Genomic DNA, 72,089 nt, shown 5'->3' with positions numbered 1-72,089 from the left:
ACGGTTCTGTGATGAATTACGTCAAGTAAGAGCCAATGCTGCTAAAACTGTTTTTTCCTAACCGAAACCAGTTAACAAAAGCTAATTAACGATGTGACAAAGGCTAAGACGATCATGAAGAAGGAACCACGTGACTATTCGCTCCTGAAGCACTGTGACGTAATGATGGGCGAGAATAAGATTAACATGATCTATCCTGCTAAAGAAGGTACGAGTGCTGTCCAATTTTACGTCGCGGACTCCATGAGGATCATTCGGCTATTGGTCATGGGGGACGGGACAGCAAGAATTTTCACCCAAGTAGAACAACATTACCCATCATAATTCTGAGGTATACATTCACCTTTGTAAGCCTTGCCTGAAGAAGCAAAAAGGTGTTAAAAAGGTCTTGTGGTTAAGCCAACGGTTTTTTCGAAATTCAGTTGCCGTTGTTAGGTATGGTCGCTATCGACAGGGAATCTCAAGTTGATTCCGTATTTCTAGATTTCCGGAAAGCTTTTGACAACGTTCCTCACAAGCGACTTCTAATCAAGCTGCGGGCCTATGGGGTATCGTCTCAGTTGTGCGACTGGATTCGTGATTTCCTGTCAGGAAGGTCACAGTTCGTAGTAATAGACGGCAAATCATCGAGTAAAACTGAAGTGATATCAGGTGTTCTCCAGGGAAGCGTCCTGGGACCTCTGCTGTTCCTGATCTATATAAATGATCTGGGTGACAATCTGAGAACTCTTAGGTGCTTCGCAGATGATGCTGTAATTTACCATCTAGTAAGGTTGCTGTATGGTGTGCCAGGTGGCAATTGACGCTAAATAACGAAAAGTGTGAGGTAATCCACATGAGTTCCAAAAGAAATCCGTTGGAATTCGATTACTCGATAACTAGTACAATTCTCAAGGCTGTCAATTCAACTGAGTACCTGGTGTTAAAATTACGAACAACTTCAGTTGGAAAGGCCACATAGAAAATATTGTGGGGAAGGCGAGCCAAAGGTTGCGTTTCATTGGCAGGACACTTAGAAGATGCAACAAGTCCACTAAAGAGACAGCTTACACTACACTCGTTCGTCCTCTGTTAGAATACTGCTGCGCGGTGTGGGATCCTTACCAGGTGGGATTGACGGAGGACATCGAAATGGTGCAAAAAAGGGCAGCTCGTTTTGTATTATCACGTAATAGGGGAGAGAGTGTGGCAGATATGATACGCGAGTTGGGATTGAAGTCATTAAATCAAAGACGTTTTTCGTCGCGGCGAGATCTATTTACGAAATTTCAATCACCAACTTTCTCTTACGAATGCGAAAATATTTTGTTGAGCCGAACCTACATAGGTAGGAATGATCATCAAAATAAAATAAGAGAAATCATAGCTCGAACTGAAAGGTTTAGGTGTTCGTTTTTCCCGCGCGCTGTTCGGGAGTGGAATGGTAGAGAGATACAAAATTGTTGAGGCTTTCGTGGCCACTTGTTGACAAACTGCCTATTGGCTTCTGTCTCGGGTTCTTCGGCCGACGTTCATCTAATGATTTTTCTGACGTTTCGCCAGCACGAGTGGCTGGCATTGTCAAAGCTTCACCCTCCAATGGAGGGTGAAGCTTTGACAATGCCAGCCACTCGTGCTGGCGAAACGTCAGAAAAATCATTAGATGAACGTCGGCCGAAGAACCCGAGACAGAAGCCAATAGGTAGAGAGATAGTATGATTGTGGTTCGATGAACCCTCTGCCAAGCACTTAAATGTGAATTGCAGAGTAATCATGTAGATGTAGATGTAGATGTAGATCTCATCGATTTTCAGTCCCATCCTGGTGGAAAGTACAAGTTTATATTGGTCTCCCAAGATCATCTCACTTAGTTTGTAGTTCTCAGGGCTCTGAAATCAAATACAGCAGAAGAAGTAGCCTACAGCATCATCGACGTATTTACGTTGCTTGGTGGTCCTGCGATTCTACTGTCCGATAACGGCAGCGAAATGCAAACAATGTGGTAAGTAGCTTAAAGGAATATTTGGCTAGCTTGAAGATTGTCCGTGGTCCGTGGTAAACCGCACCACGCACAAAGTCAGCGTAGGGTCGAACACCAAATCAGGACATTGAAAACAGGCTGTGTGATTGGATGCAAGATGAAAGTACTAGCTGCTGGAGTGACGGACTGCGGTTCGTCCAACTTATGAAAAACAGAGTTTTTCATTCTGGGATTAATAGGTCACCATACGAAGCTCCGTTCGGCTGCAAAGCTAGAGTAGGTCTTTCGACGTCATCCCTGCCTGCCAGCCACTGTGACCGAGCAGTTCTAGGCACTTCAGTCCGGAACCGCGCTGCTCCTACGGTCGCAGCTTAGAATCCTGCCTCGGGCATGGATGTGTGTGAAGTCCTTAGGTTAGTTAGGTTTAAGTAATTCTAAGTCCAGGAGACTGATGACCTCAGATATTAAGTCCCATAGTGCTTACAGCCATTTGAACTATTTGACCCATCCCCGCCTGACGACGTTCTCCAAGACGTTAGAGATTCAGGAAGATCCGGAAAATATAGAGAGCGTACAAACAACACAACAGCAGAAAGAAAGATGAAATAAATCAATGCGAGAGGCACAGCTCCCTGCAGAAGACATACTGTTTGTCAACGATAGGTTGACGATTGGCGCGATGGCTGGCGGACACGGATGTGTCCTCGCATTAGGCTGTCGAGGGAGTGGATCGGCGAGGGGAAGGCAGCGTCGGCTGCTTGTGACGGCGCTGACACCAGTACCCGCGTTTTGTGCTTAACACGAAATCGGAGGCGGCATTCGCAGAAATATTGCTCTCTTAAGTGACGCTTCTGTCAGATCGCTAATCAACTAATTGAAATTACAATTAAATCAATACCATTAGCTGCTGACGGGCGTTGATATACATCAACGGGGATAATTGAAAATGTGTGCCCCGACCGGGACTCGAGCCCAGGATGCCCTGCTTACATGGCAGATGCTCTATCCGTCTGATCCACCGTGAGCACAGAGGATAGTGCGACTGCACGGATTCATCGCCGGCACGCTCCCCGTGAGACCCACATTCTCAAGTTATAGTCCACACATTACGTTAGTTGGCCCCTGCCATTATACCCATTACTAGCGGCAGACAATCCACATGTTCGAAAGAACAGATGCTATCTTCATATCATTTAAGGCTAACCGGCTGATGACCTTCTTTAGTGCGGATGCACACTATTTGCCTGAACTGTTACGGGAATCGGTGGATTGTTTGTCACGAGTAATGAGTATAATGGCAGGGCCAATACGAACGTAGTGTGTGGACTATAAACTGAGAATTTGGGTCTCACGGGGAGCGTGCCGGCGATAAATCCCTGCAGTCGCACTACCCTCTGTGCCCTCGGTCGCCGGCATGGTAGCTCAGCGTGTTCGGACAGAGGATTAGCTGCCCTATGTAACAAAAAAAAAAAAAACTGAGTGAACGGATCAATGAACAACCTGAATGGGTGTCATCGGACTTCCGCCACGAACAAATTCAACGAACAATGTACAATAAAATGAGATAAAAAAATGATGGATAGAGCGTCTGCCGTGAAGCAGGGGGTCGCGGGTTCGAGTCCCAGTCGGGGCACACATTTTCAACTGTCCCTGTTGATGTATATCAACGCCCGTCAGCAGCTAATGGTATTAATTTAATTGTAATTTCATTCTAGAGAGCTGCACGGTCACCAATGGCATCTGGCATGTCCGAAAGAACAGATGCCATCTTCAAATCAACTAATTTGTTGACGTAGTCATGCTCGAGAGTTTTACCTCCAACTTCCTTATTATTAATTATCTAAAAACTGAAAAACGAAAGTAGTCAAATGTACAACTTACGACACTATGAATCGAAAGTCAAATTCTGATCTTTGGAATCTGCGCACATTGCAGTTATTAAACACAGAACAATAGTAGTACTGGGCCTGAAAAAATTGTCAAGATGATGTTCACTAAGATCACTGTCATCATCATCATCGCTTGAGGGCGTGGTACTGATAATAACATCTTCGATGGCCATTTCCATTATTCTATCTTGTGTTCAATACCCTTGCTCCAGCTCGTACACTTTCCTGCAGTTACCTTGCCAATGCTGTGAAATAACTGAAAGGAAAGAAGTATGAGAAATCATAGGGAAAGCAATTCAGATCCTAAGACAAAAAGGAAAAAAAAAGGAAGTTGAATTCCAAGCGAAGGAAATGGTACAATTACTCAAAGGACATAAGGAAGCGACTGAGAATGATACAGTTTCACACAGTCGTTTAGTAAACAAAATACTGTTACCATTATGTGACTGGATTTTAATTGGATGCAGGACTTCCTTGCAGATAGAACTCAGTACGCCGAAAGCTGGATGTTCATATCTTTCTTTTGGAAATATATCTATCAATTCTGCCGTTGCGTACACACACAAACGCCGAGCCGGAGGTATCATTACCGCGAGTAGAAGCGAGTACAGTTCTTGAGACTAGTCGGACGCGACCTGGCCTGGAGCGAAGTCGCGAGTGAGGAGAGGTCGCAGCCTGAGCCGACCGTGCTAGTGGCGCCAGAGGAGATTTTTGTATTAATCGAGGACTTTTTGCTACGCGTAGTTGTTGCTTGCTTGCGCACTGGAGTGATTTTGTCAGCATTGTCTTTGCATACACTGAAAGTAATATTCGTATCTTTGTTCTGACGTGATTGTTGGTTAAAGACATTGTGGAAAAATTGAAGTTTTTACTGATCGAACTGTCCGAAAAAGGGAAGGTCTGAGTAAACTTCGTCAGTGTGTGAATCGTCAATTTCCAGAATACAGTAAAGTAAAAGTTTTTATTAATTGTGTTTGTTTTTTACGGCACTGAAGGCTTGTTGACTAAACCCCTCCTGATCATTTAATTTCTATAAAAAGGAAAAAGGGGACTAGTTGCATCACTAACTGTCACCTTGCATTGCACGCTGCATGGATATCAGTATTTGTTCTGAATTATTTTAGAATGTTGCTGGATGCAGGATATTCATGCAGTCGCAGCGGCAAGACGAGGTAAAGTGCCTGTTGCATGCAGGAGCATTAGAGTATAATTATTAGGAGATGTTAGAGAATATTTTAAAAACTGTAACCAGATAGAATTGTATTTTCATGATTTATAGGACGAGTAATTAATTTCTGTTTTATGTTCTCTATCAGAATAGTGACATGTCCGATAGTAGGAAGTTCCAGTTAAAGTTTGCATACTGGCATGTCTGAACGAGAGTTTTCATAATAAAGGTTGTACGGCTACATATCAGATCTTATGATAATGATAATAAAGTTTCACTAGATAGCCTAACAGTTTTTAGAGAAAAAGTATAGGAAACGATAATTTTGTCAGAGATGGACCTTTACACTTTTCCGTACGTCTGTTGCCGTAATAATAATTTTTGATAATAAAACTTTCACCTGAATTAGTAATAATAATAATAATAATAATAATAATATTTTTAGATAATAAAACTTTCAATGTCATTCTTAACGGAACAACATAGAAGCAGTTTACGTGATACATATACATAACGTGGTTAGTGTTAACGGATCATTGTTTTTTATCCTACTCACGCAACCAAAAGGCAGTCTCTCAGTTTTTTATTTGGTTCTACAGACTACCAGTTCTGAAACGAAAATTAATCCATGGGACAGAAGGAGTTGCTCTCTAAAAGTGATTTTCGGTTGGATTTAAAACTTGCTCTTCTACCTGGACAAACGATTAAAAATTTTTGTTGTTGCATATTGAAGACCTTTCTGAGCAAATGACAGTTTTAATAATCGGCAGTTGTAGTATTTCTGGCCTTAGGACCCGCAATATTCAACCCCGAGTTTCATTTCATAGTTTAGTTAAGACAGAATTAGCTGATGTGTGGCGTAAGAAGTGAAGTGAACTGCAGCCGACAGTTGGTCCATTAGTTACCCAGTCCGCGATAAACTGTGCCAGTTCAGTAATCCGAAACCCTGACTGGCTGCCACAACAGGAGACGTGTGGATTACCGTGGGCCTAGCGCGCCACATCTCTTATTTCCATTCATTAATATTTTAAAAGTATAGCTCACGTTTAATTGACAATCACACCAGCAGTCCTCTCAATAGTAAGCTATCATCCACTCACTTCCGATTACATTTTAATTACCAGTTTTAGTAACGATATGCTGACAAAATGCTTCGTGCATCATCGGCTCCCGCTAAAGGAAAGAACACCGAGTGAAGTGATTCCTGCTGACCAGACCATTCGGCAAGGAGGAACCATACGATCGATTTAGATGCCGCACGATTAACATGTGAGTTATGGCGTGTGCGCCGTACAGAATGATCTTAAGTAAACGTGACTCAGTGAACGATACGTAGAAGGTTAGAGTACAGAAAATGTGTACTGATTTGTGATTGTAATTCCTACAATGTATTTAATGTAACAAAGTTATAAGTGTTATATACTTGAAATGCGAGACGTGTGATTTTATAGGTGTACGTTTGGAAATATCTTGTTAGCAGTTTATGACATTAGATGCTCCGCGTGTGATAAGGAAAAAAAAAGCCATTGGCATCCCAGAAAACTTTGGATACTCGTTTAGTACCGGAGCCCTGGTCACCTTATTTCTCAGCCTCACATCAAGAACAATAGACTCGCGACCTGTTTGCTACAAGGACGTCTTTACAAGGTATAAGGTGGGTGGACAATTACGGAATGTCCGTGTTATGCCTTGATGTGGCGGAATACAAACAGGCCTCTCACATGTCCTACGTTTCCAATACAAATGGGAACATTTACATATTATCTGTTGTAAAACAAAGGAAGGAATGAAAACGCAGAACACGTTAGACTGGGCATTAACTGTCATCACATTCGGTTGCTACAAGCGTTCATTATGGCGCGCATTTGATTTTATGGCCTTGTAATAAATGTCATTTTTTTCCTCTAGTGTTGTAATTATGCTCATAACTATTATTCTCAAATTGTTCAAATGGTTCAAATGGCTCTGAGCACTATCGGACTTAACATCTGAGGTCATCAGCCCCCTAGAACTTAGAACTACTTCAACCTAACTAATCTAAGGACATCACACACATCCATGCCCTAGGCAGGATTCGAACCTGCGACCGTAGCAGTCGCGCGGTTCCAGACTGTAGCGCCTAAAGCCGCTCGGCCACACCGGCCGGCTCTCAAATTGTAATGGATTATGTACGACGTAGGGGGAGACCATGTTTTACTCTTACTGTTCACAACTAGAAAGAAGTATCATATACTATCAAGAAATAAACACGCATTTTTGAAACATTATATCATAAAAGAGTCATCTGGTAGAAATCCATCTGTGGCTTTGATGGCAACCCCCTAATGAAATGAGTACACAGCATCTCTGATGATACTGTTTATTCCCTGACACAGCATTTTCAGCAACACGGCTCTTGCAGCAACACACCTCCCGCACCACTCCCACGCACGCACACACACACACACACGCACACACACACACACACACACACACACACACACACACACACAACAGAAACCCGAGTTGCGTACGTCTGCGAAGCTTGTATTATCAAAACGTAATGAAAGGGACTATCGCACGTGTTACAGTCACGTGAAGTTCTTTGTGTCGGACTAAATTAATGGAAGCCATGTTAACGAAATTAAGCAAAGCTATCATTTAATCAACATTAGTGGCTAGACTGTCGAGCTCGGCATCTGGGTGGAATCGAAAATGTAATTACGCAAGCGAATGCAATGTGACGCGCAAAGGATAACAAACATGCTGCGTGTTTCGATTAGAGCATTGAAACCGCGATGTTTGCCTGATAACGCGTTCTGATTCTTTTTGTGGAATTACACATGCTTAGTTAAGATATTCTTTTATATGAAAAATAATTCTAATAAACGTCTTGTGGCGACGAGAATAAAGAAAAAATCTCTGCCTACATCACTACTCTGTAATTCACATGCAAGTGCGTGGCATAGGGTTTACAGGGATACCTTCAGGCTATTTCTCGATCGTTCTACTCTAATAGTACTTGGGAAAAATGAAAACTTAAATTACCAGTGCGAGCTCCGATCTCTCTTATCTTACGACGGTCATTTCTCGCTATGTAGAAGGGAGTAAACAGAATATTTTTACTTTCGGAGGAGAAAGACGGCGACTAAAATTTTCTGAAGACATTTTGCAGGAAGGTAAAACGCCATTGTTTTAACTATTGCCACATCAGCTAACTTACTATGCCGAGACACCCTCTCTTCACATCGCGATAATATAAAACAAGCTGCCCTTCTTTGAACTTATTCGACGTCCCCCGTCAATCCTATCTGGTAAGTATTCCATACCGCGCAGCAGTACTGTAGCAGAGGACAGATGAGCATTGTGTAGGGCAATCTCTTAAGTATATCTTCCGTTATGCCAATAAGCCGGCCGGTGTGTCCGAGCGGTTCTAGGCGCTACAGTCTGGAACCGCGCGACCGCTACGGTCGCAGAATCGAATCCTGCCTCGGGCATGGATGTGTGTGATGTCTTTAGATTAAAGTAGTTCTGAGTTCTAGGGGACTGATGACCTCAGATGTTGAGTCCCATAGTGCTCAGAGCCATTTGAACCATTTTTTTTTGTTGTGCCAATAAAACACAAATTCTGGTTCACTCTCTCCACAACATTTTCTTTGTGATGGTTCCAATTTAAGATGTTCGTAATTGTAAATCCTGGGTATTTACTTGACTTGACAACCTTTAAGTTCATATTATTTGTCATGTAACATAAGTTTTACAGTTTCCATTTAGTACTCACGAGGATAACTTCACACTGTTTATTGTTCAGGGTCAACTTCCGCTATCGCACGATACAGATCTCTTGTCTAAACAATTTTGTTATTCCTGTAGATCTAATGATCACTTAACTAGACGGTAAATGACGGCATCGCCCACAAACGATCTAAGAGGGCTACGCACACTGTCTGTCAAGCCGCTTATGTAGATTAAAATCAGCAGAGGGCTTATAACGCGTTCTTGGGGATTGCCATGTATCTTTTCTGTTTCACTCGATGCCTTTCCGTTAGTTACTACGATCTGTCTCCTTCCTGACAGAAAATCACTAACAAGTCGCACAATTCAAACGATACCCAACAGGCATGCAAGTTGATTCCAAGTCTCATGTGAGGAACAGTGTTAAAATCCTAGGAATATAGAACCAAACAGATCCCATGTCGATAGCACTCATTACTTCGTATGAATGAAAGGTCACTTGTGTTTTACAATAACGATATTTTCTGAATCCGCGCTGACTGTGTGACAAAAGATAGCGTTGTTCGATGTATCTGATAATCTTCGAACACAGTATATGCTCAACTACAAATTTCCTGTCGTGTGTGTTTGTGTGACCTGTCAATTTTCCAGTCCTTAAGTATATATTTTTCATCGAGTGAGCGGTTGTATATGATTGTCAAATATTGAACTAGTACTTTAACATACTCCGAAAGGGCATAATTGATATACAACATGGACCAGAGACCTTACCTCCGTTAAGTGACTTAAGTTGCTTCACTACACTGAGGCTATCTATTTCTACGTTACGTCAGCAGCTGTTCTTGATTTTCACTCTGGAACACTTATTGCATATTCTTTCGTGAAGCAAACCAAGTTTAGCAACTCCGCTTAAGTAGCGCTGCTATCGGTAACATTACCATCGGTAGATTGTGTGTTGCTGCTGCTGTACCTTAAATACGATCAGAAGCTCTTTGGATTTTCTGAAAGACTTAGTGAAAGAGTTTAACTGTGGAAACATCGCGCATTGAATTCCGCGCTATATTTCGAGAGTCTGTCAAACACAGCCAATCTTGCAGATTCTGAGTTCTTTTAAAACTGGCATGTTTTTCCGTTGCTTCTGCAACAGTGTCCTGACCTGTGCTTTATACCACGCCAGATTTTTTCTGTCTCTTATTAATTTACTTGGTATGAACGTCTCAGTTACCGTCGATACTACACTACCTGACAGAAAAAGCGAAGTCCGCAGAAGACATGGTCATATATTAATGCAAATTTCTACGTTACGGACCACTGGTGGGTCTATAAACGTTCAGAGTAGTAATTCTCTGTGACAGGTTAAACAGTCACCATACAAGGGTCACCAGAGCGCTTTAGCATTGTTCGTGTTCATCGTTGTCGCCAGACCGATAGGGTATACCGGGTATCTCTCCTGTGGGTGGTCAAGTGCATTTTCTCTGGTCTTTTGGCAGATGTTTGCAATTCGGTTTTTCCAGCACGTAGCTAGAGTCAGCCCAAACAAATCGCGCTCATCCCGTCTTTCATACAACGCCCAGCGTCGACGAAAAACTTCGGTTTGATTTCTATTACAAACAAAAGATTTTTAAGTTCGATATTTACGCACCCAGTTGACAGAGCAGTCACAAATTAGTATAGTGCTTCATTCGCTTTGTCGATATGTATTAGCAGGAACAATGAAAAACTGAAACCATCGTTTTGGCGTCCAGTAGATGGTTACCACTCCCTTCACAGTATGACACACCAAGTAACTGGCTTCACTTCAAGAGTGGCAGATAATATTGTGTATGTGAGTCACCTCTTTAGAGGTAGTAGGATAATGGCGGTGCTGGTGCAATTTTGATATCAAATTGATACGCAAATTAATTAAATTGACCAATTAATTACCTCCTGTCCTCCTGTCCAAGCCCACCCCCACTACCACCTCCGTATGACATTACGTGTTTCCTCACCCTGCACGTGGGTCCCTGCACCCTCCCCACTCCCCACCCCACCCCACCCCTTCCCCCTCCTCCACCTACGGTATTGGCAGGAATTCCGAATTTTAGCGGGATTTTCGAAATTTGGTAGGAAGTTCATTGGCCCAGTGCAGTGGTGTCATCCCCCCACACTCCCAATCTAGAACTGGCGGGTATGTAAAATGGTGGTGCTCTTTCTGGGACTCAAATCCTGGTCCTTCTGGATGGAAAGCCCAAGTGCACCCCGAAACACATGGAAACTGTCCAGATGCAAGAGAGGAAGGTTAGGTTAGTGTACTTTATTTACTTTGGTTGAGAAACTGAAGAAAAGATCGGTCCTAATTATGTAATTAATCGTAGGTCGGTCCTAACTACGCAACTGTACGCATAGCGCTACACAAGAACTGCTTATAATTGAAATGCAGCTCAAAAATTGACGATGCAATACAACTGGTGTCATCCTGATGGGGCAAAGTTTCACAATACCACTCGAAACTAGTGGCAGACGCTGTTTTACGATGTAGAATACTTTTATTTAATGTCAACACATCTCTTATAATCAAGCATCTTTTGCAAAGGAAAACACTATCGTGACATCCAATGAAGTGCACCACCACCGATTACAAATAAACAGACTGCAGATGCCTATAGTGTCCATCCTGCATAAAAGTGGGAAAAAACCCGTTCAATATTTTGCTGCGAAAATTAGCGATCGCCACAGAATGTCCTAGTTATTTCGAAAACGGAAATTTAAACTCTGAAGAAAAAAACATCTATGTTAAGCAATGTCTTTTTGCTTAATAGGCAAATTAAGCGACCTGAGGTCGTCTCTTGCATTCAAATCATAGTCTGTAAATAAACTGTCATGCACTGGTGTATTACCAAAATTTCATATACTTGAAGTAGCATTAGAGAATACAATCTTTCACGCTGTTAGCCCACATGTCAGGACAAAGAACAATCATTTTACATCTACCAACAAAAAGCTTACTTCAAGGGGATGTTACAGTTTTGCACACTATCGCAAGTCCCATTTTATAAATGTGATGTTAGATCTCACCTCCATTTATGAAACAAATCCCCGTTTTGTAATAGAACCTCCTATAACATTTTACCGCATCTCTCTCTCTTTTGCTACATCGAAACCAATTACCCTCTGCGTTCTTATATGTGGCATTTTTGGTCCATAACTCACCTCTGCCGACTTGTTTGGAGAGTTTCTATCATACAGCAGATTCTTGTGTTCTAGTTTTGTAAGCAATTTTGCTCATCACAGCCTGTTTCACGCGATCTAATCACATGTCGGGAAAAAACACTATCACTTCTAGGCTCCACAGCGAGCTATAATTCAAGTGGTATCTACTTCATGATTAGAGGCTACGAAGTATGAAATAATATTGGACCTGTGGTGACACCTATTTGTAAAACACACAACTGGGACATTAACGACAAAAACAGATTCCCTAAGAATAGATTCAGGCGATTTCTATTAGTTTTGAGAGAACTATCTGCAGCCAAACTTTAACCAGCTATACCACTCCTTGTAACAGAACCTCCTACAAGATTTCACCACATCTCTTTCTTCCGATATATCGAAAAAACAAATACCATCTGCGTGTTGACATCGAGCATATTTCATACACACTATCACTCCATTGGAGCACTTGGCCAGTTCTCGAAGAGATTGCACATATCTGCGTAAAGTTTTGTTGATTGTACTCGAGGAAGACCATATCCAACAGACTATCAATGACAAGAGAGAGTACCTATATTAGTCCTTCATAAGCAGATAAATAGATTGTTTCTTCGGTTATAACAAATCCGAGCAGTGTACCCGCCATACACTTTGTTTTTCTACTATGACTTCGAGGTCTGTCTCAGCTGCTAAACTGACATTAACAAGTGTCGACCATCTGGGCCTCACAGAAATTTGAACAGCACACGGTGTAAACTGTGCAGCTCCCACACACACAAGTTGCTAGAAATAAAACACAGAAGCGAAGTTTATCATTAGCAAAAATGTGGAAATGTCACAACATATGGAAACTGGAAAAGTTTGCGACATCGTAGAGCGTTTCCAACAACTATCCAAAGGTGATGACCTAAACAGTTAACCTTATCTTCCACAGCGAACGTGAAGACACAGACAGTATCACACACGCTCAATTAGGATAAGATCTCGGCAGTTTACACCCAGAAAGGAAAACAGAATTTTGAAATCTTGGTCGTGATGATGCAACCATTCATGGTCACTATTAGCCAAGTGGCAAGGCGCTTATCTTGCTGAAATATCTCATCCTCTTCAGGTAAAACAGTCTTCGTGTGTATATAAACATGATGAAATCGTTAGCTTTCTGGCAACCCTACGAAACAAGAAAGTGCCTCGACAGCTGTCGGGAGCACTGCAGTTATGGAGACATTTCAGCCTCTACGTGGTTTGTGTGCTGCATATGCTTCTTACTCTAAATGTGTGCCCGGATAGTGTACTTGCACAATGACGTAATGAAAAATTGATTTGGTAATCAGAGAAGAATAATTGGTTTCAGGAAAACTGACGGTTGAAGAGATGCTAGTGTGAAATTATACTTTAACTTCACCGCAGAAAGCGAACTAATTTCCTTTTCTGTAAGAAGAGCTGACTCTACTAATCTCTGCTGACCTCCGCAAGAAGGCGATATGACTTTCCGGCAGCAATAGCTCACGGTCGGACTCGGTGGCTTTCTCTCTTGCGGACAGGAGACGAGAATTTATTGCCTTCAGGTGCTCCTAGTCTTCGTAAAGAATTTATTGCCCTCACCTCGTCACATTAATCAAGCTGCCGGCTACCATATCTCCGCTGGAAATCAGTTTATAAGTGATCTGCCCTTGCGCGAAATATTCTTTTTCACCCTCGAGCTCTTTACTTTAATATAATCGTGATCTTAAACATTTTTGTTCATTCACGAAGTGAATAATAACAAATGAGGGTGAACAACGCAGATCTTCCAAGCCGGTAGCGATGATTTTTCGGAGAAGTAATAATTCTATCCAGGTTTCATTCCACAGAGCGATTTTATTTGCTTTAATTCCGTAACAAGTGACCGCCGTAATCACGAATGTAGGATTGAACATCCAGCCCACATAACAGCTGAAATTACTACCATTGACGGCAGATTTATGGGCTGGAGTTTCATAGTTAGCCTAATAGTATTCAGAAGGCAAGGAATCCTTCTTGGTTAGAGATAGAATTAGGTTAGCACCCATCTACATAGGGAGAAATGATCATCACGATAAAATAAAAGAAATCAGGGCTCACACAGAAAATTTTAAGGCATCGTTTTTCCCGCGTGCCGCTCGAGAGTGGAACGGTAGAGAGACAGCTTCAAGGTGGTTCATTGAAGCCTCTGCCAAGCACTTTATTGTGAATAGCAGAGTAATCACGTAGATGTAGATGTAGAAAAGGCAACAGCACTGAATATAAAACTGTTGTCATTAGATTTAGAGGAGTCTGAACCAATGAGAATGGCTGACAGTGAGAAGCAAATTACACTGAGTCACAGATCTGATTCTTTAAATGTCCTCAAATTTAAACAAATTTCTGGAGTTGCTCCGAACTCACTGGTGTCAGAAAGTCAGCTGTGGATCCTGCAATAGGGACAAATGAAGATAAATTTTGTTCAGTGGACACACGCCTGATTCAACGGAAATACTATACTGTACAGATGCAGATAAAGTCGAGAGCACAGTGATTTAATAGAAACAACTTATAGAAGTTATTAAAATAGAAATGAACCGTATACTTTCCGCGAAAGCTTTTGATTTTCATGTGGCTTTCATATCTTTGAACCGTAAACGCAGATGAAATTACATAGGCTTCATCAGACAGAGTAATTATCTGGAAATGGAGCTGTGTCATATTGTAAAATAAAATAATTATTTATACACCATTAAAACGACACTATTGCAGTGCTCTCCCTCACAGGGGATTGAAATTCTCATTTTAAATATACAGTGACACATTTTTTTTAAACTTTGTACAGCTAAACTTTTATGTTATTTCCTGAATGATTAATGGAAAATCTCATATAAACATGTGAAACATATACTAACAAAGAGATAGAGGGGCTGGCCAGTACTTAGGTCAGTACAGCCGATAGATACACAAAAAACAGAACCAAAAATTTACGTTCCTAGCTTTCGTAACAAATGTTCCTTCATCAGGGAGGAGAGAGGGGAAAGAAAGGGAAGAAGGGAAAGTAGATTCAGTTACTCACAGCCCAGGTTATGAAGCAACAGGGAAAGGAAAACAGGGAGGGTAGCAAGGATGGAGGCATGGTTGTCAGAAGGAAGCCAAAGATATTCTACTGTAAGTACTGTGCCAGATTCAAACCAAAGAGGATGCATACAGAAGTAAAGAGGTATATAGTATAAAGATAAACACAACTATGTAGGATGAAAAGATGCGTGAATGGCTAAAGAGGAAAGGGAAAGAGGAGAAGACTGAAGAGTAAATGGGAGTGAGGTTGTTTAACGTAGGTTCAGTCCAGGGGGATGGTGGGATGAAAGGATGTGCTGGAGTGCAAGTTCCCATCTCCGCAGTTCAGAGGGACTGGTGTTGGGTGGGAGAAGCCAAATGGCACATACAGTGTAGCAGGTTCATAGGTCCCTAGAATTATGCTGGAGGGCATGCTCCGCTACTGGGTATTGGACATCTCCTAAGCGGACAGTTCGTCTGTGTCCGTTCATGCGCTCAGCCAGTTTAGTTGTTGTCATACCGATGTAAAAGGCTGTGCAGTGCAGGCATGTCAGTTGATAAATGTGTAGTTTCACACGTGGCCGTGCCTTGAATTGTGTATGTTTTACCAGTAGCGGGGCTGGAGTAGGTGGTTGTGGGGGGATGCATGGAGCAGGTTTTGCAGCGGGGTCGGTTACAGGGGTAGGAACCGCTGGGTAGAGAAGGTAGTCTGGGAATATTGTAGGGTTTAACAAGGATGTTACGGAGGTTAGGGAGCGACGAAAGGCAACTCTGGGTGGTGTGGGGAGAATTTTGTCAAGGGATGATCTCATTACAGGGGTTGACTTGAGCAAGTCATATCCCTGGCGGAGTAATTTGTTGATGTTTTCGAGGCCAGGATAATATTGGGTGACAAGGGGGATGCTTCTGTGTGTTCTGAGGATAGGAACGTTGTTGTTGGACGGGGAGGAATGTATTGCTCGGGAGATCTGTTTGTGGACAAGGTCTGCAGGATAGTTGTGGGAGAGGAAAGCACTGGTTAGGTTATTGGTGTAATTGTTGAGGGATTCGTCACTGGAGCAGATGCGTTTGCCACGAATACCTAGGCTGTAGGGAAGGGAGTGTTTGATGTGGAATGGATGGCAGCTATCAAAGTGAAGGTACTGTTGTTTGTTTGTGGGTTTGATATGGGCAGAGGTGTGGATGTGAGCTTCAACAAGATGAAGGTCAACATTCAGGAAGGTGGCTTGGGTTTCGGAGAAGGACCAGGTGAAATTCAGATTCGAAAAGGAGTTGAGGTTATGGAGGAAATTGAGGAGTGTTTCTTCACCATGAGTCCAGACCACAAAGATGTCATCTATAAACCTATACCAGGCCAGGGGAAGCAGCTGTTGGGTCTTCAGGAAAGCCTCCTCCATGTGGCCCATGAAGAGGTTGGCATAGGACAGAGCCATCCTGGTTCCCATGGCCGTTCCCCTGATTTGTTTGTAGGTCTGGCCTTCAAAAGTGAAGTAATTATGGGTGAGGATGAAGTTGGTAAGTGTGATATACCATTATTTACATTCATTCCGGAAACATGCATTCACCGTAGCCAAACTGCAATCCCACTTCCTCTGGTCCTGCTTAACCTTTGGACTTACCTTAAAAGTTCCCATCTCTATGTGCAATTCCTCCTTCCACCAGTCTCTCCTGGACTTCCAGAAACTTCAATCCTTAGCCCTTACCCAACTTGTCCTGAATCTCTACACTACTTCATGTAACCACCACTCCCAACAGCTCCTATCTCTCTTCAAAGTCCTCCACCCCTCAAACCCTTGCTTGGGGAACACACTCAGGAACATCATCCTAGAAGCCAGCTGCAAACTTGAGTTCAATGCCACACACCACCTGAAAAAACTATCAACAGTGATAGTGCAACACCTAAGAAGTGGGGTCCCTCTCCATATCCCTCACAAACACCAACCACAACAGAACCATCAACAAACCCTCCTCATAGCCAACAAACCTAGTCTAGCCACCCTACTCAATCTCCCCATCCCAGCACATCCCCCCCCACAGACCAAATCTCAACTATAACCACAGTCAAATGCCACATATCACCAGTCCCAATTCAGTTCTAAACCTCTCATCCAGATCCCTCTCTCCTCCAGAGACATCTGTTCTATCAAAAGGCTTAACCTTTAGCCCCACGCCTAAAATTCAACCACACTGCCCTGGTTAAAGATCTCCTCTCATTCACCTGGAACCTCAACTGGAAATATCACTTCACTACCCAAACACAGCTCCCAAATACTAGACCCAGTTTTTAACCCTGTCTAGAACAGTTCCGACCGCGTTCTCAAAGGGATCCTCCTCCCCTCCCCCAAAACCATCCCTTGAAGACATTTCAGGAATACCTCACATCCAGTGTTGCCTCCCAGTCCTTCTTGAAGAACATCCCGACAACCCCCAACATCACCCCAGCTGAATTTCGTGCCATTAAGGAGCTGAAAATAGACCGCTCTATTGTCATCCTCCCGGCAGATAAAGGCTCCACAACTGTCGTACTTGACCGTGTGGAGTATGTGGCAGAAGGACTGCGTCAACTCTCCGACACCTCAACCTACAAAGCTGTTACCCAGGATCCCATTCCCTCCATCCAGACTGAGCTGCAGAAAATCCTAAAAATCCAAGATCCCTCACAATGCCTCACAACGGCTTCCATAGACTTACTCACTCCACCTGAGCCACGTACCCCTACCTTCTACCTATTACCCAAAATCCACAAAGAGAACCATCCTGGCAGTCTCATTGTAGCAGGCTTCAAAGCCCCAACAGAACGTATCTCAGTTCTGGTAGACCAACACCTCCAACCTATCACCTGCAGACTCCCATCCTACACCAAAGACGCAAACCACTTCCTAGAACGCCTCAAATCCATTCCCACTCCTCTCCCACCTGAAACCTTTGCTGTCACCATAAAAAAAATGCTACATCCCTTTACACAAACATCCCACATACCCATGGTCTCTCTGCCCTTGAGCACTACCTCTCCCAACGCCCACCCGAAGACCTTCCAAAAACCTCGTTCCTTATCACACTTACCAACTTCATCCTCACCCATAATTACTTCACTTTTGAAGGCCAGACCTACAAACAAATCAGGGGAACGGCCATGGGAACCAGGATGGCTCTGTCCTATGCCAACCTCTTCATGGGCCACATGGAGGAGGCTTTCCTGAAGACCCAACAGCTACTTCCCCTGGCCTGGTTTAGGTTTATAGATGACATCTTTGTGGTCTGGACTCATGGTGAAGAAACACTCCTCAATTTCCTCCATAACCTCAACTCCTTTTCGAATCTGAATTTCACCTGGTCCTTCTCCGAAACCCAAGCCACCTTCCTGAATGTTGACCTTCATCTTGTTGAAGCTCACATCCACACCTCTGTCCATATCAAACCCACAAACAGACAACAGTACCTTCACTTTGATAGCTGCCATCCATTCCACATCAAACGCTCCCTTCCTTACAGCCTAGGTATTCGTGGCAAACGTATCTGCTCCAGTGACGAATCCCTCAACAATTACACCAATAACCTAACCAGTGCTTTCCTCTCCCACAACTATCCTGCAGACCTTGTCCACAAACAGATCTCCCGAGCAATACATTCCTCCCCGTCCAACAACAACGTTCCTATCCTCAGACCACACAGAAGCATCCCCCTTGTCACCCAATATTATCCTGGCCTCGAAAACATCAACAAATTACTCCGCCAGGGATATGACTTGCTCAAGTTGTAACGACAACTGTACATATAATAATTTTTTTCTTTATGAATTTCTCTAAATTAGTGTGAAAAATGGTTGATTTAATTTCTTGCTCTTTTCGTGATGTTAAAGAAACTGTGAGTAACTTTTGAAATGAATATTATTAATTATGTTAGATTTCAAATGATGTGGTAATCAAAGGGAAGTGTATTTAATGTTAAAACTATTGTAAGATGTGGAAATTGTAATTTATACACTTGGTCCATACGTAGGTAATGCATTAGAATATGTGTAGTAGAAAACCTGTGGTGAATACCCTACCTGTAGGGGAGCGGGAAAAGGTGGAGGCAGGCGAGCGCGGGAAAACGCACACTGGCGCGGTTCGGCACAACGGGCTCAGTAGACAGTCGAAGGCGAGCATCAGTAAGAGTCGGAGTTGTGAATCGGTCAGAGGAACACGTACTGTACCGAGGAGGCTACCCAGGAAAAGTGGATTCCATTGAGCCTCGGATGAACCGATTCCGACGACTACTTGGCATGGCTATATTCTGAGGCACAAAATTGGAAAGATTACGACGCTAAGAAGATGGAAAGTGCCTATGTAGCGTGAGCCTTAGCCGCGCTTGTATGTGTGCCGTGCTGCCCGCTACCTCGCTGCCCGCCAACCGCCGCACCGACTTGCACAGGTCAAACATTTATTTCATCTTTAGAAGTGTATCTGTGTGGACCAGTGTCGAAAATGTTTCTAACTGTTCAATAATAACGTGACTTTTACCAGAATTGCCTTAGCCCTGACTTTTCCTGATCACTGACCTAGACAGGATCCTTACCTCGTATTGTGCAACCCGAGTATCCTGAACTGAAAGTTTATAATTAGTGTAAATGAGAATTATCAGCAGTCAAACTTTTGCTATAAAGAAATTTAAAAGTTCTGTGAATTATTGCAAATGTTGGTAAAGGACAAAAGTATGACTAAATTGAAAGAGAGTTTTTTGAATTGAGTTAGCGATGCTATTTAATTAACTTGAGACAGAACTAATGACAGTTAAATTATTCAGAAGTAAGACAAAAGAGTAGTTATCCATTGATTGATAAATTTGAGTGTTAATTTGCCTTTTAGTACTTAACAGTTTCAGTATAACGACCATAACAGTTTCAGGCCCCCCCCCCCTTCTCTTGTTCATTCTTTCAAACCTTGAAATGTACTGATCATATTTGACCAGTAAATTTAAGTCCTTTATTGAACCTAAGTGTATTAGTGTTGTTTTCCCAATTTCAATAGTGACATTGTATGTGTGTTTTCAAAACTGTGCACTCTAGGAAAATCTATGCCCGATTTCAGTCTGATCAATATACGAAATGCAGTTCGTAATAATCATTGCTGTGTGGTGTTGTGTGAATTTAGCTCGTCCAAATTAGTACAAAAAGAGAAAGCTTTAGTTCAGTGGATTTTTCCGGGTCCAAACTTTGCCATATAACGCATCATTACTACGTGTTACTATGCTTGAACATGCACCCACTTGTACAAGGAAAAGCTCACTCATTGCCTAAGTAGGCTGGCGACCGAATCATTAATTATAGGTAGCATCTACTGTGTATACTTCTTGTCCATGCGAACGAGCAATTATGCTTTACATTTGCTTGATGCATCACTGTAGTTATTGACTAATTACAAGTCCGATCTTGCTTCTATTAGGTACACGCGGTCAATTTATGTACTAAAATCCTTGGTTATAAGGTGAAGCCCGTGAACTTATTACAGTACAGGCTTTATACAGCTAACGCACGTCCGTTAAAGGGCGGTAGCGTTACAAAGTCAACCCCTGAAATGAGATCATCCCTTGACAAAATTCTCCCCACACCAACCAGAGTTGCCTTTCGTCGCCCCCTAACCTCCGTAACATCCTTGTTAAACCCTACAATATTCCCAGACTACCTTCTCTACCCAGCGGTTCCTACCCCTGTAACCGACCCCGCTGCAAAACCTGCTCCATGCATCCCCCCACAACCACCTACTCCAGCCCCGCTACTGGTAAAACATACACAATTCAAGGCACGGCCACGTGTGAAACTACACATTTATCAACTGACATGCCTGCACTGCACAGCCTTTTACATCGGTATGACAACAACTAAACTGGCTGAGCGCATGAACGGACACAGACGAACTGTCCGCTTAGGAGATGTCCAATACCCAGTAGCGGAGCATGCCCTCCAGCATAATTCTAGGGACCTATGAACCTGCTACACTGTATGTGCCATTTGGCTTCTCCCACCCAACACCAGTCCCTCTGAACTGCGGAGATGGGAACTTGCACTCCAGCACATCCTTTCATCCCACCATCCCCCTGGACTGAACCTACGTTAAACAACCTCACTCCCATTTACTCTTCAGTCTTCTCCTCTTTCCCTTTCCTCTTTAGCCATTCACGCATCTTTTCATCCTACATAGTTGTGTTTATCTTTATACTATATACCTCTTTACTTCTGTATGCATCCTCTTTGGTTTGAATCTGGCACAGTACTTACAGTAGAATATCTTTGGCTTCCTTCTGACAACCATGCCTCCATCCTTGCTACCCTCCCTGTTTTCCTTTCCCTGTTGCTTCATAACCTGGGCTGTGAGTAACTGAATCTACTTTCCCTTCTTCCCTTTCTTTCCCCTCTCTCCTCCCTGATGAAGGAACATTTGTTTCGAAAGCTAGGAACGTAAATTTTTGGTTCTGTTTTTTGTGTATCTATCAGCTGTACTGAGCTGAGATAAGTACTGGCCAGCCCCTCTATCTCTATGCTATTTCCTGAGTATTTTTAAATGATTTACTGTTGAAATGTGTCACTAGTCCATTAGTGATTCTAAAAGCTACGTCATCGATTGTTAATAAATTATAGAATTTTACTAACAAAGTCCAATATACATATTACTTGCAGTTTGTCTTATTTTCTGTAACGTATGTTAACATTCTTTCACATTGTAGTACATATTTATATTTTCATCTGTCCCATTTTCACGTATAACTTTTCTTATTCTAATGTCTTTATCGTAAATTTTAAATATTTTGTTTGTTTACACGTACAGGGTGATAATTATTGAACTATATGAAGAAACGTAAATTAGTTTCAAACTACGATGGGCACACACTTTATTCAACACGTAAACGTCACTACAGATTCGAATTTAGGTTAAGACATGTTCGATATGCCTACCACCATTGGCGATGTGTGGCACAGACGAATAGCGAAATTCTGCATGACCCGCCGACGTTTCGGAACATCGATATTGTCGATAACCTCCTGAATGGTCCTTTCAGCTCAGCAATGGTTTTGGGGTTATTGCTGTACTCCTTGTCTTTACCATAGCTCCACAGAAAGGAGTCGCACGTGTTCAGATCCGGAGAATATGGAGGCCAATCGAGGCCTATTTCAGTGGCCTCTGAGTACCCTAGAGCCAGAATGCGGTCTACAAACTGCTCCGCCAGGACATCAAACACTGTCTTGCTTCGATGAAGCCGAGCGCCGCCTTGCATAAACCACATCTTGTCGAAGTCAGGGCACTTTTGGATAACGGGGATGAAATCATCTTCCGAAACCTTCACATACCATTCGCTAGTCACTGTAACATCTAGGAATACTGCACCGATAATTCCTTGACTTGACATTGCACACCAGACAGTCAACTATTGAGGGTGAAGAGACTTCTCGATAGCGAAATGCGGATTCTCAGTCTCCAAAATGCGCCAATTTTGCTTATTGACGAATCCCTGCAAGTGAAAGTGGGCTTCGTCGCTAGACCAAACCATATATACGTATACTAATGCCGATCATGCCCCGCGGCTAACCGTGTAGTTTAAAAGTCCTAAAGCAAACCGTTCAGACGTTATTAGCATTTTATTTCATACAGCTCAATAATTGTCACTTCGCCTGAAGATGACTAGTAGGAAATTTATCGAAACGTTGACGCAGAACGACGACTTGACTCAGCTGATAATACGAGAAGACTTCATGAAAGAGGTGAGCATAAAATACTTCGCGAGCTCACAACGATCGTTTCATTGTAGTATTACCAGCTGACAAGAGCCATGCAGCCGTCATCATGGAGCAAGCCGATAGTGAGGTGAAGATTCAGTTGATGCTAGGAGACGTACCAAAAGTTATCACCAGATCCAACATCCAGAGTAATGAGAAGACGTCGAAGCTTTCCAGTGGTCTTCACTAGAAGAGAATGACATCAAAAATCTTCTCCATCGGGCATCTAGATCACCCACATTTTATGGCCTACCAAAAGTTCATAAGAGCACCATTGGACCACCGCCCTACAGACGCGCAAAACGTCTGGCAACGCTTCTTACTCCGCAGATAGGTTACTGCGTACCCCATATCAAGAATATGACCGACTTCATCAGCTAAATTGAATCTTTGTGTCTTGAGGAATGAATGTGATGGTCAACTTTGATGTGATCCCATTAGTCACACAAGTTCCCATCAAAAATCTGACCTCCTGGTTACTCGACGACGCTGTTATGGATTTATTTAAGCACACTATGGATTGATGGTATTTTTAGTACCGTGGAGAATATGTTTCATTCAGGCAGACGGCGTCGCGACGGGAAAGCCATTCGCTCCATGTGTAGCCAACCTTTTTATGAAGTACTTTGATGACAACGTCCTGCAGACGGCTCCTGCAAAGCATGGTTGCTTTCACCGTTACGTCTCATGGATTTGAAAAGCTGGGAGAATTCTCGGACCGTGTGAAAAACGTCCACGACAACATCAAGTTCACGATGTAAATAAAGATGGATAGCGCCTTGCCGTTTCTTAACGTCCGCCCGCGTCCGGCGAAAAGCAAATGCATGTCTCAGATAGAGTGTTTACAGGAAACCCGCGCACACGGACTGGTACCTGCACGCTACCAGCTAAAACCAGCCATCGCAGAAACGTTCTATTCTGAGAACCGTGGTGCTTAGAGCGAAAGCCGTTTCAGATGTGGAAACCTCCTGAAGGAATTGGCTATTTACGGAAAGTATTCAAGGAAAACGCCCACAGCAACCGACAAATATCGCAAGCAGTCTGTCTGAGAATAGGCATAAAATCGATTCTGTCTTCAGGCCTTCAGAAAAACTTCGACAACTTATGGGGCCTGTGAAAGACAATATAAGCCTCAGAGCACCGGTAGTGTGTAAAATACAGTGCGGGTATGGACAGCTCTGTGTCGGACAGACTGCGTACTATTGAACGGCGCCCTGTAGAACACTAAAGGTTTTCCATCGCTACACTGAAAAATCTGTGTAATATAGAACATGCTCTGAAAAATGGACAAGTAATTGCCTTTGACGAGACATGTATTATTAAACACACTAACTGTTTCTAGGATAACATCATAATACAAGCGACCGAACTAAAAATTAGTGACAACTTCTCAACAAAGACGGTGGCTTGTGAATAAGTACAGTTTGGATCTGGCCATTGGACGGCTGAAGTCGGCGTGGCGTTTGCGCAACGGAAACATTACCATGTACGGCACAGGAGCGAAAACCAGTGACGTCACCGAAGGCTCGCGGCCTTAAACGACATTAGCAGCAATCGCACGGCATTCACCATTTGACAGGAGCACGCGGTCGAAAGATCGTGGATTTTAAACCACTTGACAGAATGTTTTCATTATGATTATCAACAGAATGGTCCAAATAAATCTTTCACTGAATAGGTGTTGAATGAAAATCCAACAAAGAGGTATCCGTTACATTTGGCTGTTCCATTATTTTAACATTCTTATATAACTGGAGGGATATGTTGAGGTGAATATTTATAATTTTTAAAGCTCAGTACTCTATTTGTATAATTAACTTGTCTATGTGCAAGAATATTTCAGTAACACAACGAACTATACAAATTTGTATCAGTTTCAATGAAATGCCAAACAATATTTTAGCATGTCTGATTACGATAGAAACTTAGTTACACTCGGTTCTGACTGAGAATTTTAAATTTTATTATTTCTTGAAATTGTCCCAGACCGAGATTTATTTGTATATTATCTATAGATTATGCTAGCCTTTTAAATATTCTATGACGGATGTGTACAACCAGTCGCTTGCATAAAGCTTATTGTAGTAAGGACTGATCAGGTCTGAGTATCACAAGGGGTATCTTCTTCATAAGGGATAAGCTCACCTACAATTTTAAACATATTACAAAATAAACATTTAAAATAACCAATTCTTTACAAAAATGAATTGAAGTACATGGAATAAAGCAGTACGTTAAATTTCTAAGCATACATTACAAGCTGAAATGCTCAAGTCAGATGGCAGAAATCATAGATTAAATCCCCAATTAAAAATGTTAGAATTACTTCACAGGCACAGCATGTTATAAAACAGACGCTGAACTAAAAAAAAAAAAATGGCTCTGAGCACTATGGGACTTAACGTCTGAGGTCATCAGTCCCCTACTAGAACTACATAAACCTAACTAACCTAAGGGCATCACACACATCCATGCCTGAGGCAGGTCGCATCACGACACGAAAAGAGAAGTTGTAAAACAGCGGAACCATAACCAGTGATTTACATGAGAGGTGGCGTGTGTGTAGACTAATCTTCTCTGCGAACGGAAGGGTCGTATTAAGCAGCACTCAGTGGGTGTGGAGCTGCCATATGGAGTGGAAACGTGTAACCAAGTGCCACTATGCCTCGCCGACTTAACAGGGTCTTTCAGTTTTGCGCTATGATGAATTTATTCTGAACCATCTATTAGCTGATATCTTCGACCTATGATATTTTCTGCATTGATTATAGTTCCTTCCAAAATATCCTTTACTGTGCAGTGTGTTCTCATCGAAGCCCCCAGCCAATTTTTCACATTCTCGGTTGCCTTTTGTCGTTCACCAGATTCAGTGGTTTCTGGATCGTTAGTTTGTTTTTCCATCTCACACCCCTCTATCGTTCTCCAGACAGAAAGAAACCCAATAAACACGCATCAAAATAATAATGTGTAACTCGTTGATTCGATTATTAAGTTTGACGTACATGACGTGTTTTCTCTAAATAACTTAGCAGTATCTATTTCTAAGTTTTTGATTTCCTCAGTCATGCATGTTGACAATAATTTGAACACACTTTAACAGTTTATACGTAATGATAAAAGTCCGCAGGCACAACATTTTTACAGCAGTCATAATACGTTTGTAGGTATGTGAAATCATAGTGGAAAAAAATTGCACAGCAGCGATAACATTCTGGACCTTCTGGCAACAAACAATCTTGAACAAATAGAGACCGTCGTGATGGATACAGGGATTCGTGATTACAAGGTCGTTGTAGCGGGACTGAATACCGTAACCACCAAATAGACACAAAAATGGACAAAATACATTTGTTTGTAAAAGATGATAAAAATTCGCTTGAGCGCTTTCTAAGAGACAGTCTCCATGTCTTCCAAACTACCTAAGAGTAGACTAGATGTGGCTTAAATTCAAAGAAATACACTAACTGAGAAAAATGGTGAAGCACCTGGAAGGGGAGGGTGAAACGAAACGAAACTTCGCGGCCTTAGATGGTATGCGGCGTTATTTCAGTGATAACAAAACAGTGTCAAGTTTACAGAGAACTTGGCAGTATGAGTCCACCTATCAAAATGACGCTGCATCCCCTCTAGCCTGGATGCATGCATAGACAAACTGGCCCACAACTGTTGTAACTTGACCTTTATGTCTTTAATACTCGCAGTGGGACTGTTGACGACCGACCTTGTCCCGTATATGTTCTACAGGGCAGATCTGGGGAACCTGCTGGTCCCAGCAGTACCTCAGTACCACGCAGACGGCTCACAGACACACGTGGCATGAGTGGACGAGCACTGTTCTGTTGAAAAAAGGCACCACGATACTGTCACAGGAGAGTATCACGTGAGTACACAGGATGTGCGTGACGCACTGTTCTGCCGACAGAGATCCCTCCATCACAACCAGGTGTGACCTGAATTCGTACTTGATGGCCTGCCACGCCCTGACACCAGGGGTAACACCGCTGTGTCCTAAAAAAACTCTGGACGAGTGGAAACTCTCCCCAGTTTTCCGCCATACTCGGCGACGGTGGTCATACGGGGCTATTCAGAACCGCGATTCATTGCTGAAAATAATATGACGTCATTCATCAGCTGTGTATGCTTCACGGACACGGCACCACCTCAGACGCAGTCGTTGGTGTTGTAGTTTTAACAGCTGCCTACATAGGACGATGACAGGCGCACATACGCGTAGGTTACGATGTGCTTGGTGCGCTATAAGGGCATCCTACCTTGCGGTAGTCAGACATGGTCGACCGGAGCCTTCACGAGGATTTTGGCTGCCCTCACATACCCATGTAGCCCATCATTGGACCATCTGGATACTGCACGATTAGACAAGCCGGCCAAAATGAAGACCCACAATGAGACACTTTCTAATTCCGTAGGGTGCTGATTACGCTTTCTCAGACTAGTACCTGCAATTTTCGTATCCTTCACAGTGATCACTCAATTACTGACGATGTTCACACTTTGTATGTAGTGTGTCGCCAGGCGCATTTTCTCTGTTGTTTCTTCAGAAACTGGCAGCTTCGTTTTTGCAACGTTGTAATATTATTGGATTTCAGATACTTTGCATATGAGATACTTGTCATAAAAGAAAAGGACAGCCAACGAGCTGTAGTTCGTAAAAATGCTAAGCATCACAGCGCGAGAGTAAAGAGATGAATTTTTTTTTTAATGTGCGCCTATACCAAGACGCTCGTCCAGCGTCTAAATCCTCTAAATAAACACTATGACCCGCTGGGCGCAGATATTTAAAATCATTGCCGCAGCGCTTGATAGCAAGAAGCTGCGAAACAGAAGAAAGAACAATCTATCTTCTGTTAAGAAATATTCTAGAGACTTTATTATCCCTTGTACTTTTCGTCGCCGACATGTTAAGACGTACTACATAGCATTGCTACAAATTGTATTTTTATTTTGTGTAAAAACTACGTGAAACGACGAACAAACATTTCGGTAGCTCGGGTGTGGATACAATGAACTTACGCACACGCAAGGACATTTCATTTTAAGAGGAAACGAACTGACAAAGCAGCGATTATTGGACTGCGCCATTTACAAAAGAAAATCAGAAGTAAGTCATGCATTTATTGTGTAGTAGTTTAAAGCCTATTTGTTCAAAATATATTAATATTTTACGATGCAATTATTTTCTTCTTATTCTTTTCTTTCACTAACCAAAAATGGTGTTCAAATTGTATATGAGCTTTGTTACAGGTTCGCTCTCTTTCGCGGTGTCTCGATTGTATTTGGGAGACCACTAATGTGTTCAACTTTCGATCTGTTAATCTTTCTCTTACGAATTTCCACTCATTTGCTTTCATTTCCATTTTTATTTTCAAATAGGTCCCTTAGGTATTTTCATCGAAGATTCTGATTGCGTGAGTGCAATCCGGGTGAAAAGGTCAATTAAGAAAACCCCTTCGCGTAATCAATCCGTACGTCTCCTGAACACAATCGAGAACCGACGCATCGGTGATCAGTTAATAATCTCTCTCTCTTTTCAAGTCGTACTAAAAAACGGCCACAGAGGATAGCCGTAAGTACGCAATCTGGTGTTAGGTTGCATTTTGCCTGTAAATATTACCAACCAATAGTTACAGCATCACTATTATTAATAAGCAACTTCCTAACGCCAGAACGTGTAGGTGGAGTCAGCCCCAACAAATACGTTGCTGCTCATCACGTCTGCCATGCGGCGCCCAGCGTCGATGGAAACCGTCGGTTTGTTTACCGTTACAACAAAACTATTTTTAAAGCAGATTTTTAAGCGTCTTTTCCACAGAGCGCTTCCAAATTAGTATAGTACGACATTCTTTTATCGATGTGTATTAACAGCAACAGTAAAACACTAAGAATGAGAAGGACTGCAGCAACTACAACACCGCCCTGGCCCGCACTGACTGCTACCATCAGGCAGAAAAGCTGCTCAGTCGCTGCTGGAACTAGAGGTACCTATGAATACATGATGGTTTTTGGTAGGTACTTCAAAGTAGTGACTGATTTTAGAATCACATGAAAGAATGCGTACTAGAGACCGCCATAGGCAGTTTTACCATTTTTTAATAGTTTTTATTGTTGTTAAACGTGAGATTATGTTTTACACAGCATTTGTAAGTGTTTCGCGTTTTACACATTTAAGTTTTGTACAACGTAAAAAAGCCATTTCGAATACATTGATATTTCTTCAGGTACAGAATTTTATGTAGAGTAAATTACTATATATTTTTAGGTTTATATAGCATGGGGACAGTTAATGGAAATGGGTAGAATACATGTTGAAACATGGCATTTTGAGATTTTGCCGTCAGCAAATTCTCCATTATTTTCTGTGCTAGATAATATCCACTTTATTGCGTCTGTTTTTATAACTACCAAAGAAAGAAATAATTTAAATACGTTGGCGTCAATTTAAACCACCGATTTGCCACTGCCCTTCCTTTAAGATGGGATACATCCGCCAATTTTTAAGATAAATTCGTGGAGGCAATTTTGTTTTACGCCGCGCTGGGTAGCCGCGTGGCCTAACGCACCTTGTCACGGTCCGCGCGGCTCCCCCCCCCCCTCCCTCCTCTCCCCCCCGCCCCCTTCATAGGTTCGAGTCCTCCCTCGGGCACGGGTGTATGTGTCGTCCTTAGCGTAAGTTAGTTTAAGTTATATTAAGTAGTGTGTAAGCTTAGGGACCGATGACCCAAGCAGTTTGGTCCCATAAGACATTACCACAAATTTCCAAATTTTTTGTTTTATATTTACATGTGTGGTTAACCTCTTTTATGTATCACAATGTTCACTTGTTCAGTACGGTGTCTGTGCGTTCTTTCTGGGCTTGTAAACGTAAGTTTGTTGTATTTGAAATGGTGCTGCGGGATACGTTTTATTTGTGAGTATATTTTGTCGTTAATAATGACGTGGGCTACGAAAGTGTTGCCTAAACGAAAATTTCGAGATAATATATACATGTGAACAAAAGAACACGCAGTAAATAGTCAAGAAAATGAAAATATTGTGTGACAAGAAACAATTCCAGGTGATCTTGCTTCTCCAGCAAGAACAGCAGGAAAGAAGCTTTGTAATACGAATAAGTCAACTCCTCCAGAACAGTCCATGAAGACCCATCGGTAACGACCGGCCGCCTGCCACAGGCGTCACTGGATGCGGATATGGTGGGGCATGTCGTCAACACACCGCTCTCCCGGCCGTATGTCAGCTTCCGAGACCGGAGCCGCTACTTCTCAATCAAGTAGTTCCTCAGTTTTCCTCACAAGGGCCGAGTGCACCCCGCTTGTCAACAGCGCTCGGTAGACCGGATGGTCACCCATCTAGGTGATAGCCCAGTACGACAGCGCTTAACTTCGGTGATCTAACGGGAATCGGTGTTATCACTGCGGCAAGGCCGTTGGCTTGTAATGTGAATGACAATGTGAATGGGCCTAGTGTCGAGTTGCAGTCTTTTAATAGTTATAATGTTATTATTAGTGGATATATTCGTTCTACATTTGTAAAAAACAATACTTGTTGTTAATATTGTTCAGCAGCACGTTCTTCGTACATAGTAGGCGATAAAAGTGTTTGGATTGTGCAGCAAGGTGGTGATTACATGTAAAGTTTACAATGGATCTAATCCAACAGGAACGAGTCTGCAAGGCACAAATGAGGTGCAAAGCCAAAGGGCAGCATAGTGCAAAATATTGTTGTATGGAATGCTGAATTCGCCATAATCACCAACCTAGTTTTCCAGTTACTATGATCTAATTTTAATAAACTTGAAATATGTAAGTGAAGGGAGTATAAGAACTGCTGCGCAAGTAGCTGTGTCAACAAATGACGTAGTGAAAGACAGTTGTGTAGCTGTCGATGGGACTTTGCAGAAACATGGCCACCTCTCATCATGGTGCTGATGCTGCCATACCGGTAAAGTTATTCATGTAGAGGTTGTAACAAACTACTGCCGAGGATGTAGTAATGACGTGCCTACTCAAAAATGTGACAAAAACGACATTGGGTCTTGTGGAGGTATTGAGGTCTAGGGTGCCGTAGAAATGTTCAAACGATCGGTACATGGACGTAGTGTGCGTTGTTTACAATACCTCGGTGTTGGTGACGGAAAGGTTTACACCAAGGCCAATGAATCAAAGTCCTATGCCGGTGAAAGCGAAATTGTAAAACTGGAATATGTAGGACACGCTCAAAAAGGATGGGAACAAGCCTACGAAAACTGAAGTCACACTTAAGTGGGCAAAACTTGGGCCGATTTACAAAGAGATAGATATTTTGCAAAAAATATTATGGTAACGTCATTAGAAGTAATGTAAATGATATAGAACATATTAAAGTTGCAGTACGGGCTTGCTTGTCGCATAAACCTTCAGCAGATGCCAAACCTCAACATATGCTGTGCCTTAAAAGAAGTAAAGCAGTACAGTTTTCAACGGGCTGCTGCTGTTGGTGAAGTGTACAAGTATAATCACTCAAATCCTTATGCCGTCATTCAGACAATAAAACCTGTGTATAAGGAACTGAGCGACGAGAAGTTGCTGAAAAAATGTCTTCATGTTCGAACACGGAACTTGAACGAAAGCTCAACACTTGTAAATGGGAGCGTCTCCAAAACTAACTAAACCAGTCTCCCAAACTAACTAAACCAATTGAACTAAAAGCGATGCAGACTGCCGTATATGATGCAGGTTTGTACGTCTTTAATGGCGCCGTAAACAGGACAAAAGTTCGCGATTAACTTGGAATGAAGTCAGGAATTAAACTACCGATGCTCTTCGCCAGATTGATGGACAATGAGTCTTCATTGCGGATAAAGCTGCAGAGGCTTCTTCAAGGAGGCAACAGTGGAACAAAGACTTCAGAGACGGCAAGAACATCAGGGTGAAAATCAAAATAAATATGGAGCTGGAATGTTTTGAGGTAACAATAAGAATGTATTTTAAAAAGAGTTTCGCTAAAAACTGTAGTTTTGGTTGTTTAGGAAACATTTTCTCAAAAAAATAAGAGAAACAACATTGAGATTTGGCACAATTATGTAAGACAATCCACAATATATTTGGGCCAACTTTTACATTTTTAAAGTTCTTGCTTTAACTAATATAGGTATTACATGACGATCTATGAAAGGAAAACAAATCAATTGACAATTATTTTTTTAATCAGACAAAAATTATTGCAATAGATGGACTATTTATGCTAAAGACATAATATTTTGAACAGTTCTCAAGAAAATACCATAGAAACCACTGTATATTCTTCAACAATATGGTACCTAAAAAGGACTATGTATTTCTACTTAAAATTAACATTTAGTACTAATAAATTTTTATATTTTGAATTTGACAACATAGAGCAATTATTACTTAAGATATCCTACATTTTGTAACATTTTCGTTAAAATGCATTGAGAACTTTAAGAGGAATTTATGTTTGGAACTGCAAGTGCAAGTTTGTGTATCCTACCCGGCTCCCTTATGTACTTCGTCGATCGTGCACCATCTTGTACCTTGAAACAGAAGAAGGTATTTTACCTAGGAACATGTGATACTTGCAAATGATCTGAGTTTATTTAATGCCTTAATAATTTTACATGTATTAACAATGGAAACTTTTGTTAGTTTCGAATGGCTTCTGTTTCAAACTATATTTATCTTGTTACTCGCCTTTGATAATACTTCTGCTTAATTTGATTTCAGTTACTCATTATAGACATGAAGTAAAACAGTAATGTAACAAATGTACTACTAAATACAGTATTGAAAAGATTTTCTCGAGTGCAAAGCTTTTAAATTTCAGTTATATGAATGCGTGATCTGTTCTTTCGGGCATATAGAAAACAACATACACCACGTATTCAAAAAATGTTCAGATGTGTGTGAAATCTTATGGGACTTAACTGCCAAGGTCGTCAGTCCCTAAGATTACATACTACGTAACCTAAATTATCCTAAGGACAAACATACACACCCATGCCCGATGGAGGACTCGAACCTCCGCCGGGACCAGCCGACCACGAATTCATATAACTGATTCGTCTCGATGGGCAATGAATCTACAATCTTTAGTGCAGATGCACATTTACGTTCGACCTCTAGCGAGAATCTAAAATTAGCAAACATCGTGGACATAAATGGGGACTGAGGACAGATGGAGCTAGGTGAAAATGTGGGTTAGCGGCGGAACATACCGAGATCTTTCGCGCATTTGCGGTAAACACTACGTTTTGATGGGGCAGTGGTTAACGCAACTGTCTAGAAAGCTGGAGGTCCTGGGTTCGAGTCCCAGTCCGTTACACATTTTCGCTCGACGCCGCTGATTCCGCATAAAATCCCGATGAAGCTGATATCATTAGTTCCTTCCCTTTCCTTTCCTTTCTCCCCCCTCCTTCTTCAATTTCCATAATTTAAAATTTCAATGAAATATTTGTTCCTATGTACATGACCATCTTGTATCATGAAACATGTTTCTGCGAGGAGCATTCAATAAGTATGCAAAACATTTTTTCTGGAAGCAGGTAGGTTTTATTTAGGATTCCAATACACCATATTATTCCCTCACTCTTTTGGCTACAAAATGCTATTTTTCAATATAACCTCTGTTCAGTGCGACGGTCTAACCCCACCTTACTGGGAGGGCCTGTCGGAGACAACTTGATTAGTCACTAACCTCTCCACTCTTCACATACTGCTTCGTGTAGGGCGCATCCTTCCTTGCGCCAAGCATATGGAAGTCGGAAGCTGTGAGATCAAGGATGTAGGGTGGATGGAGAAGAACAACCGAAAGCAGTTTTGTGAGCTAGTCTCATGGATAAGTTGGTTTGCTTCTTTGTGGCGACAAACACGCTGAAGTCGAGTCGCTTCTTCAGCTTCCTGAGGGCAGCACAATACACTTCAGAATTGATCGTTGCATCATGAGGGAAGACATCGAAAAGCGTAACTCTTTCTGAGTCCCAGAAAACGGTCACCATGACTTTACCGAGTGAGAGTGCGGCTTTGAATTTTTTTTGGAGAAGATGTGATGAGACACCACTCCATGGACTGCCGTTTTGTTTACATTTCGAAGTGATGAACCTTTGTTTCATCGCCTGTGTTGATGCTCGACAAAAAATTGTCGCAGTCAGCCCTGTTACGTTCAAGCAATGCCGCTCTTTATGGTCTTCTCTTAGGCGGTGAGGAACCCAGCGGGTACACATCTTTGAGCACTCCAACTGGTGGACAAGTGTGTCAGCACTACCAAAAAGTTGAACAGCGATGTGCTTGATTGTCCTCTGTCGATCTCTTCGAATGAGAGTGTCCCCACGTTCCAACACTGATGGAGTCACAGAAATGTGCGGCTGGCAGGCAGACGGAGGTTCGGAAAGATTTGTGCGACCTTGTAGCGACGATGACAGACGCATTGCCCAACGACTCACGCGCTTTTTTCCACTGCCAAGTATCCCTAGACGTTCTTCAAGCACCTACGAATATCTGCGATGCCTGTTTTCCGCCAAAATAAACTCAGTGATGCTTGGAATGTATCTCTGTTGCAGACGCCAATGTGAAATGTGCGTATAGCGCCGTCACCTATCGAAACTTCAAGAAATTATGGGGGCTGAAGCGAGAATATCCCACGATGTTCCTCAACAAACTCCGCATTCTTTCAGCCGAAACTGGGTGAGAAAAAAGTGTGTTGCATTACTTGTTGTACGCGCCTCGTACATTAGGAAAAATTATCTGTAGTAATTTTTGTAATTTCAGAAAAAGACTGCTGCACATAAAAAGTGAATTCCATCGTCTACAAATGGAATAAGAAAATACATTAAACTTCCATTACAGGGGTAGAGGCGAAAATCTGTAAGGAAATTCAAGGTACAAGACTCTCCCTACATTTTACTGAAAGCGTGCTCTGTTTTCTCCAGACTTGTACTATTGCAGTAACCGTTTTAGTCGCCCCAGAGGGGCCTGGACGTGGCAAATTCGTTTAGTCACAGAGGATCTGCGGGTGGTTGGTATGTCCTTCGGAAGAACGTAACCAACATATATGACGAGAAGTGCAGTAGTGTTGGTGCCGGTGGTCCAAGGAGGTTGCAGATGCTTAGTTCCTCGTCGTCCTGAACTTGGACGGTTGCGGCATGGAGATTCACCGATGACTACTGCATCAGACTATATGGCGAATGCAGCACAAAGTACGGCTCGTGTTGGATCCGTTTAGTCAGCTAGGGCCATCAGCAACCATTGCCAGAGGCTGTGCTGCTGCCAACAGCGCTATTCGCTAGACTTCCAGTCACCTCAACTCGTCATATGGAGCACCCCATTGGTGTGATGAAAGGTGTACATGACCGGTGAACGGCGAAAATTGTGATCAGCGATGAAAGTGATAGTCAACTGCAAGTACATAATGTACTAGAAGAGTTGCAATCACTCAAGCCTACTGGAGGAGATGAACAGAAACAACTCTGGGCTTGATGGGGAACTGTAGTCTTCTTCTTTCTTCTTTTGCTTGTGCATTTGTCCCGTGGTTTCGCAGGGTCGGTATGGTTAGGGTTGTATTTGGCAAGGTTAATTTAAAGGGTGGCCCGATGCCCTTCCTGTCGCCAACCCGTACCCACTGGGGCGGAATTAGTGTTTGCGTCTAGCATAATTCATGGAATAGTGCGAATGTGGTCAGATGTCTGCGAGTCGTGTAACTGAGGCGGGACAAGCCGACCGTCCCGGTATTCACCTAGTGGGATACGGAAAACCGTCTAAAAACCACAACAAGGCTGGCCAGCACACCAGCCTTCGTCGATAATCCGCCGGGCTGATTCGATCCGGGGCCGGCGCGCTTACCCAAGTCAGGGAAGCGGCGCATTAGCGCTCACAGCTAACCTGGCGGATGGGAAACTATAGTCTGTGAGGACTATATACCTCTGCTGACTATTCAGGAAACTACGAGCAATGCAATACAGTTCTAGCTGTTTCAGTACGAGCATACATTCGCACTTGTTGCATTATAGAACGCGCTGTTGAAGATGTTCGTTAATTCTCCCAAACCGGGCACGCCGTGCCGTTTTCAGATTCTTTCGGTGGACCTTTTGCATCTATCTTTCCTTCAATTACAAATTGTAATAAGTGATATCTCTACCTCTCAAAACACTGTATGGCCCAATAATGGTCTCTTTTTTATACTTCATAGCCATTCTTTTTGATTTTTCATCCGATGAAAGACCTCGACATTTGATATTTTCATTATCCCGGGTGTACGCTAGAGGTGACTATGCATGTGAATTTCACAGTCCTCAATTCTTTGTTCGATACTGGTCTTCAAGAGCCAACTTTTCCACCCATAAAGGAGAAGAAAGAAAGTGTAGTACTGAATGATCTCGGTTCTGAGCTGCAATCTGAAATCTGATCTCATGAACAATTATGTCAGTGGCTTCCCGACCTGTTCAACTCTGGATTTGATCTTCAACTGTATTGTCATTTATTGTGAGATAGTTTGAAACTTTATTTTTAGAAACTATACCACGATTTTGGTCTCAGAAGAGTTAATAGACTGGCAGAACTCTTCACTGCGCTGAAAGAGGCGGTCTGTCAAACATTGTACGGCAGGTGGCTCATCCGCTGTAATGACGTTATCGTCCGCATATCCGACGCAGTAAATAACTTTCAATATAATTATTCTTTATCATATATGTGATGAAAATTCTGACTTTTGCAACTGAATTTATTTGTGTGACACAAAAATGTTTCGCCTCTTCATGCTAGGTATCTCGAGTGCTCTACAACACAAATAAATCTAATTTAAATAGTTTTCAGTGGCGTTGAGCTGCGGTCATGCAATACTTTTTGAAAGAGTAAACCGCCATTAGACTGTGTATAACTATATTTATCTTCTGTATTGTCTAGATTTGATGATGGCATAAAAGCCGAAATCTATATACTACAAAAGATTAATATAGTAATACACAGTGAAATGGTAGTACACTCTTTTAAAAAGTATTTAACTATACACATTTCCATACGAGCTCTGTAGTGACTGGCAGCTCATCTAAGAGTAACTTTTTCTGTTCACTCTATTTCTATTTATAACTATACCGTTGTGTTTTTCTTTCTTTGATCTAAAAAATAAATCCAGATGAAAAATACGGAATTTTCCCTTATCTATCTGATAAAGCATAATTGAGGTAGAAGCTGAGGAGGAATTGCCTCAAACATCAACAAACTTGCCCACATTTTGTGGTACCTGCAAAATCTTGTGTCAGCGCTTCCCTGAAAATTGCGTCAGATTAAACACTGAACAGAAGAGGAGATAATTCACAGCGTAGAGAAACATTTTTCTCGACTGATGTTCTGAAGTTCCTTGATCGGTTTTGAGATGTGCTATGTCCTTCCATTACGGTGCCGAGATTGTGTGGAAACCACTGCGAAAACAGCAGTTTGCAGAAGAATCCTTATTACCTTTTCATACCTGACACTGTCAAACATCTTATTTGATCCATCCTCACTGTGAGGGATGACGGGATGACAAGCAATATAGATATAAGGAGCAAGAAATAAACCAATAGCTGTATTTTCATCTCTGATTTGTTCTAGAGACACCGGTTTTGGTATTCCATTAAGTCATCATCAGCCCCTATGAACAACGTAGTAACAGCAATCAAATACCTTGGGGCGCATGACACTGTGGGCAACAAACTTCATATGAATTTTACATTATCATTATACATAATTACATTACGGAGCCTATAATTAAATGTAACAACCTGGAAAAGTAAATTTTAAATGTATTACTACATCACCATAGCAATCCGCGTAGGTTCCAAAAGAAATAAACTAAGGTAGGAGAAAATAAATCTACCATTCTAAAACCAGCGCCAATAGCTGAGAATCACATAAGATATCTGCGTGAGGAACCATTAGGAGACATAGTTACACAATTCCACGTAACTCGTCGCTGAAACAAAATAGAATACGCAATATCTAGCAGACAAAGTTACATGTCAAATGTAGTGTGGTGTCAAACCAAAGATAATCCTGCTCGGATACAAACTCTACATGAGTGCAAGAACATACTGGCGTTTTAACACCCGGTCGAGAAAACGAAAGGCACAAAAACAAATAGCGTGACTTCTCAGTTCCGTCAAAATTTGGTTATGTGTAGGACGCAACTTCGATATCGAACAGTCAGCTACACTGCTGAACATCACAAAGTAGCAGACAGCCGTGGCACAGGATGGAAAGTCCCGTATCAAAACACCTCAGAAATAATAGAAACACCAAATATATCTTGAGGAGTCAGGGATCGAGGATTAATCTTTCGATAACACAATGTACCCGTAACTGAAAGATTGATCTAGATTTTAGGATTATAGTTTTATTTTATTCATACCTTATACTTAATTTATTCTGTAATCTAGGAGTATTGCCCTATAGTGATGTAGTACTACTTTTAAATTTTACTACGCCACATTTTTACATTTATTTATAGACTCCTTAATGTAATGAAGTATAATGATAATGTGAAGTTTCCAGAATGAGATTTTCACTCTGCAGCGGAGTGTGCGCTGATATGAAACTTCCTGGCAGATTAAAACTGTGTGCCGGACCGAGACTCGAACTCGGGACCTTTGCCTTTCGCGGGCAAGTGCTCTACCAACTGAGCTACCCAAGCACGACTCACGCACCCTCCTCGCAGCTTTACTTCCGCCAGTACCTCGTCTCCTACCTTCCAAACTTTACAGAAGCTCTCCTGCGAACCTCGCAGAACTAGCACTCCTGAAAGGAGGACGTGTCATATCAGCGCCCACTCCGCTGCAGAGTGAAAATCTCATTCTGGAAACAACCCCTAGGCTGTGGCTAAGCCATGTCTCCGCAATATCCTTTCTTTCAGGAGTGCTAGTTCTGCAAGGTTCGCAGGAGAGCTTCTGTAAAGTTTGGAAGATAGGAGACGAGGTACTGGCCGAAGTAAAGCTGGGAGGACGGGGCGTGAGTCGTGCTTGGGTAGCTCAGTTGGTTGGCCTGTGTAATAAAAAAAAAACTGAGTGGAAGGATCAGCCACCGAACTTGAACAGGACGTCTTGCGACGTCCACAACGACCAAACACAACGATGAATAACGAACAAAATGAAAAAAAAGGTTGTTAGAGCACTTGCCCGCGAAAGGCAAAGGTCCCGAGTTCGAGTCTCGGTGCGGCACACAGTTTTAATCTGCCAGGAAGTTTCAATGTGAAGTTTGTTACTCATAATTTTATGCAGCCTCAGGTGTTCCGTTGCTGTTAACATGTTGTTCATAGAGCCTGATGATGCCATAACGGAATGCCGAAACCGATTGCCTCTGGAATTAATCAGCCATGAAAATACAGCTGTCGGTTTATTTATTGCTGGCTGTACAGTCAAAGACCGTTCTGCAGTCGCTGCCAAATGTAGTGCACGATAAACTTTCCCTCGGGGCAATCCTTTCAGAAGTTCGCAGTGGAAGATGCGAGGCAGTCGCTCGCAAGCAGCCCCGGGGGATCACGTTTTGGAGCGGGGAGCTGCTAGTTCCTTCTCTCCCGGGTCCCGCAGAGCGCTTCATCCTCATGAATTACTGATGCCGTGTTAGGTGGCCGGCCAAGGCCCTGCACTCTGCGGGTACGCAACTGCGCCCCCGCGCCCTGGGAGCGGTAATTTGCCGACGCACGGCTGCCGGTGGACTAGAGGAAGCTCTTAGCTGCACGCTGCCTGCCATCGGCCATTACTCTACGTTGTTTTTCCCATTCGGAAGATGCAGCGGCGATGAGAAAGCTAGACCAGAATATTTTCACCAGCACACTGGTGAAAAGAGCATTAACGCGAAGCATGCATATCAAAGCATTTTCTGCAGCATATTAGGCAAGCTCATCCGACAAAATAGTAGTCACCCTCCTAAAGGAGCACAGTAGTCGCTTTGGAGCGCTTTAGCTCGTGCAGAACTAGCATCAAGCGATCTTGTGAGTTGGTTATCAGTGACGATTCTGGGGTCCCCCCCCCCCCCCCCAAAGCCTTAAGGAATTGCGTGATAGTTGTCACGTAACATAAAATTGGCGGGAAACCCATTCCTATCTCTCCCAGCCAATGGGAGCACAAAGAAGTAGCGGGAAACCCAACGGATCAGTAGCAATCGAATCTTCCTCCTCTCCCTCCGTGTTTTCAACTTGAGCAGACGTGGGTAACTGTCGAGCTGGACAGCATAGGTAGGCTTTGTCAGTTTATTAATAACAAATCACGTAAAGACATGTCACTTGTGTTATATTTGTTAATACCAATTTAATAGTTCGTCATTCCAGGCACCAGTAGAGACCACACCCCGGCCGATATGTAAGTACTCTCATTCTTCCACATTTTTACGTAGTTTTCCATATTTTCCATCTTCCTTCATATTTTCCACCAATTTTACGTATTTTCAAACATGTTCATATTTTTTTCATTTTCCTCTTTTATAACTGGGCATTCTGGAGATGGACAGCATAGGGAGAGGCTGAATGTGTGTCCATTTGTTAATAAGAGACTACGTTCACATCACTTGATTTGTGTTTGCTACTAAAAATTTAATATTTCGTCAATCAGATATGTGAATATTGTACACTGAAAAGTCAAAGAAACTGATACACCTGCCTAATATCGTGTAGGGCCCCAGCGAGCATGTAGAAGTGCCGCAGCACGGCGTGGCATGCACTCGACTAATGTCTGAAGTGCTGGAGGGAACTGACATTATGAATCCTAAAGGGCTGTCCATAAATCCATAAGAGTGTGACTGGGTGGAGATCTCTTCGGAACAGCTCGTTGCAAGGCATGCCAGATATGTTCAACAAAATGTCTGGGGAGTTCGGTGGCCAGCGAAAGTGTTAAAACTCAAAAGAGAGTTCCTGGAGCCACTCTGTAGCAATACCGGCCGTGTGCGGTGTCACATTGTCCTGCTGGAAGAGCTCAAGCCCGTAGGAATGCACAATGGACATGAATGGATGCAGGTCGTCAGACAGGACACTTACGAACGTATCACCTGTCATATCTAGACGTATCAGATGTCTCATATCATTCCAACTGCACACGCCCCACGCCATTACAGAGACTCCACCAGCTTGAACAGTCTCCTGCTGACATGCAGGGTTCATGGATAGATGAGGTTGCCTCCATACCCGTACACGTCCATACGCATGATAGAATCTGAAATGAGGCTCATCCGACCAGGCAACATGTTTCCAGTCATTAACAGCCCAATGTCGGTGTTGATGAGCCCAGGCGACCCATAAAGTCGTCAAGGGTACACGAGTACGCCTTCGGCTCCGAAAGCCCATATCGAAGGTGTTTCATTGAATGGTTCGGACGCTGACACTCATTCATCGCCGAACACTGAAATCTGCAGCAATTTGCGGAAGGGTTGCACTTTGTCTCGTAGAACGATTCTCTTAAGTCGTCGTTGGTCCCGTTCGTGCACGATCTTTTTCTATACCACCACGTTCAAACTCACTTAAATCTTGATAACCTGCCATTGTTGCAGCAGTAATCGATCTAACAACTGCGCCTGGCACTTGTCTTATATAGGCGTTGCCGACTGCAGCGCCGTATTCTGATTGTTTACATATCTCTCTGTTTGAATAGGCATGCTTACACCAGTTTCTTTGGCACTTCAGTGTAATTCTTCCACGTTTCCAAAGTTTGTTGTATTTTCCACAGTTTTAAGTACTTTACCCAGCTACGCAAATTCTGACCCACTGCTTTCGAAGTCACGTCGACGCCATGATGTTCTCAGCCGATCACAATACCAGCTTGAGTCTGACCTATTTATCATTACTATTGAAGCACCCTCCTCCCCAGCTTCACCTTTTATAACTGGGACATCTGAGTGAGCACCAAAAGGAAAGGCTGTAGAGTGTATATTTGTTATTTGTTAATGCCAATTTAATATGACGTCATGTGGGGCACCAGCAGAGGGCACCAGCTGAGGTCACACCCAGACATATGTAAGTACTCCAGTTCTTCCCAAATTTTTCAGTCATTTTCGTATTTACCACAATTTTTTTATTTCATCCGATTATTCAGAATGCAACATGGACCCGATTTATGTGCCATCGCTAAGTCACCATTCCGTTGCTAATGTGTGTGTGTACGTCTGACATCATGGCGTATGTGTTATAAACGAAAACATTGGTAGAAATAATGAACTCACATCATATAAATGCTATAGCAAATTCTGTAAGCACTACAAATCTCTAACCAAAGGTACTCTATGTATAAGAAATACCACACCGCAATAGATAAACCCCCAGTAAACCACCATAACATGACTAGATTGTGTGATATCATTGCAAAATGCTGATGACTCCAACCTAAAATACTGTGTGTAGCACGACACTACAACAAATACTCACCAAGAGGTAGAGTTGACCAGTAACTGAAACCATCGCAGCGAAAAGCATGTCACCTGCAGGACAGTCCATGGTAGAGAAAGTTACATAATTACAAGTGTAGTAACCTCCAATATGGTGGCGACAAAAAAAGACACTTCTGCTGTATCAGTTCTAGCTGACAGATCTCCCGTCCATGATAATAACGACAAACAGATCCGAACACATCAGTGGAAATATCGAAGACTGTAAGAGTTACACATCTGGATTACCGAAAAATCTGAACATGTCTGCCCGACACTAGGCCATATCACCTTCTCACCTTCCCCGCTATACAGTTATTATAGAAAAGGCACTGCTACGAAAATTTGCAGGGAAAGAGCTTCCAGCCCCAGTAAACTAATCACGACTTGTTGACACCGGTACACTCACCAGAGGAAATCTGTGGACGCCTTTGCGGATAAACATTGTTAACAATTTGAGCACCAAGTACTTCCAACCTCTTTTTCTGTGGGCCAGTGTCCCCACCTTCCCCAGTGCAGCAAAAATAAATTATTCCGAAATGTTCAAATGTGTGTGAATTCCTGAGGGACCAAACTGATGAGGTCATCGGTCCCTAGACTTACACACTACTTAACCTAACTAACTTATGCTAAGAGCAACACACACATCCATGCCCGAGGGAGGACTCGAACCTCCGGCGGGAGGGGCCGTGACATGGCGCCTACAAACCGTGGGGCTACTCGGCGCGGCAAATTATCCCTCGATAAAAAGGCAATGAGTCGCAGAGATCACGACATCTCTCTCTCTCTCTCTCTCTCTCTCTCTCTCTCTCTCTCACTATACGTCAAAATGCGACCTTAGCTACAGAGTTCGCGTATCATCTGCCGATAAGCATCTTCTCCAAAGACCAATTGTTACAATTAACCTACCACCAACGTTATTCAAAAAGCGATCAACACTCTCTGGAAAAACGGACATACTTGGCAGCAGTAAAATCACAACCATTTCTTCTCGATTGCTACGATCACCGCAAGGCTCCAGGCCGCTGACGCCCTACACACTTCTGCAATTGTGTCCCTCTAGTAAATGAAACGACTATTCCCAGGACCCACAGCCTAAAAGTACGAACATTGGGTGACGGCAACCGCGGGAAAGCGGCCTACGCAAAGCTGATAAATGGGGCGAAACAGCGGCCTATACGTCTCGCTCCCAGAAACAGACAAGAAATTCCTGCCCCCTACCCATGATCAGAGCGTTCAGAAGGCGGAACCCGCACCGTGACTGTTAAACGATACAGAAGCTGAGGGCTGACCACGCACTAGCGACGGCGTCTCTAATCGCAAGAAGCCGGTGATTGATTTGCTACCTGACGAGAATGCGAAGCAGTCTCAGAGGACTTCATATGAACGAATATATATATATATATATATATATATATATATATATATATATATATACTCGTTACAATAATATCATCAGGTGTAAATTGTTGGACATTAAAATTCTTTCACAACTCCACCTTTCACCAGGTTCACATAAATCGTCAGAGCTCCGACAAGAACCCATCTTCAACATAGTCATTGATGACGAACTGCAAATCAGCTAATATCGGAGTAAAGTTCTGAGTCTGATACTTCTCTAGGCGTGGTAACAGAGTTTACCCGAGCAGAGAGAATGTATTAGGTCGATTGTACTAACAAGGGAACCTCCCCATCGCACCCCCTCAGATTTAATTATAAGTTGGCACAGTGGATAGGCCTTGAAAAACTGAACACAGATCAATCGAGAAAACAGGAAGAAGTTGTGTGGAACAATGACAAAATAAGCAAAATATACAAACTGAGTAGTCCATGCGCAACATAAGCAACATCATGGATAAGCTGGGCTCAGATGCAGAACGAGAGGTCCTGCATTCAAGTCTTCCCTCGAATGAAAAATTTAATTTTTAATTTTCAATTTATGTCACAAACTCTTATGTTTTCATAACTTTTTTGGGAGTGATTATCACACCCACAAGAAAACCTAAATCGGGCAAGGTAGAAGAATCTTTTAACCCATTCGCCAAGTGTACAAGTTGTGTGGGTCGACAACATATTCCTGTCATGTGACGCACATGCTGTCACAGAGAAAAGCCGTGTACTTTCTGCAGTTCGGATGGAGCTGAATTTGCCAAAATCCCGATTTCAAATCTAATGTGGAATAAATAGCAGTACCATGAAGTTTCTGTAGAAGTTCTTCTAGTGTCTGTGGGCGATCTGTTTCATTAATAATAATGTCGTTGATGTGACGCGAATCAAGTACGAGGCGAAGTGAACCATCCTTTTTCTTAACAATATGGAGCGGGTTTATGTACGGACTAACTGCCGGTTCAATAATTCCTTGGTCAAGCATAGCTTGCAATTCTTTCTTAACTTGTTCCCTGTGAATATACGGAATGGGATAATGTTTGGCTTTAAATGTGTCGTGCTGTTTTACTTGAAATTCATACATAAAACCGGACATAGTACCAGGAACGTTGTCAAAAACTGGAGCATGCTGTAAAAGAATTTTGCGTAGTTGCGTGCGTTCGTCGTCTGTGTTTCCACTGCTCTGTTTAACTTTCTCAGAAATCATTTGCATAACGTCGTAGTCGGCTTCGTCTGGAGTATTACAGTTGTGTACGTACGTATCTGTGAACAATGTGGAATGACTATGTCACGTGATGCGGAAATGACCTCTGTACGATTAATTGTTTGTTCTTCTGCAGATCAAGAGCGCTAAAATTCTAAAGCCAGTTGTACATTTTCATCCTTTAACATTAAATAGGAGTTTTGAAAGTCAATAATTGCGTCGTGTTGTACCAGAAAATTCGTACCTAAAATAACGTCTGTTGTCAATAAGGGAACAATTAAAAAATGTGAGTAAAATGTGTGACCTGCAATACAAAATGATAAATGTGTCTGTAATTTTACATCTACTCCTTTACCAGATACTGCTCCTTTTACTTTAGTTTTGCCTAATGGTAACGTAGGACAGACATTCTCTTTATTACATTCGTTGAAAGTTTCCTCATTTATAACTGACATAGGTGATCCAGAATCGATTACTGCTGAAAATTTGGATGATCCAATCTTTACTTCAATGACAGGGTGTGAAATGGTTTTTTGAATAACCGGTCTTTCCTGCAAAAGAGTGTCTTGGATGTCGTCAAAAGTAATTATATTTTCGTGAACAAGATTCTGTGTGTCAAAAGTATTGCTTGCGTTGCTGGAAGATGCAACCTGTACCGTATCTAGTCAAATTCTTTCTGACGTGCTGTTATTTGCGGGAGGATGCTGTGGCATTTCGACTATTTGTACTGTTCTGTTATTTCTTCCTGACGTATTAGGTTCGGGATGATATCTACTGTCTGGTTCATTCACGATAATCTGTCGTTGTGGATGATTCTGCTGCTGGTAAGACCGACTGTTATTAAACGTACGCTGAAAATTGTGCTCATTACTTTTACGTCTGTCATGATAGTCATTTCTATACGGCGCATTGCGATATGAGTTGAAATGGTGTGTTTTCTGTACGTACTGATTTCCTTGTTGCTATGCGTTACTATTTGGCGGAGCCGACGCTATACGTGTAGGCGGCGAAACATTAAAGCTTAGTTGACCTTGCACATTACATTGTTGGTTAGGTATGCTAACCGGCTGGCTTTGATGCTGTTGCGGTGAAAAGCGTCTATTGTTACCAGAACGTGGTTCCTGTTGCTGATAATTTTGACGATTGCTGAAAATGTTGTACATACTGATGATTACAATTTTATATGTTATTAAAATTACGGCGGTAGTTGTCATTTCGGGAGTGTCTAAGGAGAACTGTCATTTTCGGTAAAATTTGTCATATCAGGTTTTCTTTACTCATTCTTAATCCTAGATAGACCGTTAGTTGAAGAGCTGTTTTGATAGATATAAAGGATAGTAAAAGAGAAGGCAGCAGTGCAGAAAACTAAAGATGAAATAGCACTACTACGGCTCGGGGCCCAGTGCACGCTACGGCACATATTCATTGAAGTGTAATGAATCCCCTGAGGTCTATTACGCGCTGCAAATAAATTTTAGTTTCTGCGTTACAGGCAATGGCGGTGAAAATTCAAAAGCAAATTGTCGTATCCAGTCGAAAGCGTGTACCTGTGCTCTGTTATTTTTAAATACTTTAAATTTTCTCACGGATAAAAATAGCTTATAATCAACGTTATCATCTCTGAATGTGTCAACAGGTTCAGGATTGCATGAGAATCTGTTTGTCTGTGTCTCTTCGGATTCTAAGTCCTGTGGTCTCTGTAAATCACTTAAGTTATACTGGCTGTGTGAGTGTGACAAATGTTCGGAACGAGGCGTATGCTGTGACGTGTTAGTGACTGAAACATTTTTCATTTCTGTCACTTTAAAACGTTCGTCAATTTGGCTGATCTGTTGTTCAAATTTCATATCGACTTCCGTATCCAGAGTGCGTGAAACTTCTGCTGACATTAATTTAAACTCGTCGTGTAACTGTGTCACATTTTCAGAACATTGTTTAGCGACCGCGCTACTTTCATCTCTAAGTGATTCTGTTGTGGCTGCATGTGTATTACTTAATTCTTGTGCAACAGATCTAGTTTCTTCACTACTGTTACTAGCACAAGCCTTAATTTCCTCACATAATTGTTCTTTAGTATCATGGCATTGCACGGTAACGGCTGTAATCTGTTCACTAAGTTGTTTGTTCTGTTCATTAAGGTTGTCGTGTTTTTCATTCGACTGTTTGAAACTTTCATTCAACTGTTTGGAATTGTTGTCTAGTTTTTCAATCCACTGTTCGAGAATTTTATTACGTTGTTTGTACGATTCATTAATTTGTAGCAATAATGCCATAACTTGATCCCAGCCAAAATTAGCGGCTCTATTCTCTGTACTGTGTGATGGTGTATCTGCAATTGTCACGTTTTGTGTATCCATTTGGTTACTCTGTGATTCTTGAAAATGTTTGCTAATCGGATGTGCACTGTTGGTTACTACACTGGAATCAAATAAATCTGACGTATTCTGGTTACACTGTTCATTTTCGTTAGAAAAATTTATCTGTTCGTTACGTAAATTTTGCAAAACGGGTGTGTCAAACTGGGCAGCGTTCATTGTAACGGAACGTGCCGCGTCATCAATTGTCGTTAAATTAACAGAGGACACAATTGAATTTGTTTGCTCATCATTAGCATTAAAATCATTACTACTGATCGGTACACACTGATTGTCTGTAAATGGAGGATTATCGCTATTACACTGAGTGTCGCAAGTATTATTGGTCAAATTAATCGAGTCAGCTTTTTCACTCATTGCACATCGCGATGTACTGTTAACAGTTTTCCGCAGCATTTTCACAAATCAAAATTAAGCACAAAATTGAAACAAAGACAAAGTAAAAAAAGGGAACAAACACAATTACAACAAAGAGCAATAAATTGCTGATGATCTATGAAAGAAAGCGTAACAAATTAGTAAATGCGTTGCGCCAGATGCAAACTACATTTAAGTAAATAAGAGCAGATATATGACTACTTCTCAGAGATTTACAAAGAAATACGATCCTGGCAGGGTCGCCAAGTGTAACCTCCCCACAAAATTTAATAAAATTTTAAATATTATTTGTTTAATGATTCTAATTTTTGTGTGACCTCAGAACAAAATTGGTTCCCATTTATAATCTCCGTGCAGAAATGCATTCACATTTAATGTACCAACAAAATTCTTTTCTCATTTAATGTAAGCTCGAAACAGAAAAATTCCTAAACCTCGTAATAAAAAATAAATTCAGTAACCTGGTAAAATTTGGACGACAGCAGTGCTGCGTCGTGGCCCCGTAAGATCATTCTGAATAAAAGGCAAAAATTCTTACCTCAATAAAAACGGCGAATATATCTGCTCTTACTTAACATTTTTCCAGCACAGCTCCGTGCAATGCTGGCCTATACATTTGTGATCTGTGAAAGGAAGCAACTGATTTTTTAAAAAAATACTTTATATTACAAAAATTATTATTAGGACATTTTTTAAAACATTTGGATGACAGTTCAGGTACATTACTAGATATGCGCGAGGCTGCTTTTAACCTTATACAATAATACTCAGGCTCCGGACCCCGACCAGAGCAGACTCCAGGCAAGCGCAGACAACCTCAGACTAGCGACTAGCAACAACTAACTGCTACAGTTACACAGTTCATACTGCAGTCAATACTGCTCTCTGGTCAGCGATTCTCATATCGCAGACAGCGCACACCTCTTACAAGATTAAAACTGAAGAAACTGCAAAAAGGTGGGAATTTAAGGAGATGGGACTTGGATAAACTGACTAAACCAGAGGTTGTACAGATTTTCAGTGAGAGCATAAGGGAACAATTGACAGGAATGGGGGAAAGAAATACAGTAGAAGAAGAATGGGTAGCTTTGAGGGATGAAGTAGTGAAGGCAGCAGAGGACCAAGTAGGTAAAAAGACGAGGGGTAACAGAAGAAATATTGAATTTAATTGATGAAAGGAGAAAATATAAAAACGCAGTAAATGAAGCAAAAAGGAATACAGACGTCTAAAAAATGACATCGACAGGAAGTGCAAAATGGCTAAACAGGGATGGCTAGAGGACAAATGTAAGGACGTAGAGGCTTATCTCACTAGGGGTAAGATAGATACTGCCTACAGGAAAATTAAAGAGACCTTTGGAGAAAAGAGAGCCACTTGTATGAATATCAAGAGCTCCGATGGAAACCCAGTTCTAAGCAAAGACGGGAAAGCAGAAAGGTGGAAGGAGTATATAGATGGTCTATACAAGGGCGATGTACTTGAGGATAATATTATTGAAATGGAAGAGGATGTAGATGAAGATGAAAAGGGAGATACGATACCGCATGAAGAGTTTGACAGATCACTGAAAGACCTGAGTCGAAACAAGGCCCCCCGGAGTAGACAACATTCCATTGGAATTACTGACAGCCTTGGGAGAGCCAGTCCTGACAAAACTCTACCATCTGGTGAGCAAGATGTATGAGACAGGCGAAATACCCTCAGACTTCAAGAAGAATATAATAATCCCAATCCAAAAGAAAGCAGGTGTTGACAGATGTGAAAATTACCGAACTATCAGTTTAATAAGTCACGGCCGCATAATACTAACACGAATTCTTTACAGACGAATGGAAAAACTGGTAGAAGTCGACCTCGGGGAAGATCAGTTCGGATTCCGTAGAAATGTTGGAACACGTGAGGCAATACTGAACGTACGACTTATCTTAGAAAATAGATTAAGGAAAGACAAACCTACGTTTCTAGTATTTGTAGACTTAGAGAAAGTTTTTGACGATGTTGACGGGAATAATCTCTTTCAAATTCTGAAGGTGGCAGGGGTAAAATACAGGGAGCGAAAGGCTATTTACAATTTGTACAGAAACCAGATGGCAGTTATAAGAGTCGAGGCGCATGAAAGGGAAGCAACGGTTGGGAAAGGAGGGAGACAGGGTGGTAACCTCTCCCTGCTGTTATTCAATTTGTATATTGAACTAGGAGTAAAGGGAACAAAAGAAAAATTTGGAGTAGGCATTAAAATCCATGGAGAAGAAATAAAAACTCTGAGGTTCGCCGATGACATTGTAATTCTGTCAGAGGCAGCAATGTACTTGGAAGAGCAGTTGAACGGAATGGCCACTCTCTTTAAAGGCGGATATAAGATGAACATAAACAAAAGCAAAAGGAGGATAATAGAATCTAGTCGAATTAAGTGGGGTTATGCTGAGGGAATTACATTAGGAAATGAGACACTTAAAGTAGTAGATGAGTTTTGCTATTTTGGGAGCAAAATAACTGATGATGACAAATGTTGATGGTGTTAGGACAGCAACACCATCAACATTTGTCTTCAAACAACAGCCACGGTCTCCATCATGTCATCATATGACAAAATTGCATAACTGATGATGGTCGAAGTTGAGAGGATATAAAATGTAGACTGGCAATGGCAAGGAAAGCGTTTGTGAAGAAGAGAAATTTGTTAACATCGAGTATAGATTTAAGTGTCAGGAAGTCATTTCTGAAAGTATTTGTATGGAAGTGAAACATAGACGATAAATAGTATGGACAAGAAGAGATTAGAAGCTTTCGAAATGTGGTGCTACAGAAGAATGCTGAAGATTAGATGGGTAGATCACATAACTAATGAGGAGGTACTGAATAGAATTGGGGAGAAGAGGTGTTTGTGGCACAACTTGACTAGAAGAAGGGACCGGTTGGTAGGACATGTTCTGAGGCATCAAGGGATCACAAATTTAGCATTGGAGGGCAGGGTGGAGGGAAAAAGTCGTAGAGGGAAACCAAGAGATGAATACACTAAGCAGATTCAGAAGGATGTAGGTTGCAGTAAGTACTGGGAGATGAAGAAGCTTGCACAGAATACTTGCACAGAATAGCATGGAGAGCTGCATCAAAGCAGTCTCAGGACTGAAGACCACAACAACAACAACATGTATGTAGTGGTAAATTTCGATCGGACTGACTCACATATTGTTTCCTAGGAAGAAGAAAAAAACCAGCTCACGCGTTTTATAAGGTAGCTGGCCACACTTTGGAGCAGTGAATCTTTAGTAGTTCTGACACACACCTTACTACGTAGAAGCCTTCTCCAAAAACCAATAACGTAATGCTGCACTTGATACTAGTAGATCGAATCAACGCGCTACTGTTAGGTGAAATCAAATCGGACAACGCTCTTTTGGTGTAAAAGCTACCGAGAAGTGACATTCATAGCTAGCGTAAGATAAAAGAAATTTGAGAGTGATAGACGTTTTCTTTCTTGCACAATTTTTGTGACCGACACAAAGTACCCTATTCAGTCTCTCTCTCTCCGTCTGTCTCGCTCTCTCTCTCTCTCTCTCTCTCTCTCTCTCTCTCTGTGTGTGTGTGTGTGTGTGTGTGTGTGTGGAAGAGCGGCGTCATGTTTATTTGATCTTCTTGTAAGCAAAAAGGGACCTAGAGGTCGGACAAATATTAAAAAAAAAAATGAATCTGTGTCTAATACTTGTTCAGAAATATACGTATGTAAGCTCTTAAGTATTAGTAAAGTAGGTTTCTTTGGACGTAATTCTCATGATAACTGTAGTCACATCCATTAATCCAAGTTGGTGAGTGTCTCAGATTACGCGCACTCATTGGATCTGTGTCTAATACTTGTTCCGAAATACTGTATACGAATGTAAGCTCTGAACTATCAGTAAAGTAGGTTTTTTTGGAACTAGTTTACCTGATAACTGTAGTCCACATCATTTAATCCAAGTTAGTATCTCAGATTGTCGATCAAATATCATATCTTCTCGTAACACACACCATGAAAATTCTAATCATGTTATGAGATAAATATAGGTTCGAAGATATTTATTGAAAACGTAACCAATCTGAAAAACTATATTTCTGGCAGCCATAGGCTGAGTGTATAACAAAGGCTGTTTCTCAATCTTGGTTCTATAGCAAGTAGACGAAATGATACAAATCATCTGGCAGAGTAACTTTCAAAGTCCTCCATAAGGTTGGCTATAATGCAGCTGCCAGCATTGCTGTTTCTAGTGCAGTCGATATCCACGTTAAAACTACAGGCATACAGCGTATGCTTTTATAATCTATTATAGGTCTGATCATCTTCGTTTTTGAGTAGAGTACCAAGGTATTCCATTACGGAATAATCCAATAAAACTGCTATTTGTCATAACTGGCACACATTCAGCTAAAAATGTAACATTTATGTATTTCAATTTACGAGTCATAAGCACAAAAGATGTCATGATGAACCATATTGAAGCTAGCAGTACTTCCTCAATAGACAAATTACACAACATTCTTAGGACTGCATATACGAAACCTCTAATAGGTGACAGTCTCATTCCGCTCGACCCACATGGCCTCCTTCATGTGTCAGGAAGGTGTAGTTTGTTCGATATTTCTGGACAGTCAGACCTTCCAGAGATGCGTAGTTGTTCTTTGAATACTCATAATTACGGCTACGAGATTTTTTCCATATTATTAACACACTAACAAAAAGGTCTGAGGAGAGCACTGGGTTTGACGTTCATAGAAACCACAAATAACAAATACTCGTGTGTTTCTGACACGACTAACTTGGCCGATGAAACGATTAGATGAACAGACAGTTACATCCTTCTGCCATTAGGAAATCATTATAGGTCATGATTGTCTTTTTTATGTAAAGTATTGAGGTATGATATTGCGTTGTCCCATTACCGAATAATCTATTAAAACTACTGTCTTCCACAACATACGCCATCCAACTAAAAATATAACAACTGTGTTTTCTAATTTTAGGCGCTACAACCAGAAATATATTACGCTCAACAGTATCTAACAGTATCTAAGGTAGTTTTACATCCCAATAGACATTAGAACTACGTATACAAATTTTTTTCTAGATTATGGTCTACGTCTGCTCGACAAACAATGTCCCCTTTATGTATCAGTAAGGCGTAATTTTTTCTCTGTTGTTACCAGCAAAACAGCCAGGATTCACCTTTATATTAGTGTCACTACTACATTACTGTCACTAGTGTTTTCCATATTCTTAACACTGTAAAAAGAAACACCCCTGAGAAGATAATGTATCCCATACTGGTTCGCTTACGACAAATAGTCATACATGCCACAGATAGTTCTCTACAGAAAGGTCAGCACTGCTGTTTGGTAGCTCGACCGAGTTCCATGTTAGACATTTGATCATAGCATTATAACCGGTAAACGGACCAGATGACATGGAATGCATGCACATCCACACAAGTCAACAATATTTAATTCTCCAGAAGATTCCGGTTTAGACGTCATATCAGTCTGCCTTAGTATTTGTAAAAGTGTAGGACAAACACTGGAGGGCAATTACTCACTCTAATAGCAAAAAATCAACGGGTAAAGGTCGTGATGCCGCTTCCAGTCACATGATCTTCTGGTCACACATTCTAAATGTGACTGAATTTTCAATCCAATTACACTATTTCGTGTGTGCTGCAATGTGGATACCCCGTGACGAATGAGGAGGGACACGGGTCCAGCAACGAGAAGAAACACGCACTCAAGATGGCAGCAGTTACGGTTACATCATCTGAGTGCGGATTTAGTTCCTCTTTTTATGTGTGTGCTGCACCTTGAATACACCAAGACCAGGGCGTAGAGTGGATGTGTTTTTCTTCTGTATTCATGGCGTTACCCAAAATGTATATTAATGGGGGAAATTCGCTTTAAAGACAAGCAGGTCACTTTATAGCAAGAGAGTAATTGTTTATTCAGATAATAACGTATGAGCCCCAAAATGTCACATAAGGGATGGAGAGAAGAGATCGCAAGATGACAAACAGAACTACGAGGCAACCGTGGCGCTTAAGCTCAGACTAACCTACCGCAGCGGACCTGGCGGTGAGGTATGAAACAGTGTCTGCACTGACTGAAAATTCGACCATCCATCGCCAACGTGCGTTCACTCTGTAACAACAACGACTCTGTACTATTGTACATATAAGTAATCCTTTCTTCTGATTTACGATAAACTTGTGTAATTGATGTTCTGATTTCATTTCTTTTTGCTTCGTGCCATTATGTTAAGAAAACTGTAAATAAGTTTCAATGTGAATATTAATGTTTATGTCAAATGTCAAGTAATATTCTAATAGAATTGAAATGTAACAAATGTTGAGACTGTTGTAAGATGTTTAAAATTGTAACTGTGCGTCTAGTCCATACGTAGGCAATGTGTTAGGATATGTAGAATGTAAAACCTCGGGTGAATACCAGGTCTGTCAGGGAGCGGTAAAAGGTGGATGGCAGGCGAGCGCGGGAAAATGCGCGCGGGCACTGCACGGCACAACGGGCTGCGCAGCAGTACTAGTTGCAGTTTGGCACTGGTTTGAGCAACACCTTCTGGAGCGAGGAGGCTCTCCTGGAAGACGTAGCTTCATTGAGCCTCGGGTATGCCGTTCCAACGCCCGCACAGCATGGCAAAATTCCATAGGCACTAAATGGAAAAGTATTGCAACGCTAAGAAGAATTAAAGTGCCGATACCTCAAGAGCCATAGCTATGGTTGTATGTGTGCTCTGTGCCTCGCCACCTTGCCGCCCGCCAACCGCCGCATCGATACTAGCAGGTTGAAATTTTTATTACTGTATTCGTATGGATCAGAGAGTGAACTGTGTTTGTTTGGTGCAATAATAACCTAAATTTTACCAGAACTTTTCCATCATTTAATTATCCTCACAACTAACCTAGACAGGGTCCTTTCCAAACGTTGTGCAATCCGAGTGTCCCGAAATGAAAATTAAAAACTGTATTAATAAAAATTATTTGCAGAACTAACTATATTAGAATGGTTTTTAAAGAAATGTCTTGTTAATGAACCAGTAAATGAATAGCGAAGCTCTAACGAAGCCGAAAGATAACCTTAGTACTGATATAGTAATGAAGTTTATTATTTCGAGACAGGTTTAAAGGCATTTAAATGAGCTGTAAATAAGATGAAAAGAGTAGTAACTTATATACTGGAAATCTTGAATGAATATTAATTCAGTAATCTTTTTTTAAGTACAGCGATCATAACAGTTTCGGGGTCCCCCCTTCATCCATTTGAATTCTGAAGTGTTCTAAATTGGTTTGACCAGCAAAAGTTAAAGTCAATATAAAAGTCAAAATTTATCAGTGTTTATCTTTATCAAAATTGATATTTTGTGTGTGGCGAGAAAGTACAATTTCTAGGGTAGCATATGCCCGATTTTAATCAGATTAATAGACAGTATAAAGTTTTGTAGTAAACATAATAGTGTAGTGTTATGTATTCATAACTTTCCGTATCAGTACAGAACGTGAAACTATCAGTTCAATAGATTTTCTGATTCTAAAATTCTACGATATTATGTAGTGTTACAACTTGTTGTTTTGCATGAATATATACCAACTTGTACAGGGAAGAAAATCAGTTAATGCCTAATTAGGCTGGCGACAGTATTATTGTCACATTGGTAGCATCTTCTGGTTTGCTTTTGGTCTATCCTGACGTGTAATTGCATTTCGAACTTACTTGACGGATCATTGTTATTACAGAGTGGATGTAAGTCTGATTTGCCACCATTCAGGTACACGCGGTCGATATCTATACGAAAATCCTTTCTCATAAGATGAACGCCGCTCACTTACCATAGTACAGGCTTTAACGAGTACTGTGTCACGGAGGTTACAACTCCCCTCCAAAACAGTCAATACCGTATGTTCCGAAAGCGTTAAATTTCCCACAACTGATACCTTCGGCAAGAGCAATAAAAAAAAGATTAAACGTACGATAAATGGGTTTAAAAATTAGACAAACGCCAATAAATAGCATTTGGAACTAATCTAAGACATGCAGATAAAAATTATGCTATCCCTATTCACCACAGAGTCCGTTTTTATCCACTATCCTCAAATTTCTCGTGATTTCATCTACAGTAACTCAATAATTTGCAATCACTTTGTTTTGCTTCTTTCGATTCTAGAATCATACAACTTCACACTGCATGCGAATATTTTTAGGATTCGAAATACATATGACTTGCAACTCACATTCAAGGGGGATGGAGAATACGATTGCGTTCAGAATGATATATTACCGGTTCGTTACGCACACACATTTGTTTTATTTCTAATTATATGTGTGTCGCCATGTCTATTTCTCTCCTTGTATAAATAACAAAATCCATATATTTTTGTATTATAAGGGGTCTACGCGCTCTTTCTCTCAATCTTTACTGCAGATCTCTGTCAAAATGGCGTCAGATGGTCCTAATAATTCACTTTCCCTTGTAGTTTTCTCGGAAAGTATCCCAGACAGATCGCCAGAGACTTGGATATAGCGATTATATCACAAAAAATCCCGGCTACACTGTCAGTACGTTGCAAGTTGTCTATTTTGCAAAAGGCTGTTGTTCACAGTGATACACATAACTTCTTCAGTGGGCCGGCCGCTGTGACCGAGCAGTTCTAGGCGCTTCAGTCCGGAACCGCGCTGCAGATACGGTCGCAGGTTCGAATCCTGCCTCGGGCATAGATGTGTGTGATGTCCTTAGGGTAGTTAGGTTTAAGTAGTTCTAAGTCTAAGGGACTGGTGACCTCATATGTTAAATCCCATAGTGCTTAGAGCCATCTGAAACATATTTTCTTCAGTGGGAAGTAGTTCACACAGGAGGAGATTCTTTAATGTTTTGGAAGTGTTTTTCGCGCTATGACTTGAACTCACTAATTCAGGTTAGTGTCAGCATAAACCGAGATTTTATTTCAATATGCTGAGTTGGTGGCACTATACATAAACAATGCATTATCGGATAACAAAGTGGTTGTGTGGTGGAGACGCTTACAGTGTGTTCAAAAACGTCTGAATAAAAAAGCAAGAAGTAGCAGACAATCTCTCTGCGAAAAACCAGGAAAAACGATAGAAGGTGCTCTGGTGCTCAAAGACCGGTGTATCACAGTTCCGGTGCCTGCGGAAAAGTGATAATCACTGACAGATCATTTTTCAAGATCTTGCACGACATTTTGAACATGACATGCGTTACCGCACTCCGATTTTAGCTCCACGGAATCCTACACAGGAGACAGACGAACATGCTGCTGCTTTGGATTATCGTACACTACTGGCCATTAAAACTGCTACACCAAGAAGAAATGCCGATGATAAACGGGTATTCATTGGACAAATATATTATGCTAGAACGGACATGTGATTACATTTTCACGCAATTTGGGTGCGTAGATCCTGAGAAATCAGTACCCAGAACAACCACCTCCGGCCGTAATAACGGCTTTTATACGTCTGGGCACTTGAGTCAAACAGAGCTTGGATGGCGTGTACAGGTACAGCTGCCCATGCAGCTCCAACACGGTACCACAGATCATCAAGAGTAGTGGCTGGCGTATTGTGACGAGCAAGTTGCTCGGCCACCATTGACCAGACGTTTTCAGTTGGTGAGAGATCTGGAGAATGTGCTGGCCAGGTTAGCAGTCGAACATTTTCTGTATCCAGAAAGGCCCGTACAGGACCTGCAACATGCGGCCGTGAATTATCCTGCTGAAAGGTAGGATTCCGCAGGGATCGAATGAAGGGTAGAGTCACGGGTCGTAACACATCTGAAATGTAACGTCCACTGTTCAAAGTGCCGTCAATGCGAACAAGAGCTGACCGAGACGTGTAACCAATGGCACCCCTTACCATCACGCCGGGTGATACGCCAGTATGGCGATCACGAATACACGCTTCCAATGTACGTTCACCGCGATAACGTCAAACACGGATGCGACCATCATGATGCTGTAAACAGAACCTGGATTCATCCGAAAAAAGGGCTTTTGCCATTCGTGCACCGAGGTTCGTCGTTGAGTACACCATCGCAGGCGCTCCTGTCTGTGATGCAGCGTCAAGGGTAACCGCAGCCATGGTCTCCGAGCTGATAGTCACCGCTGCTGAAAACGTCGTTGAACTGTTCGTGCAGATTGTTGTTGTCTTGCAAACGTCCCCATCTGTTGACTCAGGGATCGGGATGTGGCTGCACGATCCGTTACAGCCATGCGGATAAGATGCCTGTTATCTCGACTGCTAGTGATACGAGGCCGTTGGGATCCAGCACGGTTTTCCGTATTACCCTCCTGAACCCACCGATTCCATACAATCCGACCTTTATCAAAGTCGAAAACGTGATGGTATGCATTTCTCCTCCTTACACGAGGCATCACAACAACGTTTCACCTGGCAACGCCGGTGAACTGCTGTTTGTGTATGAGAAATCGGTTGGAAACTTTCCTCATGTCAGAACGTTGTAGGTGTTGCCACAGGCGCCAACCTTGTGTGAATGCTCTGAAAAGCTAATCATTTGCATATCACAGCATCTTCTTCCTGTCGGTTAAATTTAGCGTCTGTAGCAATTTTAATGGCCAGTAGTGTATTTTACATCACCCGCATTCTCTTAAAGTGGTAGCCTGTGGTTTCTCTCTCCTTCCTCGGATGATGAAACCGATGTGGGCATATTTACAGAATGACGGCAAGGTGAATTTTGAGCTGGAACAGCTCAGAATACCGGTATCAAGTCATCCGTCGTTGGGAAAATGTGTCGCATTGAAGGGCGAATATGTAGAGAAGCTCTCGCACCATAGAAAAGTCTACGACTGCCACTTATGCTGTGATACGTGTGCTACAGCAGTTTCCAAAACTCGTATTGTTTTAGAAATTTTATTGTAAGTATTTTATGCGCAATGAAAATTACTCTTTAAGACAGATAATGGTGTTTCATTTGTATCTTCTTGTATACTTTTTATACAAAGTATTTGCAAAACCAATTCAATATTCCCCTTCGTGTTAGACACTGAATCTGCAATTTTTATCTCAAATGTGAAACGCAAAGCTGGTAGTGGGCGCAACTTCGCTCGTAGAACTAATAGGCTGTTTCATCTTGTGCAGAATCTGCTTCTGCGGTCGCACGTTGAGAGGTGCGGGCTGCGAACACTGTCCTGAATTATGTGTTCCGCGGCTGCGTGACAGTGAGCAATGTAATTACTGAAAGCACTCAGGTCCGCAGGGACGCTCCAGATTGCGCAGTTGCGCGCCAGCCCTCCCAGAGACCCGCCCACCCCAGACGCCCACGTCGACGAGCGGCATAACAGGGGACGTCCTCTGGGCACGTGCCAGACACTGCGAGTGTCACGTTGTTTGCTCTACATCCGCAGCGCGCAAGCAAAAATATACGCCAAGCGACGTCGAAAGAATAAGCTCGCCGGACAAAATCGTAGTAACCCCTATTAAAAAAAGAACACTGTTCGCTTTGGAGCACTCTATACGGTACAGAACTGGTACTGCGAAGTTGTGCGACCACTCACGTGAGTCAAGGCAATGATGTAGTTTGTGTGTTTGCCATTCGGTTGTGTGGAATCAACGCAGTAAGATGGGTCGACGTAGAGCCCTGCAGAATGACGGAAAGAATCTATCGTGTATGGTAGTGCTCACGACAACACTGTGAATTAAGTTGCGCGATTTGTTGGTATATCAACGCGATCTCTCAGGCGTGTCCAGAAGGAATGGTGTACCTCTCGCAGCCATGATACACGGCGTAGGAACAGTGGCCGTACACTGACGGGAAAAGATCGCAACAGTAGGAAATAACACAGGCCAACGAAAAATTTTTTTGAACAACTTTTTTTACTTTGATAGCTGATCTTTATAGATTTTTATGAGCTGAATCCAAATCTAGCCTTGGTTTTTTTTGTATCACCCAATGTTTTCGAGCAATATGATTTTTATTACATAGTATAAAAATCCTATGCTATACGGTAAATGGGGAAATTAATGAAAGGCTTTGTTACAAGATAAGCATGGTTTGTATTTACAGTAATCTACTTAAAACAATGATATGTGTTAATAGAGGTGTCACTTGACAGCTGGAATTGCTTTGTATTTTCTTTCTCTTTTTTCGTTTTAGCTTTTTGTATAGCTTTTTCTACGATGCGTCGCTTGCTGAACTTCTCGGTGAAGTGAACAACACTAGTCCCCCAGCATGTTGGTGTTCCAGCGGCCTTGGTAGCGTTTTTCCATCACCTGGTGAAAACGCTCTCCTTGCTCCTCATTAACATCTCCCATATTGTCTGGGAAGTAATCAGGGTGATTTTAAACTTCTTTAACATTGTAGCTATAGTAGAAACATATTCTGGGTCTGTTTCATGTCCTAAGGACTTTGTAACGACTTGCTTGAATGATAGCCATGCTTATTTCTCATTTAAGTCATTTTGGATTAAAAGTTAACATCAAACATCAATTTTCTAATGTCAGGTCCGACAAAGACGCCTTCTTTTAGTGTAGCTTCTGAAATGTGTAGAAACTCTTGGCAGAGATACTTAAAACATGGTCCATCTTTAGGCAGAGCCTTTACAAACTGTTTCATTAGGCCTAACTTTACATGTAGAGGTGGTAGGAGTACGTTTTATGGATCTACAAGGTTTTTGCGTAGAATGTTCTTCTCACCAGGTTTTAAAGTCTCCCTCACAGGCCAGTTCTTTTTGCACCAGCATTGATCCCTAGCCCTACTGTCCCGTTCTCACAAGAAACGCGGAAATTTGGTAAAGCCACCTTGCTCACCAAGGAGCATGCATGTTTAGATTGCACGTTTAGATTGCCTCATATCATCCAACCATGAACAGAATAGCCTATTTTATTTGGCACTATTTCTAGGTTTTCATAGCTTTCTTTCATATGTACAAAATGTCCAACAGGTATAGATGCATACATGTTACCATTGTGTAATAAAACAGCCTATAAACTAGTTTTGGATTAATCAATAAACAGCCTCCAGTCTTCCTTTTTGTATTCAATACCAAACTCATTCATCAGACTGTGAATCTCTGAGCAGTACACTAAATCACCTTCTTGTTGAGAAAACTTGGAAAATTGCTGCTCTCTCTTTCTATACATGTATATGCTGGTTCCAACTGCCAATAAGTTCTTTTCTTTTAATCTAGAGCCAAGCAATTCAGATTTTTCTTTCGTTGAGCCTAGATCCCTAACCAAATCGTTAACCTTGGTCTTAGTAAACAATACTTTCTGTATTACAATGGAATTCATCATCATCTGGTTCATCTAAATCACTTTGAACATCAGAAAATACTTCTGCTGGAATAGAATTTAAATCATCTGGTTGTTCAGGTACCGGCAAATCTACACCATGCCCTACTGGTCGGATGGCGAATGGAAGGTTGGGGTAGCTCATTACCTTCTTGTTTTTCGAATTATGACCCGTAACACTGCAAAAGTAGCAATCATTGGAATGATTTCTTGGCTCCCTCCATATTGTAGGAACAGCAAATCTAAAGGCTTTTTTCTCTTTTTTGGACAATTTTCTCAGATCTTCAACACACACACATAACATACCTTATGCGGCGCCGAAGATTTGTCTTGATCACAAAGTTTAGACCCAAAGTATGATAGACAAACCTTTTTCACAAAGTCTGTAATGTTTCTTTGGTGTTTTTTAATCACAAATTCACCACAAATATAACAAAAACTGTCACCAGCGTTTTTACACCCACGATTAGACACTGTACTGAGCACGTGAACAGGAAACGGGAACGTGAGGTTAGGTTGACAGTAAACAAAACACCATCTGTTAACACAAAAATAGAATCGTCCTTTTTTGCCACCAAATGTTCTTCAGCAGTGCTACCAACGTCATCTACATTCATTACACCTCCTTTTTAAATTATTTTAACTATATAAAAGCTGTTAAATTCTTAAAAAATCGCTTAATTTAATAAATTTAATTGAAAAATGTGAAGAAATTTTAGGTGATACAGTTTTTTAAGTATCATATTTGGATTTCCCACCCTAAAAAACATGAGAATAAGCTATTTTCAGCAAAAAAGTATTTCTATCGTTGGCCTGTGTAATTAATGTGGAGTAATCAAATTTCGGGAATACATCTGGCTATATGTAAGCGCGAGGAAAGCCATTGCAAATGTGCAATGATGGGACGTCAATAACCGGTGTAACCACGAGAATGTTGAATGTAAGCATCAAATCGTTGATACATTGTGTTCTACAGGTGCCGGATGTCAGTTTGTGGGATGGAATTCCATGCCTGTTGCAGTTGGTCGGTCAATACAGGAATGGTGGTGGTGGTGGTGGTTAGTGTTTAACGTCCCGTCGACAACGAGGTCATTAGAGACGGAGCGCAAGCTCGGGTTAGGGAAGGATGGGGAAGGAAATCGGCCGTGCCCTTTCAAAGGAACCATCCCGGCATTTGCCTGAAACGATTTAGGGAAATCACCAATACAGGAATGGTTAATGCTGATTGTGGATGGCGCTAGAGTTATCTTCCAGTGGTGTCCCGTACGTGCTCAATTGGAGACAGGCCTGGAGACTGAGCAGGGCAAGGTGACATGTCGACGCTCTGTAGAGCATGTTGAGTTATAGCAGCGGTTTGTGACTGAGCGTTGAAAAACACTTTCTGGAAAGCTGTTCATGAATGGCAGCACAACACGTTGAACCACCGAACTGACATTCAAATTTGCATCGAGCGTGCAAGGGATAACCACGAGAGTTATTGTTTTGGAATACATCTCCTGGAATGCTGTTTATGAATGGCAACACGACATGCTCGAATTACCAGACTGACGTACAGATTTTCAATCAGGATGCTTAGGGTAACCCCGGTAGTGCTCCTGCAGTGATATGAAATCGCACCCCAGCCTATAACCCCAGGTGTAGGTCCAATTCGTCTACGCCATTGACAGTTTGGCTGCAGGTGTTCACCTGGCCTCCTTATAGTCAGCACAGGGCCATCGCTGGCACCGAGGCATCATAAAACACAACAGCTGCCCTCCAATGAGCCCTCCCTTGGTACTGCTGAAGTCGCGAACGGCCGTGGTTTGGCGTCAGCGAATGCACGCTACAGGGCCTCTCTCTCGGAGCTGTCCTTGAAGTAAACGATTTATGACAATTCATTGTGTCACTGTGGTGCAAACCGCTGCTCGAACTGCGGCTGAAGAAGCAGTACGATGCACCACAGTTATACGCTGAATACTACGCTTCCTTCTCGGTAGTACCACGCGGCCGTCCGGAGACCGGTCTCCTTGTGACTGAACCTCTCTGTGCTTCTGACAGCCAGCAGTTGGGTACAGTGGCTACAATACTGCTTAGTATTTCTGCAATATCGCGGAAGGAACACGCAGCTTCTGATAGTCCCGATATTCGACCAAGTGCAAACTCAGTGAGCTGATGATAATGTCGCCTTAAAGGCATTCTTGACCAACACCATCTCACTACGACTACTCTCGAAGGTAGGTAACGGTCACGACCGTTACAGCGTGTAGATACAGCAAACCTGATTTGCATCCTCACAGTGGCGCTCCTTTCGCACAATTCCTTCTCGTCGTTGCCTTTTTTCCCGTCAGTGTACAAAGATACTAAAGGACGGTGATTGTCACTGAGAGCCGGTTTCAAACCGCACGCGAATTGCTACCGACAGAAAATGGAGATCCATCTCAGTCCAGCGAATAATGCGAAGCAAACTGTACGGCACAGACTTTGAGAGTCGGGTACCACACGGAAGGCCATTGCTTACAGCGGCACAAAAAGCAGCAGGTCATCAGTGACAAACTAACTCAGAAGCTGGAGAGTAACTGGCTGGAGGCGTGTATTGTGGCCAGACGAGTCGTGATTCCAACTCTGTCCAAGCGACGCGAGGCGTCGAGGGCACGGACAGCCTGCTGAGGCGTCAAGCCCGCAGTGTCTGAAGTGTGCAGTTCAGACCGGAGGGTGATTCTATAATTTTGTTTTGGCGGAGGGGAGGGGAGGGGGTATGGTGTTTCGTATCGTAAATTAGGCCCACTCACTCAAGTTGCCGTAAATGTTAATCAGTATCTTTTTGGTGTTTGCTTCTTGAGATGACATGAGATGATGTGACTAATCGAAAATATGACAGCAGTGATTAAACTGGCTGTCAGTTTACCTTGTTCCCAAAGTGAACTGGCGATGCTAAATATCAACGGCATTCCTGCTGTTGTCCCGACCACACCACCACGTCTAGCTAGGGTTTCAGTATTCAATAGATAATGAAAAGGAACGACAGTGGGAAACCATAGACCAAGAAAAAACAAACACGTCTGTTTTGTATTGTTGCAGAAAAATACATTAAATGAGAGTAGCCTGTAACAAGTGAACAACGGTTACCGCCCACAAATTAAGCTAAGAAACTATCGAGAACTAGTCTTGCTGCAGGACAAGACAGAATAACAATTAAAAAGGCAACATGTTACAGACACTGCAATGAATGGTCTAACCCCCAAATTAAGAGAGAGTGCACAGAGAGATAGTTGAAATGCTAATACTCATGAGAATTGAGGAGACGGGCGCAGGCAAGAGCGGTTTAGATTGCTATTGCAGAGACATGATACTATCACCGCGCCCACTGTTCCGTCCACTCACTGCTGCATCGCGTCGAAGTTATTACCGATTAGCATGCGGAAACTGATTACTGATCGCATTATACCGGGTCGCTCGATCAACGGCCACTATTGACATAACAAGCATGCCTACCCGTGTACAGTGGCGGCACTAACGATGGTCACGAACTGACTTCAAGTGGAACGTCGATGGCGTCTCTTGTCGCTTTGCTGTACAAAGACCCAACGACGCTGTATACCTACAGGGTGGTCCATTGCTAGTGACCGGGCCAAATATCTCACGAAATAAGCGTCAAACAAAAAAACCTACAAAGAACGAAACTTGTCTAGCTTGAAGGGGGAAACCAGATGGCGCTATGGTTGGTCCACTAGATGACGCTGCCATAGGTCAAACGGATATCAACTGCGTTTTTTAAAAATAGGAACCCCCATTTTTTATTACATATTCGTGTAGCACGTAAAGAAATATGAATGTTTCAGTTGGACCACTTTAACGCTTTGTGATAGATGGCGCAGTAATAGTCACAAACGTATAAGTACGTGGTGTCACTTAACATTCCGCCAGTGCGGACGGTATTTGCTTCGTGATACATTACCCGTGTTATAATGGAGCGTTTAACAATTGCGGAAAAGGTCGATATCGTGTTGATGTATGGCTATTGTGATCAAAATGCCCAACGGGCGTGTGCTATGTATGCTGCTCGGTATCCTGGAAGACATCATCCAAGTGTCCGGACCGTTCGCCGGATAGTTATGTTATTTAAGGAAACAGGAAGTGTTCAGCCACATGTGAAACGTCAACCACGACCTGAAACAAATGATGATGCCCAAGTAGGTGTTTTAAACGCTGTCCCGGCTAATCCGCACATCAGTAGCAGACAAAATGCGCAAGAATAGGGAATCTCAGAAACGTCGGTGTTGATAATGCTACATCAACATGGATTGCACCCGTACCATATTTCTATGCACCAGGAATTGCATGGCGACGACTTTGAACGTCGAGTACAGTTCTGCCGCTGGACACAAGAGAAATTACGGGACGATGACAGATTTTTTGCACACGTTCTATTTAGCGACGAAGCGTCATTCACCAACAGCGGTAACGTAAACCGGCATAATATGCACTATTGGGCAACGGAAAATCCACGATGGCTGCGACAAGTGGAACATCAGTGACCTTGGCGGGTTAATGTATGGTGCGGCATTATGGGAGGAAGGATAATTGGCCCCCATTTTATCGATGGCAATCTCAATGGTGCATGATGGATGTCCGGCACATAGCTCGCGTGCGGTTGAAGCGGTATTGAATAGCATATTTCATGACAGGTGGATTGGTCGTCGAAGCACCATACCATGGCCCGCACATGCACCGGATCTGACGTCCCCGGATTTCTTTCTGTGGGGAAAGTTGAAGGATATTTGCTATCGTGATCCAGCGAGAACGACTGACAACATGCGTCAGCGGATTGTCAATGCATGTGTGAACATTACGGAAGGCGAACTACTCGCTGTTGAGAGGAATGCCGTTACACGTATTGCCAAATGCATTGAGGTTGACGGACATCATTTTGAGCATTTATTACATTAATGTGGTATTTACAGGTAATCACGCTGTAACAGCATGCGTTCTCAGAAACGATAAGTTCACAAAGGTACATGTATCACATTGGAACAACCGAAATAAAATGTTCAAACGTACCTACGATTTGTATTTTAATTTAAAAAACCTACCTGTTACCAACTCTTTTATCACAAAGCGAAAAAAGTGGTCCAACTAAGAGATTCATATTTCTTTACGTACTATACCAATATGTAATAAAAATGGGGGTTCCTATTTAGAAAAAAGCAGTTGATATCCGTTTGACCTATGGCCTCGTCATAGCGCCATCTGGTTTCCCCCTTGAAGCTAGACAAGTTTCGTTCTTTGTAGTTTTTTCGTTTGAAGATTATTTCGTGAGATATTTGGCCCGGTCACGATCAATGGCCTACCCTGTATAGACGCAGCAGCCAGAATGTCTAGTTAGACACCAAGCGCGAGGTAGTGTAACTCGCCCATCCGTCAGTTTCTCCTAAGAAACTCGCTTACTTTTCATAAGGAACTTGATGATAAAAGTAAAAAGTGAGGAACATTCAAACAACATATCGCAACTCCACCTCCCGGCTAAACCACTAGATCTTTTTTCCTGTAGAAAATTCTTGGGACTCTTTCGAAAGTCCGCCTTCGCAGCCGCGTGGTAGACGGATCTTTGTGACCGGTTGTTTCGCGTTCCTGCAGGCTAAATTTGAAATTAGCTGTGGCTTTATGTTGCACTGACGATCAAAACCAGATGAAGCACATTATGGTCTTTATCAAGCAAGAGGCAAATGAAATGGTTGAAGATATTGATACAAAAGATGAAGAGAAGTTCAACAGCGAAAAAGGCCAATTGGTGCAACAACTGTTGAAAATAATAGAATATTATGAAATATAGGAAAAGAAGTGGAACTTCTGTCATCAGACATGTTAAACCAGATACACTTGAAAGCCTTGAAAGTTCCTGAGGATGGTGTGTGCAGCGTACTTGAAGAGGCGAGAAAGAGATTGAGAGAGACACAAAGGATCAGTCTCGATATAGTCACGTTCTCTATCAGTTAATAATGCAAGGACTGCTGCAGCGTTTCGAGCCATATGTCACTGTAAAGACACATGAAGTTGATCAACGTATTTTTGACAGCATCTTGTCATCTATTACACAGAAGTACAAAGAAATTATTGGTGGGAAGGATATAGCAATAAAAGTGGACACCGAATCCTTGTTGAATCCAAAAGTTACTCTTGGAATAGAGTTGCTATCACAGAAAGGCAGAATTCAAATTCTTGATACTATCGAAGCACGGCTAATACTAATTGCAAAACAGCTTATTCCCGAGATAACAAGTGCACTGTTTGGCCGTAACCCGAATAGCGAGTTTTCTGACTAAATATGTTTTATGCATAACTCTGGCTATTTAATTCCATTAAGTTATTAGTGCAGTAGCCTCTTGGTTATGGAATTGCTAGTTCATGAAATTTTGTTGTTGATTATATGTATATTATATGTAAATATTTTATGCTGTTTGTTCATAGTAGCGGCAGTTATGTGAAGCTTATCTTTGGGTTCTTTATTTGTTAAGTTATTGTGACACTAGCATAAAGCTCTGTGTAGTACAGCTGAATATTGTGTGTGCTACCTCTTTTTACTAAAGTATGTGACCTCCAGTACTATTAATAATTTCATCCTTTCAGTATTAAAAATGGTTAGGACAATGGGGTACTGCAGTTTTAATTTTTAAATATGCATTTAAAATAAATGTTGGCTAGCATACGGAGATAAGGAAGTTTTAATTTGAAATAGGTAAGACTGAAGACATAATATGAAAAAAAGTTGACAGTGTATTTAATCTTGTTCTCCTAGCTGTTTTTTGTTTGTAGTCGTATTAAAAGTTTGATGTGCTTACGTGGCTTCTTTCTTGTTACGTTCTAGTGGTAGATTTTATTATGAAGCACACATCGATGAATCTCAAGGACATAGAAGAAGATAAAAGTAACCAGGATACGGTTAAATACGATTTACTTTTATCGTGAAGTAAACGTCGTTGATTTACTTCTCTAACAGAAATTAATCACAGATAAAATATGTCTTTAATTATCAGGTTTTATAGTCTCGCTCCAAGCAAACTGAAATGTACTTCGGTTCTATTTTGAAATTACTTTTTCGTAGTAGAAATGATTTCAATGCTTGCCTCCTACAGCGGCCACAGATGCTAGGCTCATAGTTAATATTGGCTAATTATTGAACAGCTCTCGCTTAGCGTAATGTTCGCTACGTTAAAATCTCAGAAAACGAATATCAAGTTTTACCACTTCACTGCTTTTCAATGCCCATAGTCTTTATCTGTTAATAATTATAGTTTCTTATCTATCTCCCATAGTAAGATCTTCTATTTCTTTATCTGATTTATCACATCTTCAAAAAAAAGTCTGATCTTTGGAATCAACGCCGAGCACACGGCGAATTCACTTTTCGGAATAAATCGCGTGAAACACAGTTTTAATAATACTGATATATTGTTACAACTTCCAATTCACAATCATCACATCGAAGCAACTAGGATTAACAGACAACGTTGTTACAGAAAAGATGTGAACACAAGCAAGAGCGGAACAATATTGTCTCTATTCCTTATAGATTAATACAAACAAACGAATTGTAATGTATTCTTACTGCTTTACTCTCTTAGAGCTATCTTGTATTTATTTTTTATAACTAATACTTAAATATTTCAGTTAAACTAATTAAAGTTTATTTTTTATTAAAATTACGGCTTAAAGATGTCAAAGTGTGGCTATATTGCCCACCCGTCCCCCCTCTCCTTTCGGACTGGGGGCAGTGAAAGATTGTATCACTGGCCTCAGTCCCGAAGGCGCAACGACAGCGTCATATTTTCAAAGATCAGTTTTGTATTCACACGTAAATATCGTTTTTAACACCTATTTGAGCCTACTGGTGACTGATCATTATAAAACTCCAATTATTCTTAGGTCTTAAGTACTCCATTCTAATACTAAATGAGCTTAACAACCAGCTCCATAAATATTCCATGTACGGATTTTAAGTGATTTTAAAGGATTTTTCAGTTTTTTTATGCATTGGTTTATAATTTCCTTTGTTGCCTTTGTCTTGATCTCTCTTCTGGTCGGCTGGAGACTAATGATCTGGAACATCGACGGCGCAGATGTGCGAGCCCATTGGGGCTGTTGCTGACAGTTTAAGAACTGAGACCAACGGGATCATTTTCTCGAGATCTTCTTCCCACATTTCTGTGATTAAAAGATGATCTACATTGAGAGTAACTTTATCAGGCAGCTCTGAATACAGTATCCAGCGCTGTGGTAAAACCGTCTCCGTTCACGGTTAGACCAAACGACATTACTTGAAACTGAGAGCTTCTAGTAGAGAAGTTGGAGGCTGTGTATTTCCTAGATTCTTTATCTATTTTGACCTGACAGTACATGGATTTTAAGTCCGCGGATGTTAAGAATTTCACCCCGTAGAAGATCTGTAATAGATCCTCTAAGTTTTCTTGTCGCGTCCGGTCAGGTATGCTTAATTTGTTAACGTCCAAAACCAAGCCTGGTCACGGCGAGTAACGGAGTGCTGTAACAAGAATTTGAAGGCTCAATGATCTGCCAATCTAACATTTTACGGATCTGTTTGGTCACTGTTTCTTTTTTTGGAGCAAGGTACAGGATAAGGAGATCAACAGAATGTTCTAGGGGATAAACTTCTGTAAGTAGGCTGTTTAGGTTTTCTTATTGGTAACGCCACATAGCGCTCTGTATGAAAATCACTGGCTGTGCTATGTGCAGTCTGTGGCTAGTTTGCATTGTTGTCTGCCATTGTAGTGTTGGGCAGCGGCAGCTGGCTGTTAACAGCGCGTAGCGTTGCGCAGTTGGAGGTGAGCCGCCAGCAGTGGTGGATGTGGGGAGAGAAATGGCGGAGTTTTGATATTTGTAAGAATGGATGTTATGAACTCCTATATATATTATGACTTTTGATGACTATTAAGGTAAATACATTGTTTGTTCTCTATCAAAATCTTTCATTTGCTAACTATGCCTATCAGTAGTTAGTGCCTTCCGTAGTGGCGCTTGGTGTATTGCAGTAGTTCGAGTAACCAAGATTTTTGTGAGGTAAGTGATTTGTGAAACGTATAGGTTAATGTTAGTCAGGGCCATTCTTTTGCAGGGATTTTTGAAAGTCAGATTGCGTTGCGCTAAAAATATTGTGTGTCAGTTTAAGCACAGTCCTGTACAATTGTTCAAAGGGGACGTTTTATACTTCTATATGGTACATGTAAACTTTTTTAATTCCAGGCTTATCGTCAAATGCCTTAATATAACTATTCAACAGATTACCAAGTTCCTTTTGTTGTTCGTCTGTCAGATACTTGGATTCAGTCACTTTATTAGTTATAAGTTCTGAAATCTCTACCTCTTCCCTATTATGGGCACCATTCAAACTAAATTCATCTTCAGTGTTCAGTACCACTGGACTGATGCATTTTATGTTAATTGGTTGGCAGTATTTACTGTGAGGTTTCGGCATTTTCAGAAGGTTCTGCCTTATACTGTTACCTCTATTTTCTAAAACTAATATTCCTGCCTAGAGGTCTATTATAGTTTTCCTCTTGCACAGAAAATCCGATCCCCAAACCGAGACCGATAATTTCTTCAACGCCAAGAAGGTGCTTTTCAGTACTTCCTTCTGGATTACAACGTCGACCTGTATTTAAAACTTTAAAGTCTATGACTGCCCCCCCCCCTCCCCAAAAAAAGCTCCAGTAACATCACATTTCTGAACGGGGAAAACCGGAATCTTACTTATCAAACTTAGCTGCTTGTGCAAATTACAGTTCATCTCGGAAGTAGTAGCTCTAGTATCTGTAATTATATCTATAGTTATATCATTGACAGATGCCTTAACCATTGCCTAATTTATACTTTCTGGGTTCTTTGCCAAGTTCATTCTGTAACTTTATGCCATCCCGTCGCGTCTACTATGCGTACACTAGGACAGGTTTGCGGCCACATTTTTGAGGTACTTGGGTGACGTATTATTACTCTGGTATTGAATTGTTGTATCTGTAAATGCTGTTGAGTAGCGACAGCAGCCTGCCAAGAACCTTGACCTCAATTGGACGCCACTGATTGTTCGTGTTTTGATTATCACGCTGATAATTCCCATTATCGTAGTTTCTGTTATATTTTCTTTTGCGGCTATTATGGTTGAGTTGTTGATATTGGTTTGAATTCTTATTGTTAGAGTACTGGAAGTTCTAATTAAAATTAGTGGGTGGAGCTGGCTGACGGATAAAGTTTCTATTTCCATTCCCGCTTCCATTTCCGGTCCCACTTCCATTTCCATGGCCATTTCTATTTCGCTTATAATTATTATTGTCCCAATTCGGGTTGTGTCCATTATTTTGGTTGTGTCCATTATTTCTGTTTTCCCTAAAATTTCCACCAAAATTTTGATTATTCTCATTTCCGTTCATTTGTTTGAGGTCCTCTTGAATCAGATCAAGGGAATCAAAGGATTTAAGGTCGGTATCTGGTACGTAAATCAATTTTTCTCGAATATTATTGTAGTATTCAGGACTATAAACATCTTTTCTCAACTTTCTTGTTTGCTAGCAGACCAAAATTTGGCAGTGAATCTGCATTAAAAACATTCATACGTGTCACAAAAATCTACAACTTCATTTGCCCACAAGGCAGCATCGTCGATTATGTGCACACAACAAACTTTACTTTACGACGTTCGTTCCATGATCGTGGAAAGATGATCCTAAAACTTTTTATGAATACTGTGGTATGTGGGTTATCCTTCTCTGATGAATAAGCCCATAACTATTAATTTAAAAAAATGCTCTGTTCAAGTTTTAATAATGACAGAGACGGACAGCAACTTTTTCGCTCATCAGTGCTTTCCGAATATGGTATCGGCTTAACATGCCGATTGCCGTATCTGTACTGAGGTCATTCATTTTCACTCAGCTTGGTGTTAGCTGGAAAAATGCTCTGCTCTTTTCAGTTACTGAGGCATCACTTTCGCGTTATTCAACCTTTCGGATAGCTTCGTCCTGCCATTTAGGAAGTTCAAGTACTACTTTGTCTTTAATTTGCCGAAATTCGGCTTTGACTTCTTCGATCACGGCTTGTGCATCATTGTCTGAACCTTCGTTACCTACTTCGGAATTTACTTTTGTATTAATTTAATTCTACTTTATTCTTGGATCCTACTTCAAAGAGCGAGAGTCTTTCCAATCTGAGTTTGTCTCTGTTGGAAACGTTCTACGCCTAATTTTAACTGAGCAACTAAGGCTGGTAAACTTCCTGTTTATTTCAGCCATCTCATTACGGACCTGATGCAACTCGTTGAAGATCTTTTTATCCCTTTCTGCGAGTTTTATAGCTCGTTCTGTTTCCCTT

The 72,089-nt window shown here is 41.8% G+C and overlaps 1 pseudogene; it reads left to right on the top strand.

Annotated features, from left to right (window-relative positions):
• Positions 1–31,518: 31,518 nt before the first annotated feature.
• On the top strand, positions 31,519–67,036 carry LOC126225742 (V-type proton ATPase subunit E-like; annotated as a pseudogene).
• Positions 67,037–72,089: the final 5,053 nt, after the last annotated feature.

The sequence above is a fragment of the Schistocerca nitens genome, chromosome 1 (genome assembly GCF_023898315.1).
Source record: "Schistocerca nitens isolate TAMUIC-IGC-003100 chromosome 1, iqSchNite1.1, whole genome shotgun sequence".
In the NCBI taxonomy this organism is placed as follows: Eukaryota; Metazoa; Arthropoda; class Insecta; order Orthoptera; family Acrididae; genus Schistocerca; species Schistocerca nitens.
This window is presented reverse-complemented; position numbering and strand designations above follow the sequence as displayed.